The sequence below is a fragment of the Haemaphysalis longicornis genome, unplaced genomic scaffold (assembly GCF_048455015.1).
Source record: "Haemaphysalis longicornis isolate Haplotype H1 unplaced genomic scaffold, Haemaphysalis longicornis Haplotype H1 scaffold_1, whole genome shotgun sequence".
NCBI classification, from domain to species: domain Eukaryota; kingdom Metazoa; phylum Arthropoda; class Arachnida; order Ixodida; family Ixodidae; genus Haemaphysalis; species Haemaphysalis longicornis.
The window spans coordinates 11,110,856-11,182,944 of NW_027526203.1; the positions used below are offsets into that span (position 1 = coordinate 11,110,856).

The window sequence follows — 72,089 nt, forward strand, 5'->3', positions numbered from 1 at the left end:
TAAAATATTCGACCTCACACGGTATTTCAACCGAGCGCGCAGGCTATTTATATCAGTCACTAGAGAGTTTTAGTATAGCGGACAGCAACACTTTAGCGCGCCCATAGCGTTAGCGGGCACGCTAACCGTCGCGTAACGAGGCGCTATTCGTTTGCGATCTGCAAACGTTAACGCCAACGTTAAGGCCCGCAAACGTTAACGCCTCAGGTAAAACGCTATACTAAATAAGCTCCGCTACGTTGTTTTCCGCTACTTCCTTTTTCATGGAAGATCAAACCACACGAAGCACGTTAGAACTCTATTCATGCTATTGAAGCAAATGATCGTGCGAGGTGCGAAGTTTTTATCATTTTCATGTCAGTACCTTCATGTAAGGTGAACTCCTCAACGGTAGTGCTTTACCGACTCCGAACGTGTAGCCGTAAGGCCCGTGCGTATGTACATTGGATGAAAGCGAGCGAAAGCGGCAGGATTCCGCTTCAAGCAAACTCACCTCACAGATCCTTGACGAAGGAGTAGGCTTAAAATCGACGCGACCGACGAGCTGAAACCACGCGCGGAGTCTCTCGCCGTCTTTTTTCCCCAAGGGAAAGCGCATGAGTCGCTTTCCATCACCGAGCTTGCTTAAGCAGTCGATGACGCAACAAGACGGCATCGCGAGAGGCTCATCAGGCGGCGGAGAAAGCAGAAAAACACCGAAGCAGGAACTCGCTCGTGACCAGCCGCTCTTGCGTCCACGCAGGAGAGCGAGAGAGAGAGGAGAGGTGGGAGAGGCGCTCTGAAACAAAATGGCTGCGCCCATACGTAAACAAATATCACATGCTGCCGACCGACCAATGAAAATCCTGGCGGCACACAACAACGAGAGAAAAGAGTGCCGATACTCTAAAAGTCTTTATTTAGTGACGCTAGCTGCGGTAGACCAACGGCGTCCAGGCTTGAGACACGAACGTGAGCCGTACTTGCTGCGTTTCCCGCCGGAGAGAAAGCCTTCCCCCCTCCCCTCCCCCCTCCCTCCTTTGTTTTTATTTTCCGCCGCGTTCGCTTTCTGTTCCTTTTTTTCCCTCAGTCACTCTCTTCCTTCTTGGCTCTCTGCCGCGCCGCCCCTATTTGTAGCGGTTCTAGTTTGTTCGGTTATGCTGTCTTCACTGCTGTACAGCTTCCAAATTTCTCCGTACTTACCGCACCGGACATGTGCACACTTGTACGCGTGCGTTATGGTCTCCAAAAAGCTAACAACCACCGCAGCGTTGATTGGCCCCCCCTTCCCCTGCGCTCCCTTTACTTGCAGTCCCCCAAGGCGTCGAGTGGATTGCCTCGGTCCTGCGGATGGCGCACTGGAGCCGGCCGGCGTTGTTGACAAACGCAACGCTGAAAGTATGTAGGCGGAATGGTCCGCTTTTGAGAGATCGGGAAGTGGCGGCGTGCGCAGGCCGCGCCCGCCACACCGGCAATGCAGGCAACCGAAGGGATGAAGAACATGGTGGAAATGGAGGTGCCGCAACTCTCACGAGGCTGCCACGCCCCTTATCAAACGGGCAGCAGTGCCATTGATGTCCTTTGACCGCGAACGCGAGACGTGGAAGTCGCCACCAGAGAGAATTAATGAATGAATAAAATCTGTTTGATTACAACAGGTGCTGTTGTCAGGAACTTTTTTTCTCGGAGATTTGAAGTAGGGTGGCTTTTAGACACATTCATGACGTATTCAAAGGATGTTTTAGATGCAACGCATCCCTTTAACTCGCCTTGACCCGCGTCGTTGTCGCGGTGTAGTCCGCATCCCTCCCCCATTCTCCTCGCCGCGGCAGCTGCGCGCTCCGCCCCTCTCACCGCAGCGCCATCTGTGCGTCAGCGTGGTCAGCGCGCAGCTTGCGCTCGGCTGCGCTCGCTCCCGTCGCCGTGCCAGCTGTGCGTTAGCGCGCAGCTTGCGCTCCGTTAAAAATTTACACCATCTTCCCGGGAGGGGAACCATGGGGTAGATGCGACGCATCGGGGGTGAACATGCTGCGTAAATAGGACACACAACAACAGCAATCCACACGCTGACATCGCTAATAACGGAAACGCAACGGCAACCCCCGATGCGTTGCATCTACCAATTGGTTCCCCTCGCGGGAAGATGGTGTAAATTTTTGAGCCTTTGCGGCCTCTAGCGACACCAATTTACGATATCTTGGTTGGCATAAGTGCTATTAAGATACTATAATAAAGGCCACTTGCCCACTGTCAACAAAATGGTCTATTGAAGCCACCCTATCTGCGTCATTCGGTGCAAACGCTAAAATGAGCAAGCACTGCAGACAAGAGCAATAAGATCCATAACTACGACAAATTCTGGCCCGCAGACGTTGAACAAAGCTTCCCCCCCGGGCCACCGCGTACGCATTTGTCCGTTTGATATTTCATGCAGTGAAACATAGCACAATCTGATTACATTTCTTTTTTTGTTCCCGGGATTTGAGCCTATTGAAATCTAAACCAATTAAACTGCGCTATTCTCACATTTATTTGACTTGGACGCAGCTCCTGTTACAGGAGCTGTGTTGGACAGCATCCTCAACTCGTGGCGGTCTTGTAATCTAACCCCTTTATTCTCACTTTCATGGAATCAAAAAATGCGATTATCACGTCGTATAAATATTTCCTCTTCTACAATTTGTACCTACCCGCCACGGTGGCTTAGAGGCTAAGGTGTTGCGCTGCTGAGCACGAGGTCGCGGGTTCGATTCCCGGCCGCTGAGGGCACTTTTCTCGTGGAGGCCGAAAGCAAAAACGCCCGTGTGTACGAGATATCGGCGCGCGTTAAATATCCCCAGGTGGTGAAAATTAATCCGTAGCCCTCAACTACGGCGCGCCTCATCGCCTTCGTTGCGTCGGCGCGTTAAACCCAACAATCAATCAATCAATCAATCAATTTTGTGCCTTGTACGCACCATAAGCGTTTGCTTCATGTTTATTTCACTTATAGTAGTGACTACTAAGCTCCTTTCCTTGTTTTGTAGTTTCATTCTTCCTCTGTTATAAGTGCACACATAATCACAGTGTGCATCGCTCATGCCTTCATGTCCTGGGAAGGTTGGAACTTGTGTTAGCGGAAGTTCTGTTTATCAAAATGCTGCCGCCTCCCTTAACTTTTCTACCTCATTTCACCTCGCCAGACAAAACTGTGAGCGGCTTATGCGTGTACCTTACACACAGTGAAAAGCTCGGCGATCACTGCATTATGGAGTCCTAAGGCAAGTTCGCGTAAAACGCTAGACCGACCAGGTGGCAAAGAATGCGTTTTTACTTTGTCTCCGCTTTTGCTTCCCCGCCACTTGGCCCTACGTTCTTGCGAAACGGCGCCATTTCTGACCGCAAGCGCAGTTCGCGCGGTGCGTTTCGTGGAACCGGCCATTACACAGGATGGCATAAATTCACGCCGCGGACCAGCGGTTTTCTTGCGGCTGAACATCGTGGCGGAGGGGAGCACGCACGCAGTCTAGTGCGACCCGTGGCCGGGGGAAATGAAAGCAGCGAAACAAATCCCGCAAAGCACGACAAGCCTGCAAAGCCACTATAGTGGCAACAATGGCGAACGCAGCAGCGCAACGACAAACCATAACGAAGGAAGGAGAAAACAAGAATGCAAGCTGAACGATGGCAAGCAGCGTCAAATGAAAGGAGCAAAAATAAGTAAAAAAGGGACTCGGGAAGCATTCCCTTCAGACTGGTCGTGGGGGCTTGGCTGGCAGGGAGGGCGCGTGAAGCGAGCACTAAGAAATGAGAGAGCCCGAAAGGAGGCAAAATAAGATTAGAGCCAAGGAGAAGCACCGTGGATCCAGAGCGGGGGTAAAAAGAAAGAAGGGGGGACAAATGGGGAAAATAAGAGGGCAAAACGGGCCACCCCCGCTGTTCGCTGGGCCGGAGAATGGGCTCTCAACGTAGTCATTCCAAGAGGCAGAAACCCGGCAGGCTTCCTAACTGGGGCCGCCGATTCCTCCCGTGCCTCTTGTTGCTGCCGCTCAGTTGGAGGGCATACGCGCGACGCCATCGCGAGCTCAAATAAGATAGCGGCACCAAACACCCCTTTTGTTGAAAGAGAAGAGGCCGCCGCCTACGCTTAGGTTGTGAGAAAATTAGAAAAGGGCCACGGGGTGAAATAGAAGCGCCCTTTACACACGTCACTTCATGCTCTTTCTCCCTTTTTGGAGTGGCTTCCGCCAAAGGCGTTTCTGATCTTGCGACTTCGATCGGTCGCTGCCGCCGGGGGCGGGCACAAGCCGCCGCAAACTTCTGCGAGAACAGATAACGTTGGTCGATTTGTTGGTGGAGGGCACGTTCGATGGCGACGCACGGGGCAGTGCTCTTTGCCACCAAATTGAAATGTGGGCAAGATTCGAAGACTGCTGGGGTTTGTTGAGGCACAGGATTGCGAGGTGTCACATTGGCATCCAAAGATGTTTTTCAAGTGAGCCCCGCGAGTAGCGCTTAGCCTAAGGGAACATACATGACCACACCTCTTCCAATTAGCTTCTGAAAAGAAAAAAAAGTGATGTAGAATGTATACTTTCAGGGAGTCCTGGGTGGAATCACGACACCATTTTACTCACAATAGCGATTGTGCGCTATGCTCTAAAATATGTCATCAAATTGGAAACGCATGAGAAAGGCTATCAGTTTCCAGGAATCGGGGAACCGGAAGGAAGGAACGACATAAATGCCACACGTCGGTTATGACAATTCTTCGTCGTCAAGCCGAATCGCTACCCGCATCATTATACCACGAAAATTTCGCTATCATCAAAAATCGATGACCGCCGTTTGTACAGCTCCGCTGTCATCCCTGGCTGCGTCAACAGACGGTGATAGTGTGACAAATTTTAAGAAAAGCTGCCCTTCACCTCGAAATGCCACTTTCTGCCAAAGTCTCCTTTTGGTTTCAGAAGGTTCCACTTTCACAGGAAATTCGATCTTTTTATTTGTTTAACCCGTAAAGTGCTTCTTTAAGAGCAGTAGGAGTGTCCGCTTAATATCCGGGGCCCCAGAAGCAACCGCCGTCTAAATATTTCGCTTCTAACTCAGATAACCAACACTATTGCTGTGGGATGCAACGTAAAGTAGTTCCGGATTTATTTAAAACACAATGCGTGGATTCTTTACCACTATAACTTTGACATTTACGCCTACTGAAGTTGCGGCAGCCAAGAGCCGAGTAGCTTTCCTTGGACTCAGCAGCAAAACGCCGTATCTTCTGAGCTGCCACGGCGGCTCAGTGTCTGCCAGCGGAATGTGGAAATATAAAGCTCTCGAAAGGCGTTTCGAAACACGCAGTTCGTTTCCCGTTTCTCGCAGAGCAGCGTAGCGGCACCCATAGCAGCCATCTTGGAAGTGGGTTCACCTGTCTGGCGCGAAGCTGTCATGTGAGCGTGCAGTAATGCAGTCGTTAGAATTGAACAAAAGAGGTACCAAGGCTGACCCCATGCCCGCAAAAAAGCGAAGCTGTTTCATTAACATATCCAGAAATCTGGGACACGAAGCAACGAAGCCCCTGTTGGCCCCGACGCGAAGCACGCGCGTTTTCAATGCGAAGAGGCTGTTTTTTTAATTTAATTAAAAATACAGGGCATAAATTGAATTTGTGAGGACGGGGAACGCTTCCAGTAATCACTGCGAACATTTTAAAGGCCACAGCACGTTTGCGCACGCAGCATCAGTTGTTCCCACAGCGAATGAAGTTTAAACAATGGAAGCCTATGGAAGCAGCTAAAATTTGGGGCCACTTTCAGCCACAAAAACGCGCCTAGTGACAACACAGTGGCTGAAGTTGTGTTAACTGATATAGCTAGAGCAGCGACTTGGCTTCCCTTGCGTGCAAACGACAAGTCATCACGCGGACGATAAAGCGTTCCAAATTGACAATTTCTGAAACACAGTCGCTGTTATCGCCTAGCAGCTACATAAGCGCACTCTTCATTCAGCGCTTCCATGTGCGGATGGCCGAGCGGTTTTACCTCAGGCACTTTGCGTTGATTTCATTTTGCAGGGAAGGGATGTCGATTCCGGACGCCGCAGCTGTTTTTTTTTTCGATTTAAATTTGGTGCTGAAAGTACGACATTTTTGGTGACAAACATTTTTGGTGGTACATCTACTGTACCTCGCGCGTTTGCTTTATAACGTTTGTACAGATATTCTTTTAATGCTTATTTTCTCTGCTTATGAGGGGTAAAAGCTCGTCGAGAAATATGTTTAGCACAGTTTCAATGTTTTCTTTGTGTGTATGCAATGTTAAGGTAGCTGGCTGTGATTCGTTTATTCAACATACAGCAGTTATCAACGAAAAAGTTTAGAAATTGCAAAAAATCTTAGAAGTGACATAGGTCCCTGGGATAAATTGCTAGGTAGCGCCATCTACGCAGTTCCCGTGAACTAAAAAAAATCGCGCCAATCCACCCCGTGAATGTGGTTGGAAAGCAAAGCTGTAAACGGCACCCATAACGATTACCAATGCGAGGTCACTTAAATTCACTCACATCGCTCTATAAATAGCAAAACCAGAGAGAAGTGAAATGCACTGAACCACACCATTTATTACTTCAAAAAGATATTCTTGCTAAGGTTAAATCAATGCAGGAAGCATGAACGGTGTTTAGTTGAGTTGTATTGGTGTAGCACAAGAGTGGAGCATTTTTTTATAAAATTAAAGTAGGCTCCAACCCGGTGTTAGACGATCTGTCTTCTCCGTCTGCGCCGCGGACGGAGGCGACTGGATTTGCGGCAGAGATGGAGGAGGAGGAAGAAATACTCCTGTTCAGATTTCTGAACGGCCCAGAGTGCAGCCCTGCGGAGTAATTCCTTCTTGTGTGGATCCCATATGCAGTCCGCGTGGCCTGTGTTCTGTCCACCCTCTCAAGCGGGGTAGGTAGAGAGGGCCTGGACAGCAGCATCTCCCATTGCTCTTGTTGGGTAGTTCACGGAAAGAGAGATGGGTAATCAGGGCTAAAGTTGCACACCCCGATTACGAGGCGAGGTGTTCCTACTTCTGAGCAAAATTTGCATTCAGCGTCGTAGCGATTCGGATACATTAATTGAAGACGCGTAGGCTGTGGGAAGGAGCCCGGTTTGTGTGAGCCGTACAGTAGTTTGTTGTTCTCTGGAAAGGTCAGGGTAAGGCGAAGGTACGGTCTGTCTCAGAAGGCGATAATGGTGGGTTATCTCCCTGAACGTGACAAGCTCCCTCGTGCAGCTCCATAGCACGAGAGGTAAAAGCGCAGGCTTGTTGGGTGGGCGTATTTGTTGCCCTCCATTGAAGCGTGAGGGGGTGTCCAGATGAGCTGAATGGAACCGTTTGGGGAGTGCTTTTTTAGCACCCGCAGTGCAAGTCAGGACACCCAACCCTACTGGTTATTCCAGTAGGCTTGCTGGGAATCGATGACTACCGTCCGAACCCCTGGTTGAGCGAGAGCCAAGGCGATTGCTTATCATCCATCATATGCGGTATGATGCTTATTGAAACGAATTTTAAACCATCGTAGCCGTTTGACTGAGGGGTGCATATTTATGTTTAATTACTGGGTACGTCCATGTACCCTTCTCCAAATGCGAACGGCTTCGACCGCGTCGGAATGGCACAATCGCATTGACATCGGCTACATATCGCGAAGGACCCATGTTCGAATCCGAACACGGGAACTGTTTTTTTTTTCTTGAATTCATCCACTATCATCACCATTGCCAGTGAAAGTTGGCTTTCCTGCAGTGCGTTTTGCGTTTACGCCACGACATTTTTCCACCAGCGAGAGGTATACAGCTTCGTTGTAAAAAGACCGAAGGTTCGTCGAGGAAGGACCAGACTTGCCCTGGAAGCTTGTGTGGATTAGGTTTATTTTCAATTACGGATGCCCTGTAGCTAGTATTGCCTGCTCTGACTGATATTTATGTGTAGAAGAAGGGACAACTGGGCTAGTTGTTAATGCAAATGGGACATCTTGAAGGTAGCGCACTTAAACACGATCACTAGCGAAAGAAACGACAAACCACAGCGCTGTGGTTTGTCGTTTCTTTCGCTAGTGTCCGTGTTTAAGTGCGCTACCTTCAAGATGTCCCATTATGATATTTATGTAGTGGTTACGGTAACTTCGCGTTTCGTGCAGTGCTCTTTCTCCCCCTATCCCTTTTTTTTAGATACGTGCGTGAAAGCTTGTTCGGCAGCGTGCGACGTATCGTTGTCTCCGGATCGTCCTGGTTCCCCCGTGTCAAGTGTTGCAACCACGCACACCAGACGTAATCGAATTAGCAGTTTTATCAAGCCGCTGACGGTTTGTGCATACTCAAGTTCTAGTCATGCAAGGGGCCGGATTCTGTAAACTGCTGGCCGTCTTTGGGAATGACGGGGTTTTGGCGTTAGAAATTAGTGTTTTCCTTGGTTCGGGAGGTCTGTGATCGTAGACAGCAGAAAAAAATAGCGCTGCTCCTGACGAGAAGCAAAACGACAGCTCGAAGCGACGCGACACTGGGCGCGAAAAAAAAAAAAGAAAAGAAAAACAGAGCCATTTTGAAGAGGAGGAAACGACAAGGAACGCGACGGTGTCGCTTCTAGTCAGTGTTATTTGCCTTTTTAAATATACCTACAACATTTCGTCTTTTATTGCTGAGCTTCTAGGTGCTTTTATCTACTTTGCGTGCGAACTGAAGCTACTCAATTTATCGTCGGTAGACGGAAATATCGCAATCCTAAACGGTATCGGCATGCTTTCTACTAGCGCGCGAGAATTGAAAATCAGGCGCTGGCTGTTTAACGAAGAGCCATTACAGTCGAACCTCGTTATATCGAACACGGGTATATCGAATTATTGCTTATATCGAACCATTGTCAGTTTTTTAAAAGAATTACATGCATTTTTAATTTTCTGTATCGAACTCGGTCGGTTAAGAAATGGATATACGTATCGAACTCAGCGCCGGCCGAAAGCGCGCGCTCCGGAGACAGGCGGCAGGCTTTCCCGCAACGCAGGGGAGAATAGCGGTGGCGCAGCAGGCGTTTGCGACTCAAACGCATGCCTGAGGCGCTGGTAGCGCCATTCAGGCTAGGCGGCATACGCAGTTGGCTGACTCAGGCTCAGCCGGTTCACCAGTTGGATCAGTCGTTCATCAGCTTCAGTCATCGTCTTGCCTTGTTTCAGTCGATAAGCTCAAGCCTCAACGCCTTAACGAACTCTTCAGTGTCGTGCGTGGTTTAAACTACCGAACACTGTTCGCGCAGTTACGTGACTGTGTTTGCAAGGCGCTGTGTCAGCCGCGTGCGGCGTAGTGATGGTCAACTCGAAGAAACTGTCAACGCTGCTGCATTTTTTTCCCCCTGGGAATAAATAGTTCACTTTAACGCTTCATGTGAGTAGTCATTCTTGTCGTTGCCTTTTTAGTGATTGAATCGCGCTGCATTTTGACGCGTTTTTGATCAAATTTTATATATCGAATTTCGGTTATATCGAACTATTTCACGGTTCGCGCACTGTTCGATATAACGAGGTTTGACTGTATAGCTGTGCTTGAACCATGATCATATTGTCCAAAGATACTTTAGCGACAATGTATAATTGATCATTTTCAGAAGAAACGCCCCATGCAAAGACAGAAAGCGCCGGACTGTTACATGCTCCCCCCCCCCCCCAACTTTGATCTCAGCATATGAATGACAATTATTCACATGTTTAATAACAGTGTAGTGCAGACAGGATGCAGAAAAAAATATTTTTTTGGTGTTTCGGGTAAGCTCAATGAATGGGCACCCGAGTAGCTTCGTCCAGCCCTGTTACAGTCATGAGTGTGGAAGTTCCCAATCACTATGAATAAAACCCTGTAAGCACGTGTCATTTACATGCTATTTCCGTTTTAGATGCGACTTCATCTCATTCACTCGCCTTGTCCCTCCATACGGCGTTGTCCGTTCACACGCCTCCTCTACACTATAAAAAAATAATAGTTAGCTGCGCCCGGTTTCGATCCCACGACCCAGTGGGCGGAACGCGAGGTACAAGGTGCTCTTCCCACTGCGCCACAAAACCGACACAGGATCAAATGCTACGAACGCGCCTTATATCCTTGACTCATTCAAACTACGTCAAGATGCTACTGATACAACGCATGATGGAGCAATGATTAACACTTGCAATAAAAGAAAAGAAGCTCCCACTTACAGCAACAATGATGTAGTAAAGGTCGTTGCGACAGCGAAGCCCCAAGCATACCACTTAGAGAGATTGACCAAGATTGGCCAAGAAAACATAATAATAATCATAAAACATAATAATCATACGCGTTCCCGACACGTTTCACGCGATTTCAGAATCAATCCAACGGAAACACCAAGTGAACCCCACGATGCGTCGCATCATACAGGGTTCCCCTCGCGGGGAGGTCGGCGCAATTTTTTCTTTCATTTCGTTTCATAAATTATCAAAATCGTTTTTCTTTTATTTTTTCAGTCTCTGAAAGTTCCCCCTCAGGCTATGCTCCTGGTCGAATAATATATACATTAAGAAGGGAAAATAGCAGTTTGTAAACACTGTTATTATGACATAGCTTGATATTTCATTCTCACAAACTGATTCCATTTTCCCCTTTGCTATGGGAATCACATTGATTTGCAATGCGTTATGCATAGAAGGAAAAGCTGAAATTTTAAGGATGTGCAATGCCGTCAGGATTTCCAGTAGGGCATGAACCTTTCCATGTGCTGGGAAAAATAAAAACGATATTGCTGCTTTTAAGAAAATGCAAAACTAGAGAGTTTTAGCTGAGCGGATTTTCGGCCAGCGGAGCGCAGACGCCAGTGTGCCTGCGCAGAACGCTGAGGTCGGCAGCGGTTTCTGGGAGCGGATTTCACGTGCGCTAAACTGCCCACCCAACGGTGTTAAAGGGGTACTGATACCAATTTTCGGGGCTGATATTATTGTACAGTTCGTTTCCTTTACCCACCAGGGTACCCTGTGTAAATTATAAACAGCATGCGTCGCGTGGAACACATCCTTAATTAAGTGCAAATGTAGCGCCGACGAGACTGCTGTGCTGGAGGCTTCCACCGAAATCGACATGGTGTGACATCAGGGTGTGGCAGAGCAAACGAGGTGACGTAGCCGTGTGCTCCCCTGCTCCTTGACGTCTACCCGGCACCCGGCTAATGACAAGGCGCAACCGTCTGGCACGTGGATGGAGCGTCACAGGTTTTCGCATACCCACGTGATAGCGGCGGCCCGCTTCAGCGGAAACCGTGACGTCCTAGCGTACTTTTGGGCGCCCGCGAACTCAGGGCTTTTAAAGCAAAGCTTTTTACCTCTACCCCCCAAGGGTTCTTTCGCGACCGTTGGTGTCACCAGAAAACTCCAGCGAACAAATAAAAGAATTTACTGGCACCGCCGGGATTCGAACCTGGAACTACCAGACTAACAAAGCGAGAGCCCGTTGCCTTACCGATTTATCTACGAGCCCACGCGAAGACAACGACGACAGGTGGTGTACCCACCAAGCACATCTACGGGTTTACCCCCTGCGTTCTCGCTGAATGCCACGTGAAAGCGTCACGTGACCGCTCAAGCCCGTCCAGCGGCCCTGTGCGCACCTTGCTCATGTGCTAAGAGTTACAAAAATTAAAGGAAGGTCACACCGATGCATGACATCGCACTTCTAGTACGCCAATGTGCTAAAGGCTGTGGCCTCCAGTGTTCACGTAAACAATCACAGCTCCTTCTCGTCCGCCCTCATGCCAAACCAAGGCATACATTCAAATACTTCTTGATGGCCAGGCCATCACTCCAAGCCTCAGCATCAAGATCCTGGGCCTACATCTCGAGGCTAAAATCAAGAGTGACGTCTCCTTGCAGCGCCTCAAAAACAGCATTAATCAAATCATACACATGATCAGGCGAGTTGCAACCAAGAAGCGAGTCCTAAAGTGTCCTCTCGAGAGTTACTTACGTGAACCCCCTGTCTTCTTCTCGACAAGGAAGACATAGAGATGCTTTATATAATGATTAGAAAAGGGATCGAGCAGGTCATTGGTTTTCTCATAAGTGCGTGCACACAGAGGCTGCTTAGCACGGGGCTCCACAACACGGTGGAAGAGCTGATAGAAGGCCATCTTTCTAACCAGAAGGTCTGACTCAGAACTGCGATGGGTAACCGCATGCTTCACCAGATTGGCTGGGCAGCCCAGAATGTCACTCAGATTGTCGTATTCCCAGACTCTTGGAGACTAAAACTAGAGATGCTCCCTTTGCTATGAATATGAACCCCTCACATGACGAGGGTCACCGAAAAGCACGGGCTCAAGCGCTAAACACCACCCTCGGTGGGGATCATGCAGTTAACGCCTTTGTCAAGCTGCTCGAGCAGCTTTTAGCCAGGAAGTCGTCCAGATGCTTCTGGGAAACTGAACTGAACTGAACCTACACAGACGCCTCCAAACATCGAGGGCAGTAATACGCCATAATCGTGGCTACCTCCAGGACCAACCTCCTTGCGTGTACCTCGCTTAGGACCCAAGAAATGGCGGCAGCAGAAGAGGCAGCAATCGCCTTGGCTCTCGCTCAACCAGGGGTCGCACGGTAGTCATCGATTCCCAGCAAGCCTACTGGAATTACCAGTAGTGTTGGGTGTCCTGACTTGCACTGCGGGTGCTAAAAAACCACTCCCCAAACGGTTCCATTCAGCTCATCTGGACACCCCCTCACGCTTCAATGGAGGGCAACAAATACGCCCACCCAACAAGCCTGCGCTTTTACCTCTCGTGCTATGGAGCTGCACGAGGGAGCTTGTCACGTTCAGGGAGATAACCCACCATTATCGCCTTCTGAGACATACCGTACCTTCGCCTTACCCTGACCTTTCCAGAGAACTACAAACTACTGTACGGCTCACACAAACCGGGCTCCTTCCCACAGCCTACGCGTCTTCAATTAATGTATCCGAATCGCTACGACGCTGAATGCAAATTTTGCTCAGAAGTAGGAACACTTCGCCTCGTAATCGGGGTGTGCAACTTTAGCCCTGATTACCCATCTCTCTTTCCGTGAACTACCCAACAAGAGCAATGGGAGATGCTGCTGTCCAGGCCCTCTCTACCTACCCCGCTTGAGCGGGTGGACAGAACACAGGCCGCGCGGACTGCGTATGGGCCCCACACAAGAAGGAATTACTCCCCAGGGCTGCACTCTGGGCTGTTCAGAAATCTGAACAGAAGTATTTCTTCCTCCTCCTCCTTCTCTGCCGCAAATCCAGTCGCCTCCATCCGCGGCGCAGACGGAGAAGACAGAAACACCGGGTTGAAGCCTACTTTAATTTGATAAAAAAACGCTCCACTCTTGTGCTACACCAATACAACGCAACTAAACACCGTTCATGCTTCCTGCATTGATTTAACCTTAGCAAGAATATCTCTTTGAAGTAATAAATGGTGTGGTTAAGTGCATTTCACTTCTCTCTGGTTTTGCTATTTATAGAGCGATGTGAGTGAATTAAAGTGACCTCGCATTGGTAATCGTTATGGGTGCCGTTTACAGCTTTGCTTTCCAACCACATTCACGGGGTGGATTGGCGCGATTTTTTTTACCCGTGTATTATTATATAATGTAGTACTTCCTGATGTGCAATGCGCATGTCCGATGGGTTTCCTTGTCTCTTCTGCCCACGCCTGCCCAAGGCCTTGTTCCAATTCTTGCGGAATTGAATAAAAAATAAATAAATAAATAAACACCCCATCATCGTCGAGCTGTGTTCTTCGGGCATTGTATTATCAACTGCGATTGTGTGAACAAAGCCATATGAAGGGATCCAGCGATTGCGTCAGATAGTTCGCGCACTGAATGCAAAACACATAAATCGGGGCGCCGAAAGTTTTCACGACTACTTCGCCAGCGCGGCGCAGCAGCGGGCCGCTTCGAGACAGCTACCGTCAGGTCATCTATTTCAAGGACAAAAGGCTCTAAAGGTACGTAATTGCTGTCATTTTCCAGCTTGTCTCCGCGTGTTTTGTAGAAGTGTTTTTTTAGAACTTGGGTTAGGGCACCCCATTAACATATGCACAGCTTCATTTTTTACTTGTTGGTAATGGGTTACCTTGATGCGAAGCCCGGACAGGCACAGTAGTGAATGACAGAGCTTGCGCTACCGGTAATAGTAGCAATAAAACACACCAGGGAATAATTAATTTGTTTTTTTTTTGTACCAAAGCTGCACCCGAGATTTATGAACGTAATGAGGCTACGGAATAATTTATACCACCCCAGTTAGCCGTTCCAAGCAGTTATTGCAAGATCCACTGGTGGACCATGCAATAATCTACTTATTCCCCCTTCCTCGCGTGCGCTCGGCACGATAGCCATGATTGCTTTGTCTTCAGAAGCCCGCAACACTGTTTTTTGTACGCCCCTCGCTAATTGATGGTAGGGTTTAAAGTGCCGACGCAACGCAGGCGGTGAGGCGGGCCGTAGTGGAGGGCTCCGGATTAATTTTGCCCGCCTGTGGATCATTAACGTGAGCTGAAATCTCGAACACACGGGCGTTTTTGCTTTTCGCCTCCATCAGAAAAGCGGCCGCCGCGCCCGGAATCGAACCCGCGACCTCGTGCTCGTACGCCCCTCGCACACCTTGCTTCGCGTTGTGATCGTATCAGTGGTCTCGTTTGCTCTATTTAGCAGCGGCACTGGTTGCCTGTCCCTCGTTTTGTTGTCCAACAATATCGGCATTTCCTCGCCATCATTCGCATTGCATCCTTTTGCCCTCTTACACTGGGGATATTTCCAGGTGGATATTTTAGAAGAGCAGCTTAAAGGTTCAGTCTTAGTAACGCGAATATTTCGCACATGCACCTGTTCTTTAACAGCGGAGCGGATGCAAACCAAGCCTTGTCGTATCTGACCGATTATACACGGAATTGTCTTTTCGCTTCTAATTCCCTTCAAGCCAATACACCAAAGTTCGCATAAGCTACCTCCCAAGTACAGCCACTAAATGTCGCAGTGCTTCCCTTCGTTTTGAAACCAAATTCTATCAACCCAAATACAGTGTTTACGAAATTGCTGGAGCAAGCGTACTGGCACCGCACCACAACATATTTGTAGGCTGTTACAGTGTGTACCATGCCCCTCTCTTTCCACTTTTCCTCGCCCTAACACGCAATCTTATTTTATTAACAAGGGCGCACTGCAGCGCACTTTCCGCACCTATAAAAGCATATGTCTGTCCAGAGTGCATGCGTTAAACCGATAAAGGCTGGTCCACCAGCCGAAACATTAGTAAATACCGTTTGTTTTTTCATCGTGCGACAATTCCTTTTTGCATTATTCCCTCTGCTTCCTCCAGAAGTTTTTTTTTCTACTAGTTATATGAGTGTGTCGAACCGGAACCAAACCTAGCCGAAATACTACACCGAACCGGTATTTTGACCGGAACTGAACATGAATCCGAACCCTTATGTTCTTAACACGCCGAACACCACCCGGAACTGAACTGAAAAATAAATAACTGTTACCGGTTCACGCCGAATCGGTTCTACCACGAGCTGTTGATAATGCGCTGACACTGTCCATTGCGGCCTTTTTATCTTCAGTGTACCGTCAACCTCCTGCACGCTCACGCAGCTTTCATTTCCAATATATCGCAAGAAAATAAGCGCTCTGTTCTCGGACGCGAAATAGAAAAAAGGGATGAGCACCAACTTTGCAAGCATATGTTTGTTCTGGTCACATGCGTAGTGTGCAAGGCTGAGAAAAAATATTCCCTTCTCTGCGCGCTGAAGGCAGACGATAAGAAACATTAGCTTCGCACTGCACCACAAGAAATTGGTCTCGCTTTGACTGTGCAGGAGCAAACAGGCCACAAGATTGTTCCATTGCGCATCAGCGCGGGTCTACACCTACACCGTGCCTACTTGTCGAAGGGCATAATTTGTTTTCAAACTGACGCTCACCTGGATAGTGGAAAATAAAAACGGTAGATAAATAGGTATCCATTAAAACAAGCTAGAACAGAAATCTGTAGTAGTTCATGAGCTATTTGACGCACTTGGTGCGCGTTATCTATCTATCTACCTATATATATCCGGGTGTGGGATATCGGATATATATTTCTCTCCATTTTCTTTCATTACTACCACTCCGAAATTCCCATTTTTTTTTAAGCAAAACAGAAATGATCTGCATATGTTCACTGCTTGACACTCCTGACAGGCTGGCTAGCTTATGTTATTTCAACGAGCCACTCCTTCCGAATTATCAGACGCTACATGCTTAGCGAGAGACTCACAATCGGGTCTCGGTGCTGCAGGTAGCACACAAGTGTTCGTTGCCCGTGGACTGTCCCTCGCATGGCGTAGACGCTCGAGCCACGGCCATGGGGGTAAAAAGGAAGTCCCCTTCACCCCGAAGTCTTCGAACGGTGCTGGCTACCCCCCTTACCGCAGGTAACACTTGCACGCTCATAAGAAAGGAAAATAGAAAAACAAAATGGAATGGAATTCAGTCTCTCTGGTAGCTCGATTGGCAGCTAGAACATCACAAGCGTTACTCAAATGTTGTGGGCTCAGATCCCACCAGGAGTGCGAATTTCTCTCTATTTTATTTCATTACTACCGCTCCGAAATTCCCATTTTTTTTAAGCAAAACAGAAATGATCTCCATATGTTCACTGCTTGACACTCCTGACAGGCTGGCTAGCTTATGTTATTTCAACGAGCCACTCCTTCCGAATTATCAGACGCTACATGCTTAGCGAGATACTCGCAATCGGGTCTCGGTGCTGCAGGTAGCACACAAGTGTTAGTGGCCAGTGGAGTTTCTCTCACATTTTCCTCATAATGCTGGAAATACATTTTTACAGGGGAAATATAAGATGCAACATCAAAATATGAAGGCGCTAGGACCACTTTTTAATTTTGTATGAATTTGTTTACATGCGCTGTAAGATTGGCATGACGTGCGTCCTAGCATAGCAGACGTACAAGGCTCGACCTACAATAGATTCGCCGTTATAAAAAGGACACCAAAGAGCGAGGTATCAAATTCAGGTGTCAACGGTGCACGCTATAAAATGTTGTCTAGTGCCACAACCAGCAGTTCAGGGGCAATGTATGTCAAATAGAGAAAATCAACAAGGAAGACAAAGCAACATGCACATATCTAGGCGCATTTGCATGAACCGGTATACTGATTTGAGGTGGTTAGCAAAGGACAGTAGGGGGGAAAAGATGGCAGGAGAAGAGCACGCGAAGATGTGCACTCAAACATATGGCACGCACATAGAGAAAAGTTCGAAAACTAACTATTGGAACGTAACCTTGCATGCCAAACGCAGCATTCCTGGACCTTCTGGTGGAAATTTGTTCGAACACCCACAGTGCTAGAGGTGCGCGATGGTAACATCCAAATTAGCTGCTCTGTAGCGCCAGGTGTGAAATGATTTTTGAGGAATACAGTGCATGGACATACGGGCATACCGCTATTCTGATAGGTCGGAAATCTCGGTGCACACTTGGAAACAAAATGCACTGAAAAATAAATAAAAAAGAATATGACCGCAATTCCAATCGCGTGATAAACACGTTATTTTCCAATAACATTCATTGATACCAAATGACGCTGACGTATACTTATAAACGAGACAGATTACAGAATTTCGCGATCGTGATGGGTTCTAAAACCATGTTCCAAAATTGTGGCCTCAAGCACCCGTCGTATGTTTTTATCGAAGCTTCCCTCGCGGACCACGAAAGAACTCCATGACTTGGCCTTCTGACATCGTCCCTTGTTCGCACAACCCGCCAAAGGCACCCCAGGGCTCCATACTCTCCCACTCCTTTTAGTAGAGCCTTAACCCTTGTCCGGGGTCTGCTCTAAATACCCCAATACACAGCGGTTAGTACGCCGAGACGTCACGGTAGGGATGTCACGGGGCAGCGACGCGCATGTCCAACACACACTCACGATAGCGGCCACCACAATCGCCGACACAGCAGCTGCAACAGGACTATCCTGTTTATCACTCGATTACAATTTCAGTCCTTATCTCTTTTATTTATTTTAATGCATTTTTACAATCGTGCACCCGATTTCCTTCCTCTCAGTATAGTGGTATGCCCATAGTTCCATGCATTCTATTCCCCCCGAAAATCATTTCACACCTGGCGCTACCGAGCAGCTAATTTGAATGTTGCCAGCGCGTACCTATAGCACTCTGGGTGTACGAACAAATTTCGAGCGGATAGTCCAGGCATGCTGTGTTTTGCATGCGAGGTTACATTTCCATAGTTAATTTTCGAACTTTTAATGCTGTACGTGCATGCCATATGTTTGAGTGCATGTGTTTGCGTGCTTTCTTCTCCTCCAATCTTTTTTTTTCCTGTTGTCCTTTGCTAACGACCTCATAATTCGTCCGCCATATCGTGCAAATGGGCCTAGAAATGTGAGTGTTGGCTCGTCTTCCTTGTTGATTTTCTCTCGTTGACTTGCATTGCACCTGAACTGCTGGCTGTGGCACTACAAAATCCTTTATAGTGGGTACCATTGACACCTGACTTTCATACCTTTCTCTTTGGTGTCCTTTTTTGCATTCCTCCCCAAATGCATCATTTGACATATTTACATAATGCGCTGCGTTATTTGACATATTTACAGAAAGGAAAGCCTGCTATCTAGTGCGCCGAGGAAAGCGGGAGGAAGGAGGGAGTAGTTCGAAGGTTTTTTTTTATTTTTTTTTTAGGTTTTTGGGGAAATAGGAAAGCGAGTGGAGAAAAATGCATGCCCAGAGTGGAGATCAAACGCACGCCTTCCGATGGCGCGGGTTGGGTTCCCACTCTGGCCATGTGTTTTTCTCCATTTTGTTTCCTCATTTCCTAACATATAAATAAAAAAGGACCTCCGTTCAAAAAGAAAAAAAAAAGCTTCAAACTACTTCCCTACCCCCCTGCTTTCCTCGGCGTTCTAGACTGCAGGCTTTCCTTTCCGTCTTCATTCGACGAGTCCCTCATTTCCAATCATATAAATGTAGCTATACATATAGATATCCATATCGATATATATGTCCGCGTGAACTCGGGGACACGACAAATGTGTCTGCATGCAATAACAAATATTGGCTTTTCGGTACCTTTTGTGACTTTTCCGGAAAATGAAAATTCCATGTTACTCATTAGAGCGTTTTTTTATTTCCAGTTTGTTCATTGGGAGCACATAGGGAGATGTGAGCTGCCTTGCAAGGAAAAGCCCTTCATTCCTGAAAGCACTACGCTTTTTAGCTGAAACGCGTGCACTGGCATTCGTGTTGTGCTCTCCACAGATGGTTATGGATAGCCTGGTAGAGTTCGAACTCGTCGGGACGACATGAAGGGTGAATATTGATACACAATGTGCTCTTGGAATGCTAAACGCTGATGGAACATATGAATCGGCCTACTCTGGGCTGAGGCGGTTTTCAGCCTCAATATGCAACATTGTCAGCAGTGAGTCGGCAAAGAAGGGCTTTGAGACGCAATTAAGAAAAATTGTCAGTGACGCAAAACGTTTGCGTGGGCGGAAACGAGCTGAGTTCATTGGGAAGGTTCACCGACTCACACTGACGACGGATGCACCGCCTTGCCCCTGGAAAAGTGACAACTCGGATCAGGAACCGACAACTGGCACACCAGCTGAACAAAGCAACTCCGAATTGCACAATGAAAATGCCAGGCTTAAATTGAAGCTTAACCAGCTTTCTGAAGAGCTTGAACTTTTGCGACAGAACACAGGCCTCCAGCTCGCAACCAAACGACCGCATGATCATGGTTCCAGCTCAGAAGTTCCTCCTAAAAGGAAGAGAATCGCCGTGGGGGTAGGCTCTAAGAAATCCGACCGTCGTCATCTCCAGACTCTGGCCAGCCAAGTTGAGGAAGCTGTGGAGCCGTACGTTTCCGAGCATGGCGTGGAAATAGCAGCGTTGTATGTGCGCGACGAACTGGACTGGGTTCATGGGATCATGTACAGAGCAAGTGACGCCGCAGAAATACATTGTAACACTCGCAAGCCATTCCTCACCAAAAACAGTGAACTGCGCCACCTGGAAGAAGAAGATAGGCGTTGCGTCGTGTTTACAGCTGGACTTCTAGACTCTCACTGCGTCAGTAACCAGTTCTGGACTGAGTTGTCCGCGCACTTTTCCCTGCCAAATTTGCGCCTGATCAATCAGCACCGCGAGTCAATCGACTCTAGACTAGAAATTCACCGAACGCCTGGGACGGCACCGGGAGTGTTTGTTTCAGTCGCTGATGAACTGCGAAACGCGATCCATGATATTTGCAAGACTGAGAACAAGTCACCCCACGAGCTGATGCGTGAGGGACTTTTAGTAAAAGTTGAGGGCGACGGCTCCAACGTGAGCCGAACGGTCTCGTGGACAACGCTTCTATTTGTAATTCTGCGTACCGCGAAAGAAGGCCTGCATAACCGAAATGGTCACAGAATTATTTTGGTGTCACAGGCGAGGGAGTCCTACTTTCCCATACGGGAGGCGTTCGAACCGGTTTTTCAAGAGATCAGCGACGTTGCCAGAAAAGGTGGCTTGCAGATGGACGACCTTTTTTTCAAGCTGACAGTCTGCCTCGGCGCAGACTTAAAGTTTCTTCTTTTGATTTTTGGAATGCAAGCTGCATCCTCAAATTATTCTTGTCCATTCTGTTTTGCAAGCAAGGCTGAGTGGTCAGATAAGGACCATTCTGCTTCCTACTTCAACAGTGAGGCAAAGGCTCGTACCCTAAGTAACCTCCGCCACCATTCTGACAAACGCGAATTTGGTGTTCAGTATACGCCCCTGCTCGATATCGAGCCAAAGTGGACATTTCCCGACACAATGCACATGGCAGTGAGGGTTTTCGATCGGCTCCTCGACAATGTTGTTCAGGAAATGGAAGACAAAGACGCCAAACGGAAGCAGAGAACGGCGGCTAACGTTCCCGCAAACGACACGTACGTGCGAAAATTCACTCGTTTGGTTCACGAGTGTGGTGTACCGTTCTTCGTGCATGAGACCGGAAATTCCAAAGGCAGAACATTTAGCAGCCTCACGGGGAGTGATACAATGAAATTACTGCGTCAGCTTCCTGACAAGATGAGCGACCTTCTTCATGAGGAAACCGAAACAGAGGTTCTTCAGTTGTGGTCCACTTTGCTGTTCTTGCTAGAAGTGTTCAGCGCAGACAAAACTGGCAAGGATGTGCAACCCGAGGCAAATCTCATGCTCGACACCTTTGTTCGCCTAGGAAGTAGGAGGAAAGGCTACGGAAAAGAACGCCTGACACCATACATTCACATTTTGTGTCACCACGCACCTCAGAAGCATACGGAGCAGATGGGCCTCGGCAAATTTTGTAGCCAGGCACTTGAGAAAAAAAATGACATTCTCAAGCATTTTTACCATCCCCGATCGAACAAATGGGACTCTGCGACAGATGCCCTAAAGCTGTCAAAGAGACTTGAAGCCGACACTGAAGTGAGGCAACGACGAGCTTACAAAAAGACCGATGAAGATTACTGGCAGCATGAGGGCATCATAGAGTCTCGGAGACGGCGCGAGCGACTCAGCGTGACTCCTTGCGTGGCGCAGCCAACTCTCCCTGATGTACAACAATTGTCCGCGGGAGAACTAAGAACCAAACTTGGAGCCATGGGCATTGCAACAACCTCTCATGACCCACAAAGGCTGCGGGACATGCTCGCAAGAAACGCTAATTATTCCCCCACAACATCGTGAAGCTTGTTGCGGACACCGTGATCGAAGCACGCCGACTCTTCTACGCCGGTATTCTGGAATGAGCTCGAAAAAATTAAACCGCATATGTACATGCGGTTGGTTCTTTTCACTGCCCCGTTACAGACGCGCGAATGTTCGCAAAATGACAGCAGCTCACAGGTCCGGCAGCAAGTATTCGGCTGGATGTTGGATGAGCAGGCTTGCTGAGTCCGAAATGATGGTTAGTTTTGGTGAGTGGTGGTGACATGGGCTATAACTAGGGCTTCTACCGTGCCCACAGTCAGTTAGGTTAAACTATGTTGCTGCCGTAGCAATTTCTCCTTTGGAGTCGAGGGTGACCAGGGTAATTCCGGGTATTCGCGGTTTCTGAGCGATATCCGTGTATAGGGTTTGAGAGTCTTCTGCGTATTTTTTGGGTGAGCTGTGGCACCCTCTCGTCACGGAGACCTCGACTGAAGGTAGGGTGCCTATGCTTTGGCCCCGGAGTAACTTTGAGTTTCTTGCATATGTGCAGTGGGCTACGTTTAGGTAGGTCGTTGGGGTTTGGGTCTGGTCTTTCGATTTCGAGCACCCTCCTCCCTGTATGGGGTGAGTGTTCGGCAATGAAGTTGCGAATTTCAATGGGCTTCACTTTGTTCTTGAAGAGTATTGTGCAGTCCAAACCGCTGAAGCTTTTCATTGGAGGTGTACGTGGGGAGAACTAGGGCCGTTTTGTACGTTTTCTTGCAAGTGCGTCCAGCTTGCTGATCTCTTGAGGTTTGAGTTCAATGATGGTTGCATATGTCATCTGGCTAAGTATAATGGCTGGCACCAATAGGCACGTGTCGCCTTCGGTGAGGCCGTCTTTGTGGCCTTGGATTCATCCTATCAGGTGGGTGAGTTGCGTGACGGTTTTATGAATTTGCGGCAATAGGGCCGCACGAGGCCGAACCATCATGGTGGAAAGGCACGCCCAGAAATCTTAGTGTTAGCACTTTGGAAACGGGCTGTCGAAACATTCTGACGTGTCGGTCTGGAGTCTGAGGGGGTTAACGTCCTCGTGTTTTTGCTAGAAAATAAGGAGTGTCTATTTTGTGGGTTCACATGTTAGTCCTTTGTGTATTGAAGGTATGACGTCGTTTCATCTCGCGCTTGCTGTAGGGCGTCTCGTTGTTCTCCGCTTGAACCTTGCAGTGTCCATAGTAAGTCACTCGTGTAAAATGCATACTTGAGGATGGGGATTGCATTACGTTTTGTGGAAATTGTGAGCAGCGCAGCATTAAAAAAATTCCCGCGCCTTCCCGCGAGGGGAACACGAGTAAATGCAGAGCATTGGGGCCTCAGTACTGATTGAAGGCAGTGTTGCGTCCATCGCTTCTTCCGTGATGCTGGAGTAGCAGACACGAGTAAACGTGGGCACGAGCGTCAACCAAGGAAGGAAGGAGCAACGCAGTGACTGAAACACGAGCGACCGCTATATTTGCAGCGCGCGCAGTAGAGGGAGAGCAGTACGGGGGGGGGGGGGGGGGAGAGCACGCATGCGCAAGCAGCGCGCGCCCTTCCACGCCCCACCGCGCTGCTATCACGCACCTGTTACGCCGAGACCGCGACGGAGCGAACGGGCTGACTACGACGCATGCGCGCACCAGCTGCTGTTGGGAGAGAGGAGGGAAGGAGAGGCGCACCTGCTGCGGACGCGGAACTGTTGACACCGTCCGACGCAGGAACAGGCGAGGCTAAGAAATGCTCTGCATTTAAAAGAAGAGGGGAGATTACAGAGCCTTGGGGTGTGCCTTTGGCGGGCGTATTAAGGTTTGATATTGACTGTGCATTTGCTGAAAAAGGCTTTGACGTAGTTGAACACTTTGGATCCGCAAGTGGTCTGGTTAGGATTTTCTAACTCAGCGGGTAACGTTGTCAAAGGCGCCTTTGACGTGGAGTGCGAGGATCGCTTTAAGAATGGTGCGGCTAAGGTGGTCAACAATCTGCTCTTTCAGTTGTAGCAGTACATCTTGAGTAGAGAGTTTCAGTCGCAATACGCTTATTGTTAGAGGATATAGGTTTTGATCCTCTAGAAAGTTGGCCAAGCGTTGAACGAGGTGCTCTAAAAGCTTGACTACGCATGAGGCCCGAGATTAACTTGAGTGACGTCGGCGAGATCGGTTTGTCCGTTTTCGGTATGAGCGTTACATCGGAGTGCCTCAATTGTGCCGGCAGTGTGCCCTCATCCCACTGTTTTTTTTTTAAATGCGATAATATGTCCTCTGGCGTGAGTTATCGTATTTTCACAAGTGAAGATCGGAAGTATCTATGTTTCATGGTCCAGATTTCAAATGATGCGGTTGGTTATACGGTCCTTGCCGGGTCATTTCGAGTGAGATTGGCAAGGATTGATTGCATTTCCTCGAATGTGAAGGGGCATCAAGTTACTGATTTGGTCGGCCCGTGTCAGGATTGGTGGGCTGGGTGGGTTGTGAGTTCCAAAGATGTAGACCGAACTAGTTCTCGGGGGTGGAGGTCACTGTCGTTTTAGTTGCTGTATTTAGTGGTTGGCTTGTGTCCGAGAGTTGGAGCTATCAAAGAGATGCCGGAGCCCGTCCCACATTTTCTTTGTGCTAAGGGTACCTTTCAGTTTCACAGAAAGAGTGCCAGTTGCTTTTATAAAATGGTGGCATAATCTTGTGCTAGCTGAGTGAGGAGAGTTATACGCTTTTTAAGCGTTCTATTGTTTTTGGTGTTTCCATCTCTTTGTCAAGCTTCTTCGCTCTTTCCATATATTCAGAAGATGTGTGTCTGCAGATGGTGTGTCCTGGGTAAGGACGATTTCTCGTATGTGTTTTTGCAGCCGCTCTTCCAGTGCTTGTGTCCATTCAGTTAGGCCTGTTTGTATGGGCGGTAGCAGGGTGATATCTTCACGGAAGGCGGACCGGTTTCTTCGTTTGGCTACTCTTCTTTTTGCGGTTTTGTTCTTCGTGAATAGCTGTAGAGATATAATGTTCTGTTCGCTTCCCAATGTTCCTGGAAGGCATAACCACCGCCCATTTCGGCAATTTCTCGTGAACGTGAGGTCGGGGATAGTGCCTCGATTTACGTTGTTTCCAGGTCATGTCGTAGCGGTGAGACCGTTCTGAAGCGCGAGGTGGTGGTTTTGCGTGGTGCGCAATAAAGCTTTTCCTTTTTTGATGCGAGGACGTACCCCCATGCATATTGCGGAGCATTGAAGTCACCGACCAGGAGAAAGGGTTCGTTTTTAGTCTTCAGTGTGGCCTCGTAGATAAAGCATCAACATATACAACCCTCCCTACGGTGGCCTTCAAGTGCACTTGGGCAGGATGGTTGTTCAGATGAATCCCACAAATTTGTTGGGTATTTCTTGGCTCAGCTGGTGTGGTTGAGCGGTGTGCGCGTTGCGAACGAAGATAGCTGTCCGATGTTCGGGGTCCTGGGTGAATTCGGTGTGTTATGGAAGCCGTGGAGTCGGGGTGTTCGTTTCTTGAAGTGGGATTATGTCGGGTGTACTGAAGATGCCACAAGAGAAATGAAAACAAATAAAACAAGCAAGACCGCTCACGCGACGATCATTGTAAGAAAGGACCCCTCACCATTGGCCTGCCGGGAGAAGACCATGTGGTATCTAGATGACGAAGGCTTCAAGACTACGCCATGAACATGTGCACAATCAGCAGGCGATCACGTGTACACCAGCGGTTTTCAACGTAGCAGCTTGGCACCTCAGGAGGAGTACGGTCGCTACGCCCGTCATCTGCCGTTTTGGGTAACATTCAAGGTCGTTTGCAGCTTATCTCAGAGCGGTAGTTGCAGACTCTTACTTGCTGTTTCATTTTGTTTATCTTGTACGTATTGAATGGTTCCTGAATGGCGGTAATCCCAGCAGCTTCGCTGGCCATTCAGCTCGGCAGGAAAAGATGGCTACTCTTCTTTTTCCTTTTTTTGGGCGTCTGCGAAAAGTGGCAGGCATCCAACCTCGCATTCTCACGGTCATCTGCACGCGAAAACTGGGGATGTGCCGGCTGATCGCCATTGAAAGTACGCGAGATGTGCCGGGCACGTAGAGGCACCGGCAAAAGCGCTAAACAAAACAGCGGGGAAGCCAAATGTCGCCGCCTTGCACAGGGAGCTTCCTGGCGTCCTGCGCTCAAGACGAGGTTGATGAAGGCGCAGATGCATCAAAGGACAATACTTGAAACGGGTAACAAAGACTGAAATAAGCGCTGGAAGCCGTTATTCCTCCCCGAGTATACGCGGAAATGGAGCTCTGTGATGTCCGATGGGTAGGTATAAAGCCGCAAAGGAGATGTCCTGTGAGCTTGGCCGACAGCGCCGTTTTCAGCGTCTGTGCTGTGGACGACAGTGCACCTGTTGTACAACTGAGCTGTGCGCATTCGGCCGCTCTTCGCAGACTGGCCGTGTCCGGCCAGCCGAACAATCGTCGGACTATCGCTGAATTGTCAACTGTTTGTTCACTGAACACACTCTTTTACGATCTTTGCCTCGTCGATTTCTTGAAGTCAAGAAATGCGCTTCTTTACTTTCTCGTGAGAACTGGCCTACACGAACGAGTATACATACCTCCTTCCCCGGGTCGCTATTTGTTTTATGGTGCGGTTCTTCTTTCAGTTTGAGTGCATTAACCTCTCTTTTGAATAATTTTCGCATTTATTATCTTCCCTCTTCATTCTTTTGCCTGTCTACCTTTCCTTTCCAACCTTGCCACCCTTACTACGCGTAAGGTTGCCAACCAGTTACACTGTATCTTCCCTGCCTTTCCTCTTTTTCCATCGTTCCTTTGTTCCCTCGGCCCGCTGAATGTATTCGCTCGTGAATACCATCGGCGTATGAAGTTTTCATGATGTTGCAGTTGGTTTTGCTAGTACGAGATAAACGCACAGGTGGCCTTCCTGGTTAACGTTTCCTGTGGGAAGTCTGTTTTAGAATGTCGATATTGTCGATATTGTCGAATGTCGATATTCTATGTCAATAAAAGTTTCACACAGGTTTGCTTTTTGCTTAGGTCATTTTAACTCGAAAGCGTTATCGCAACGGAAACTGCCAGCACCGGGCCATCTCGGACGCTTTCCCATGAATTAGCCTTTCTTTTTGTCTCTCTATTTCTTACCCTCTCCTCTGTATCTTTAATTCCCCTCTACTCCCCCTCCCCCGAAGTGGGTTGTATGTACGTGAGCTCTCTTTCTTTTATCACCCCCTTTCTCCTCTCTAATCTTTACATCCCCCCTCCTCCCTCTCCCCACCGCACTGGGTTGTATGCAGGTGAGCCCCCAGTTGGGCTCAATAATATACCCAGTGCACTTCCTTTCCTTTTCACCCGAACCACCTAGGAATAGCAGTGTAGGTGAGCTCCCTACAGAGCTCAATAATATCCCCTGTGCACTTCCTTTCTTTGCCTGATAAATCACTCGTGATCCTGTGACGGTAGTTGTCATCTTCGCTGGCCAATCCCTCGAAGTTCATATTTGGGAATTGTTGGCGGGTATGTTGACGTCGCAGCCTAATCGGAGTGAATCAGCCGTGAGCTTATAAGGGCACCTGTCAGTCATTGGCCACTCCCCTTGGGTGGGTATGTGACAAACCCAATCACCATTTGAACTCCGTACTGGAAAGCTCCTAATCTGTTATGGAAGCTTCATGGAACCAGCATGACAAGCGCGTGATGTAGCAGTAGAGTATCGGCAGGCAAAGCCATAAGGATTTCCCTTTCAGAGGACGTAAGCAGATTCAAGTGCACCTCGAAAGCATGTCACGTGGGGTGTACTGTCGTTGTTTGTACGTTGGGAGGCGGCGCCACTGGGGAAGCGTGAAGCCTAACCATAAAAAGTAAAATCAAAGTCGGCCCAGACGTTCCTGTACCGCGTAGCTTTGCCAGGGGTCTGCGCGCGGTAGGATTTCTTCGCCGCCGCGCGCGCACTCCCAGTTAGTCCGCTCAAAACGCTCGAAACAAATATTTCTGCAATAGGGATTGCTTTCTGCGCGAGTTGCGGTTCACATGCTGGGCCGATTTCGGCGGCTCAGGTGAGGGAGAGCAGCCGAGGAAGCGGAGTCAACGGAGGTGGGCTTCCGAAGGCTGGCTGCATGACGTCATGCCGTCTCCTAACTTTTTAAAGCAAAGGTTTTTACCTCTACCCCCTAAGAATTCTTTCGCGACCGTTGGTGTCACCAGAAAACTCCAGCGAACAAATAAAGAATTTACTGGCACCGCCGGGAATCGAACCTGGAACTACTAGACTAACAAAGCGAGAGCCCGTTGCCTTACCGATTTAGCTGCGAGCCCACGCGAAGACGGCGACGACAGGTGGTGTACCCACCAAGCACATCTACGGGTTTACCCCCTGCGTTCTCGCTGAATGCCACGTGAAAGCGTCACGTGACCGCTCACTCCCGTCCAACGGCCCTGTGCGCATCTTGCTCACGTGCTAAGAGTTCCAAATATTAAAGGAAGCTCACACCAATGCATGATATCGCACTTCTAGTACGCCAATGTGCTAAAGCCTGTGGCCTCCAGTGTTCACGTAAACAATCACAGCTCCTTCTCGTCCGCCCTCATGCCAAACCAAGGCATACAATCAAATACTCGTTGATGGCCAGGCCATCACTCCAAGCCTCAGCATCAAGATCCTGGGCCTACATCTCGAGGCTAAAACCAAGAGTGACGTCTCCTTGCAGCGCCTCAAAAACAGCATTAATCAAATCATACACATGATCAGGCGAGTTGCAACCAAGAAGCGAGTCCTAAAGTGTCCTCTCGAGAGTTACTTACGTGAACCCCCTGTCTTCTTCTCGACAAGGAAGACATAGAGATGCTTTATATAATGATTAGAAAAGGGGTCGAGCAGGTCATTGGTTTTCTCATGAGTGCGTACACACAGAGGCTGCTTAGCACGGGGCTCCACAACACGGTGGAAGAGCTGATAGAAGGCCATCTTTCTAACCAGAAGGTCTGACTCAGAACTGCGATGGGTAACCGCATGCTTCACCAGATTGGCTGGGCAGCCCAGAATGTCACTCCGATTGACGTATTCCCAGACTCTTGGACACTAAAACTAGAGATGCTCCCTTTGCTATGAATATGAACCCCTCACATGACGAGGGTCACCGAAAAGCACGGGCTCAAGCGCTAAACACCGCCCTCGGTGGGGGTCATGCAGTTACCTACACAGACGCCTCCAAACATCGAGGGCAGTAATACGCCATAATCGTGGCTACCTCCAGGACCAACCTCCTTGCGTGTACCTCGCTTAGGACCCAAGAAATGGCGGCAGCAGAAGAGGCAGCAATCGCCTTGGCTCTCGCTCAACCAGGGGTTCGGACGGTAGTCATCGATTCCCAGCAAGCCTACTGGAATTACCAGTAGGGTTGGGTGTCCTGACTTGCACTGCGGGAGCTAAAAAACCATTCCCCAAATGGTTCCATTCAGCTCATCTGGACACCCCCTCACGCTTCAATGGAGGGCAACAAATACGCCTACCCAACAAGCCTGCGCTTTTACCTCTCGTGCTATGGAGCTGCACGAGGGAGCTTGTCACGTTCAGGGAGATAACCCACCATTATCGCCTTTTGAGACAGACCGTACCTTCGCCTTTCCCTGACCTTTCCAGAGAACAACAAACTACTGTACGGCTCACACAAACCGGGCTCCTTCCCACAGCCTGCGCGTCTTCACTTAATGTATCCGAATCGCTACGACGCTGAATGCAAATTTTGCTCAGAAGTAGGAGCACTTCGCCTCGTAATCGGGGTGTGCAACTTTAGCCCTGATTACCCATCTCTCTTTCCGTGAACTACCCAACAAGAGCAATGGGAGATGCTGCTGTCCAGGCCCTCTCTACCTACCCCGCTTGAGCGGGTGGACAGAACACAGGCCGCGCGGACTGCATATGGGCCCCACACAAGAAGGAATTACTCCTCAGGGCTGCACTCTGGGCCGTTCAGAAATCTGAACAGAAGTATTTCTTCCTCCTCCTCCTTCTCTGCCGCAAATCCAGTCGCATCCGTCCGCGGCGCAGACGGAGAAGACAGATCGTCTAACACCGGGTTGGAGCCTACTTTAATTTTATAAAAAAACGCTCCACTCTTGTACTACCCCAATACAACTCAACTAAACACCGTTCATGCTTCCTGCATTGATTTAACTGTAGCAAGAATATCTTTTTGAAGTAATAAATGGTGTGGTTAAGTGCATTTCACTTCTCTCTGGTTTTGCTATTTATAGAGCGATGTGAGTGAATTTAATTGACCTCGCATTGGTAATCGTAATGTGTGCCGTTTACTTCTTTGCTTTCCAACCACATGCACGGGGTGGATTGGCGCGATTTTTTTCTTCCTTCATGGGGTTCTCGCATACAGTAAGCGAAAAAAAGAAGTAGGTGCAGAGCAGCGGTTAAGTCACCTGGCTTTAACCGCGCGTCCCCGGGTTCGATTCCCGTTACCGGCACGGTTTTTTTTGCGTTTTATTTGAGTGCGCATGAAATTTTAGGGCCATCTGCTGTTCCCAACTCCAGTTCTTCACTTTCATGGGTTCTTCGGACGTTGCGGTCCGAGAGCTGAAGCGTTCGTTTTCACCGAACACTACGGCAACCAACATCCTTATCTTGATGCGAGACCTACAAATGGACGGCTTTCAAATTTAAATTACTTGGACTCGTGGACATACAGTCATGTCTCGTTAATATGGACGCCTCTGTTCCCCAGAAAAACCGTCCATAATGTGAGTCGTCCATAATTATAAATCAAAGTAAAAAATCCAAACTAAGGGAATATTAGTTTAAGGAAAGCTTCTTTCAGGAAGAATCGTTTAAGGAAACAAGTAAGCACAAGGGAAAGCTCGGTCCGTTTACGCTTAACACCAGTCATTGCCCCTACCAAAATGACCAGAGAAGCCTTGCCTTTTATGCGCAGCTAATATTGGCACGAACTATTATGGTGGTACGTTGTTGTGAGCTTCAGGACTTGCTCTTTCCGGCGTATGTCGCACCGGGCAATCTGGTTTGATAGGAAAAAGGTGTCACCCTGCCGGCCCTACCCTAGTGTGTTTTTTGCTAATCACAAATGTTCTTGATCTAATTCGATGGTACTGGAATTAAGAGCATCCCGAGATAAATGCATGCGTCGGCTTTCTATGCTTCGGCAAAAAAAAAAGGAAATTCCTGTACACGCTGGGCCTCGGGGGTCACCTGTCACCTTTTCTATTTTTTGCTTTGTGACGCCGTGTCCATAATAACGAAACAAAAGTGCCTGTATTTACCCGTTTCGTCCCCAAAATAGCCGTCCATAGTCCGGACTGCGGGTTTCTACATTAACGGGACAGAATTGCATGGCGAGAGATCTGTCGCCAGAAATTTCATCCATATTGCGGGGTGTACATATTAACGGGGTCCATATTAACGAGACATGACTGTACCACAGACGCACAAGGAAACCGTATGGCACACGACGCTGCCACGGAGCCACTAAAATCACCTCCAGCGGTATCAGGCACGCCCGTACCCCTTCTCCAAGCAGGCTGCCAACTCCAGCTGTGCGACCTCAAAAAGCAAAGCAGACAGCGCTTAGAAGATGAAAGTGTATGCGAATGCGGCCTGTACCCCTCACGTTATATACAAGTTGACAGCCCCAGCAGGCTCCGAAAAACGCCGATGCCTGTTCTGTAGTCATGACAGCAAAGCAAATCTATTCCACTTTATTTGGCTTTGTCATGCATTCGATCATAACCACCATCTGGTCCCGCATCTACGTCCATCTACGTCCCGCACCCGCCGCTGAATCGGAACAAGTCAGTTGCTTCCATGAGTATCCAGCAACTTTATAATTAATAGCAGAGTATGCATTCGAAAATGGTCTCTACAAATTGGTGTAGCGGTCTCACCGACTTTCCCGGCCTCACCATACGATATCCACCCTCAATGTCTGCAGCGTGACCTGTGAATATTTAGTGACACTGACTGGCCAAACTGTGTGCGCTGTGTAAATACGATCCCCAGTCTATAACATTCCCCATTGTGAGAATTGTGCCCTTCCGCTTCCGCCATCCTTACTTCCCCCCAGGGCTTTCTGGCCTCTCGTCTCAATAGTTTTGAACTCGCTCACTCCCGATTTCGCCGTAATAGGAGATGGCATGAAGAAAGTCACCATCTTCAAATTTCTTGTTCTAACACCACTGCCCGAATTCAGTTGCAGTGCGAGAACCAAAAAGTGGTGACATGTTCAGCGCATGATGGGTCGTATCACCACCAAGTCGACTTAAAAGTTTTAGTAGAAGGCATTCGTTCTTGTTTCCAAGAGTTTGTCAGAGTTGCGAAAACTTTAGGACATAATTTTAAACGTACAATATTCATATCTCCTTTTCATGTGAATCATATTATGGCTTTCCCCGCTGAATGCCTTCGCGAGGCGTCATTATGAATTCTACGTCTTGTAATCTTCAGCCGCATAGGTCAGCACATATGGATATGGATACAAATACCCCGTCACCAACCGTGAGCAATGAGTGCATAAAAATATATAATTTCAACGAAATGTAAAATGGAATAGGCTGCAGTCAAAAATTGCCCTCTGTTCAGTTTCTTCTCGGGCTGAAAGGAAAATTGCGTCTGCAATAAAAGAACGCTGGTCCTACTAATAAACATCGGCTTACGAACTGGGTTTTTCTGCTAGACGAGGGTGCGATTACAAAACCTATTACACCCCTCAAAAGTAATGGGAACGGCCTTTGAAAAGGAAATATCCCGCTTGAACGCGCACTAACAAAGCTGGAAGTGCAATTGTTGTTTACCTACAGCTCATTATTTTGACGTCACTGTGCGTCGCAGCGGGAAGTTTTACGGTATCACCGTTATGCTGCAAGTCAAATTACAGTCAGACCAAACATCGCCTTAATGTACATACTTTTAGACCTCTTCTCACTGAAGGTTGGTCAATAGGCTTCACAGTCTTCAGCATTCGATCCTCACAGCTGCCTTATTTCAATTTAACTATTTACCCATTTCCAACGACGTTTTTCGATGACGTCACGCAACGAATTTAACATTCAAAATGACAAACAATGAAAACAACGCTGCACACAATCAGCTGTCAGTCCTGCATAGTTTCCCTGTTTCGGTACGCCTCTTTTTGGTACATTTGTATCTTTCAGCTAGATACAAGCTCGCCAATATAACTGTCTAATTGTCATTATTCTACATGGTTTTGGCCACCCGTTGTAGGAGAAGCGTCCGTATCGCATCAATGTAGTGCTAACCATTGCACCAATTTTATGGGCGCAGGACAAAGGGAGTGGAAACATCGGGGATAGGTAGAGTCTAGAATGAAGTTCAGAATTCGTCCACGCAATCATTTGTATCAAGTAGAAAATTGGACGTTCCGAACCTAAGGGCTACCATACTACAGCTGTACACTCTAAACGGCCAACATTGCCTCTAGGTCCGACTTTTTTGTCCCTAAAATTGTAAGCCGTCTACAAGGGTACGGAAAAGAGCTAGCCTTATTACAGACTAAAGGAATTAGCAGCAGTTTGTTTAGTAGTCTATACCTTACTCGGGTATCAACAAAGTTTTCATTCAGATTTCTACCAAAAGCTTTAAACGTTAGCGCGGGATAAATCTTTCGAAGTTTTCCCTCTCGTTTGTGAGCGTTTTATCTACAACTAAAATAACCGCTGGATATACTATTGAAAAAACTTCTCTTGAAAAAGTTCTCTTGAGTACGATGGTGATGAAGAATTTCTCCCGTTATCATATACACTTCGAAACACAGAAGACGAAAAAAAAACGGGTTAAGTCATGACAAGCCTTTTCTGGTTACGCCTAAACAGGCGTAACGAGAAAAGGCTTGTCATGACTTGTCATTTCGATGCATTTGTGAATGAATGAAAACGTTTATTTCTCGTCTAAAGCGAGGGGGGGGGGGGCTGGGAATAAAGGCACAGATGCCTGACACAGGTCCTCAGCCCCCTTTGTCAGTGTCAGCCGATTCTGCCATTAGCGATATTCAGTAATGTATCAAGTAATCAATCAGAGCAGTACTCAAGTAATCAGTTATCAGGAAATCAATCAAAGCAAAGGTTTAATTCTTTATTCTCCGCAAAGTACTGTGGTAGCTTACCATAAAGGATTGTGGGTAAAGCAGACTGCCCATATTTTACCCAATTTTGTGTTGCAAGGTGGCACCAGTGCGCCTGTTGACTGAGCCGCGGGCACAAGGGAGAACTGACGCAGGCAAAGTTTTATTGCTTTCTTTAACTGGGTAAGTGTTGATTCCAGAAACGTTTTACAGCCATGCTTTCTTGGGCTAGCTGGAGAAAAAAAAAACATCCGTGAGCAACGGCCGGCTAACATTATCAGTAAAAAGTATCATCAAGGGTATGTATCAGCGCTACGGAACGTACGCGCTGTGGGGACAACGCTTAAGAAATAGGAATGGTTTGAAGTGTTACACTGAAGTGAATGTGCGTAAATCGGGTCACCGCTCTCGTATCGATCTAATCTAACATTCGGAAAGAATGAGGCTGGTGTCCAAGTACAACAAATTGCAGTATATCATAGTGACCACAAAGCAATGGTTATCATGGTGACAAATAAAGAGAGAAAAGATGACAACAAGGGCATTATGTGTATGTATTTAGTCAAATAATATGGGAAATCACCATATATAACTCAATATAGTTATAAACACACACAGCTTCGCTTGTCTTTCATCTTGACATTGTGGTGGCGCACTGAATTTTCTTCAGGCTGGTTTCCTGTTGGCAGCCAATTGCGCACAATGCAGCGACCATAGTGCCGCTGATTGCAGTGTTAGGTGGTTTACCAGCAATCAAGTTACTTAGAACTTCAAATAAAATAGGGGGGAGGGGTTACGTGCCGGTTATACATCTCGCCTGTGAGGTGCGCTGTAGTGGGAGGCGTCAGATTAAGTTTGCTCATCAGGGGTCTTTAACGTTCCCCAAATGTTGGCACATAGACGCTATCGCTTTTTGTCTCCATCAGAAAAACGACTGCCGCGGCTGGAATCGAGCCCGCGTCCTTGGGCTCAGCAGCAAAACGCCTTAATCCTTGATCCACCACGGTGGGTTTAGTTGAAAGTTCAACCAAATAAAGGCTGTAAATTGATTAAACACGACATCTCGGTAAGAAAACAACCATGAAACTCTGAAAGGGGACAGATTCTGATCCTAGCTCCGTAATCGCAACAGTAGGACGATGGGGATGGACGCCTAAATCAAAATTCCAATCGTACCAAGTGGTCGGAATAAACGCTATACAACAAAAAAATAGTTAAGACAGCTGAGGCGACGTCTTAATATTAGTGTGCAAATTGCGTTCATAATCATCATCATTCACAGCTTATTCGTGTCCACTTCAGGGCAAAGGCCTTTCCCAGAGATTTTCGACCACTCCGATCCCGGGGTTTTCAAGTCCATTTTTTGCCCCCAGATATCAGTGTTTCATTCCTCCATCGGGTCTTGGCTGTTCTTCTAATTATTTTGCCATCTCTCGGAATTCACTCCGTTAACCTTGTGGTCCGTCGGTTGTGTGTCATTCGCATCACATGGCCTTCCAAATCCCTCTTTTTAAGCTTAATTTAACTAGAATGACTTCCACCCGAATGTGTTGCCTAATCCATAACGCGGTCTTTTTATGAATAAGTGTTAACCCCATAATTCTTCGTTGCATGGCTCGTTGGGCAGACCTAAGTTTTCTTTCAAGGTACCTAGTGAGACCCGAAGTTTCTGCACCATATGTCATTACCGTAAGCATACATTGGTTCTTCTTTATAGCCACAGGGGAAGCTTACTGCCCATGATTTCTGAATACTTCCCAAATGCAGCCCAGCCTATGTAAATTCTGAGCTTACTTTTCTTCTCATTGCTAGGATCGGCACTGACAACTTGCCCAAGGTAGTTATATTCACTCACGTCTTCAAGAATTCCGCTGCCTAACTTGAACGTGCATTTATTTGCATGATATTTTGACATTACTTTCCATGTTCATGTGTTTGTTCTTAACCCTGCATCGAACATGAGAAATAAAGTTCACTAAGCATCTTTTACAATTTCTGCTCGGACCGATTCATGAAGACAATAGCAGTCGTTTTAGTTACGATGGCTGCTTAAACTATACACAGAAGGCTTAAAACCGGGAATATGGCTGACGCTCAAAGAAAAAATTGAAGGTATTTTTACGCGCAAAAATGCACTGCCAAAGAACAAAGTATTTATACAAAGCCAAGTCTCCTCAGTATGTCACACGTGAATTATTAAAAAAATTTATTACCGACATTTTTTTTTTACTTTGAAGCCTGGATGTAGGGTTGGTGCCACACTAGGATGTGCCAAATTCATCTAATCAGCAAATACGTGCACTAGATACGACCACTTTGGAATAGTTCTTATACAGGTACATTAATTGAGATACTTTGGGGCTAATTTTGTCCTCGTTTGGTGCTTCGTTTACTGAGAAAAACCTTCAATGAAATTATTCATGTCCAGCACATACGACCAGTCTTCTAACAGTTAAATTATTTAGTGCCTGAAGCCGAGCATTCTGCCGAGCAGATCTTTCTGTTGATTTTCAACTTACCTGCACAAATATCGCCTTCCTGACCACATTGGAATTTCCTGACAAGCCTTCACCAACAGCGGTGTACCGGAAACTTTGTGTGGTGCATTTCTTGCAAATAAGTGCAACCACGGTCTTGGTTGAAAACAAAGCACGTTTCTTTTTCGTTGCAGATTGAGGAACCAAGCAGGCACACGTCCAGGGCGAGGACCCGAGGATACTATTTCACTTCACGGAACTAAACTCGGCTATACTCATGAGCGTATTCGCGCTCAAGTCGCCGCGTTCAACGGACAATCGGTATGCTTCACGAGGTTGAAAGAGTTATCTGCAAGACGGTAAGGATAGGCAGTGTTACCAACGATCGCGGTGTAACGAGCTTACGTGATCACACTCGGCCCTTTTCGGGTGGCCAAAAACTGCAAGGCGCCCTCGGTAGGGTGTAAGCACGCTTATGATCCACGCGTCTTTAGCGCGATAACGAAGCTATCCACTTGTGTTTTCTGGCGTAATTGGTACACCTAAATCGGCTTATTTGGAGAGCGTGGCTATCACAGGGCGATAGGACATCTGACCGTTAAAATGCGGGCCTACGTGTAGAAAGTGAACAAACTACACTCCACCAGCTCTACTCTGTCCCGGCGAAGCGTTATCAACAGCCGCGTATCTACTTGCTTCATTGCAAATGACTTTGAAAGACGCTGCTGCCGTCTCTTCCGAGTAGCTCCTTTTACGCTCAACGTTCCCGCCCCTCACGCTCTTCTCATCCCCTCTGGCCTCTCATGAAAATTTCAATGAACATCTGATCAATAGAACTCGACATTCCCGCCTTCGCACGGCTCGCGCGCCATTTGTTGGGACAGCGCACATCTTTTTTTACATTTTGAGTTTTGTTCTGCGTGGAACAAAACCAGCTACAGCTCTGTTCTCTTTCGCATGACATTAGTATCCGATGGCCCGGTTATCGATTTGCTGAATTTTTTATAAATTCATCCCGTTTTTTTATTTTAGCAAAGCTATCTGCGACGTATGCACGTAAAATTGACTAAACACTCAGTAATATGGAGCTTAGCTTACAAAAACTACCGCCAAGCTTTGTGGTATTAGGCACAAAAATATAGATTCCCTTGATACGTATACTCTAAAACTCAATACGGAAATTAAGGCAAGCGAACTAAATACGTATTTTTCGTTTAAATTACCCTTAATACCACACGGCTATCCACTTACGTTGAGTCAAATCAGTGAAAGGCGTACGTTGAAGTGAAGAACATCACACTACATTTTTTGTCCATTTCCTTTCATCGATTTTTACTACAATTGAGCTCCTGTTTTAACGTTAACTCGCGAACGGTACTTTGCGTAATAATTTTCACGACCATCACACTAGCCATGCTATCGTCTGCTGATACGTCGCACGTGTTTTAAGCATACTCTGGCCACAGCAGTAGAAGGCCCTGTTTATCGGTTCTCTGATGTTGTAATTACAGCGACACGCCACACCTGTTAATGGAAAACCATACTGATGACGCACATTCGCTCATTCCTCAAGCTCTTACTTGATCAGCGCGGTAATAAACAAAACCACCACTTCGCTTTTTACCTACTATTGGCTCGCTTGTGTCATGGCTCATGGTTGGTGCACACGAAAAAAGAAAAGCCGAAGTCTCTTCCAGCTGCGCCGGTGACTTATGAGGAACATTCTAGAAGCGCAGATGGGGCTCGCGTGCACCGCCGGTTCTCCCTGTCGTCAGTTCAGGCTCGTCAAGCGGATGGGAAGACCGCGCATCGTCCGCTCGGTGGAGGAACAGGCCCCTTTCGAGGAGCAACGTCGACAATGCGTTCGCTGACGGTTGCCGAAACAGGTGCACCCATTAGAAGCTTCGCGTACTACCATTTTCTCGACAGGGGAAGGGCTATAAATTCTTAACTTTTTTTTTTTTGTTGGGGATCACTTACCACAGTCTTAGTAAGGGAACTATAGAGGGTTGCAGCACGTGGGATCTTTGTAATGGAGAGGCAAGTCTACCCCCTTGGGATGCTGTTACACAAAACCAAAAACTGGGATTTTATTGCTACTCGATCGTAAAAACAAAACATAAAACGTAATAAGTTAGCAGATGGGGCTAGATGGAATGTGGTCATGATGGCCAGCAAAATATAAACACAAGACGAGAAGAGTAGGGACGACACAGGCACTATCTTAAAACTGAAAGTTTATTAGGAAAACACGGATTACTTAGACATAAAAAGGGGGGCAGTTATTAGCCATACCGCCACAATTGAAAACACCGCAATAAAGCCACCAAATTTAATCCGAAGTAATCTCCTACAAACACGAGCTGCCTAGGAAAGACACTTCCGCATCTGTCAATGCAATTGAATGATGGCCGACGTATGTGTCTTCATTTTTATTTCCCGGGTGGGCTGGCTCTTGTGCTTCATCACAATAACCATTTGATTGAGCTCGGGGCCGCAGCCGCACTGGTGGCAATGGAGTGAAAGGTGTGACGGCGCCCCCAGTTCGGATAGCTAGCGTGCTCTCTTTAAGCGGTAATTAGGCACCGTCCCGTCCCGTTTGGTCTAAATACGTGCCACCGCATGATAAAGCGACGGAGTATACCACCCCGCATTCGCAGTCGGTGAAAGTGTAGAGTGCTTTAAAGAGAACTTGTCACCACCAGTAGCTCCTCTTCCTTCCTGCGACCCTTCTGTCAATACTCGCGCACATGATTCTGCGCTTCCTGGCCGCGCGGAAGATAACGTTCACGTTTTAATGACCAGCGATAGTTTTCCAATGGCGCGAGGCAGAACGCGGATAGAGAATAACTGCGATTTTTCTTCGCCCATCTGATAGCATTGCCCCCGTATTCAGTTTATCATTTGTCCTCGCTTCAGCGATTTGAACAGTCGCTGCAGCACACACGAAGAGCCGTACGCGGGAACCCAGATACTTCCAATCTATCAACTTGGCGCGAAAAACTTTCGCGCACGATATGCGAACAGGACTTCTTTAGCGCTGAGCAAAGGCACGACGTGGCCAACACGTTCTTGGCAATCTCGGAGTGGGCCGAGTGGAAACTTAGAAGGGGCTGGACCCGGGAGAATACGACCAGCAAACATGATTGCTAGGGAATCGTAGCGAAAGTTCAAGGAGAATTGAAGCACATTGTCCCTTGGAACTTAGACGTAAAGGTAGAAACCTTTGCCCCTCTCCTTAAACAGCTTAAAAACCGAATAAAATGCGTTAGATCTATAAACACCAAATACTTATTCAATATCCAAATAAATATAAATACAAATCTTGTTTTACGGCTCGGTCAACTTCCCAAAATAAAATGTTGCTTAGTGCTGGTGCCACTATTGAACCTATGCACGCCCCCGATATCTGCACAGAGACCACAACCGGCTGTGTAGATTGCGACCTGCACATAGTAGCTGCCGCCAGCAGGAGGCAGCGCGCGAAAAAATTCAAAATTTCAAATTTCAAATTTGAAGGCTTTACACGCCGCAGCTACACGTGAGCTATGAGGCACGATGGCTCCGGAGGCGTGCTTTAGCAAACACAGCCATGTAAGGCTTCCCCGTCAAAACAGCTCCTCATTTAAGCGCACCGTAAAGCCCACAGCAGGTTTGCTCTCCCCTCAGGGTGGATCTGCACTAAGTGCAACGGACCGAGAAAAAGACGATATAACAACGGCTGCAGGCCACGCACGCGCGTATTATAGCTGACGAATAGAAGACTTCAAAGGACGACGAACGGTGAGGATCGAATGTAGCGCAACCCGGTTCCGGGCGCCGGAAAGGGCTAAAACAGCCAAAGAAGCAAAAAAAAAAAAAATTTGTGCACGGAATCACCGAGCATGGGCAGATAGTTGCCTACAAAGCCGGTGGTATTGACTGGCCAAACGAAACAACCGCGGGTCGTAGTAGATCTCGGAAGCTCTACAGGAATACAAAACCAGTTCTGTTCGTGGCCCGACGCCACTTAATGAGTTGCGTGAAAGACACTATCATTAAGGACACAAAGTTGGTTTAGAAACAGTGCCGGTGTACTAGGTATGTTTGTACGAAGTAGTAGAATACCTAAGCCGCGCAAGTGAAACGTTAGCAGTAAGCAGAATAGGCTCCACCCGTACCCGGGAACGTATGCATGGCTTTTTCTGCTTCTGCGGGTGGTACACAAGTGACAGGTATATGTAAAACGTTCGTACGGGCAGCTGTGACAAAGATGAAACCAAAACGCACCGAACCGATGTAGTTATTTTGCAACAAAGCCCCTCTGCAGCAATTTGCAACGTGTAGAAATGTGGCCGGTGGTGCAAAACCGGAATGTGTGTAAATGATTCTAAAACTTCTTGCATAAAAACAAATAAAATATTGATACGTGTTTATGGATTAGAATTGCGTATAATAAATAAATTATTATTAAGGGCAAAGTTTTAAAATGAAAATCCGAGACCAGTTTACTACTTTCGTAGTGGGCCCACTCGGATCTATTTCTTTGGGGCTGGTAAATTTCTAATTCGATGCTAACAAAAGATTATAGAGTAATACAGTAACAATTCCTTTCCGGCTTATGAAATACCCAAACAAATTTAAATTTGGGCTTCACGCGGCGTCAATACATGATGTAAGACGCAATGCGCGAATAAATTAGCCGACGAACCTCGGTTGTGAGACGCCAGAAGTGCGCATTGACGTAAACGAAACAAACCCAAATACGTGTGTGGTTCCGCAAGAGTCCTTGCAGATATCACTTTAAATAAGCTGTATAGGTAACGCATTAACTTCCATGGGCATGTCTTCTCCAGCGCCCCCCATCAGTGCTTCGTATTCAGACCCCGTCCCTAGCGCAGCTTTTGGTCTGGCTTTTCATAACCGAACTTTCTGTAAAACATATTTTGCAAATTCTGAGATATAGAAGAGTAAGCAATCGAGATATGTTAGCCATGCATATTCTTATGAGCTCCCTTGTTATGGTATGGAAACATATGCAGCGGAAGAATGTGTTTTTCATTGATTTTTCACGCTATTTGATTGCAGAGGAAGGGCTACCTCCTGGAATGGAAAGGGTGCTCCAGATGGGCCTGCACGCTCGAGCCAAAAAAAACTTGAACAAGCAGTGTCTGCAGAGCTTCGAAGACCCAAGGATGCCTGAACGCAGGAGATTGCAGAGCGCAGCCGATGTGTTTCTATATGAAGTGCAAAAAAAACTGCGCTTCAGACAGAGATCAAACGGAATTCGTTCGATTCCGTTTGACATAGACATCTTTCGTTGGGCATTTAAAGGTGCAGGCAGAGTTCTCGAACATGGTTGGCTTCTTTGCGAGAAGGAAGATTTTCTTAACCTGCCTCTCCCGAATAATTGGTTCCTTTCAAGTAACGCACTTGGCGAACAAATCCACATTCTGTTCCCATTGCGTGTGAAGGCGACGGTGCGGATAAGGAAAGCCCCAGGAAAACAAACCTTGGGATTTCCTGTGGAGCGAATGCACATATTCATGGTGACTGAAGCAAGGAGCTCTCCCTGAGCTTGTTGAACAGTTGAAACGGTGAACAGACAGAACAGTTGAAACGGTGAACAGACAGATACGAGGCCAAACGTTTCACGTTTGAGTTACCCAAGAAAGAAAAACCAGCCACCTCTCTCGGAAAGCGTACGAATACACGCTTGCTGTAGGCTACGCCCGTGTATTTATATAATTACGATCGCCGTATGAAGCTACTGTGTTCTCTTCTCCAAGCTTTGCTGTAGGCGCCTTGAAAATGTCATATGCTCAACATAAAGGTGAGCGCTTCCTTTTATGCCAGAAAATAAAAGTAAAAATGGCCTAATAGCTTAGTGTTTCTCTTGCGTAGTTAAAATGGAGTGGGCATCTTACGGCCAATTTATTGGTACTGACTGCCGTTAGGCTCCTGACATTCGGGTTTGGTAATTTACTACACAAAACTATACTGCCGAGAACAACGCCGATCTGATTTTTGTGCTTATGTTTTGGTGCTAGCTCCTGGCCGCGCCCAGCTATCTGTTTTGTGTTAAGTGAAGCGCGGGTGTCGTCCTCCTCCTCTTGTACGCCACACCGGCAATCTTATTTTGATAGGAAACATGTGTTGCTTGTGGTCGCTATACTTGAAGCTTCTCGTTTAATCTATAGTGTTCTCGGTCTTAACCGACGTTTGCGGAAAGGAGCACCTATCGATAAAATCGGGCTGAACATACGCCTTGACATTCAATTCGCCGACGCTCGACTGTGCATGCCACTTTGTTCACTGTCGCCATTTGTGTTTCTTTTTTTTATTTATTAGGGAGCAAACGTTCGCTCCAAATAAACGTTACTTCATCAAAAACCTTGCGTCGTTCCTGGCTGCGTGACAGTATAAGGGGAACAATACAAGTCCCTACAAAAAATAGTGCAAATATGTAAAGTCCAGCGTCGTTTTACTAATAAATGCGCCTCCATCCACCAAAATGCCCCACGTAAGATGGTGTTTAAGCCCCCACATAAAGTAAAACAAACGTGGGATACAAAACTTTTAAATTTTTCACATGCACAGAAGGATAGATTTCGCAGAGAGCATTGGGTTTGTTTTACGTACATTGAGTGTAGGCTACGCAGAGGGGAATACGACCTCGCCAGCTCCTACGTCACCCCAAAATGAAATGAATTTTCTCGATAGCACCTCAACCTCACCGTTTAGGTTTAGGTCTAGACAGGCGAGTTCAGCATAGCATGGGATAAACCCATGCATTTTAGTTAACGGAAGGTGACGGACGAGAAACAGGATCTTACCAGATGTATGCCACGCCCCCTTCCCTGGCACCCCCTTTACTTCACATTTACCGCAAATGTATACAAAGTACTTAACACGCCAAATGCCTTTTTACGAGGCCACACGACGCCAAAATGTGCGTCGTAAGGCACGCGCTATCGGAAAATGATTATCGCGGTGTGTCGCCTTCTGCACGCACGAGCCAGCGGGTTCGCCTTGCGCGTGCGCCGTGACGCTGTGCGCCGTAAAACTTCAACGAAAATGATAGCGAGCGGGCGCGCATAAGAAATGAAATACAAAGAAATGTAGCGCGCCCATCGACTGCGACGCGTTCTTAGCAAAAAATGTACAAAGGGAGAGCGCTAACCCTTTCGCGTTCCACCCTTAAAGGCAAAGCTTAAATAGTAAAAACAAATCAATCAACAAAATTAAATTATAGGTAATAAATAATAAAGATTAAAAAATAAAATTAAATTTAAAAAATAAAATAAGACATCCAATAAAGAAATAAATAAAAATATATCAAAATAAATGAAAATACGTGCATAAAACAATGAAAAGATATAAAAGAAAAATACATCCATAAATAATGTGAACACAAATGAAAATGAGGAAAAAGACAAGTAAAAGATGAGTGTAAATAAATAAAGCATAGTATAAAATAAATGAAAATAAAAACAAATTGGAAATGAGTACAAATGAATATATTTATTGATTGATTGTGGGGATTTAACGCGCCGACGCAACGCAGGCGATGAGGCGCGCCGTAGTGGAGGGCTCCGGATTAATTCTGACCACCTGGGGATCTTTAACGTGCGCCGAAATCTCGTACACACAGGCGTTTTTGCTTTTCGCCTCCATCAGAAAAGCGGCCGCCGCGGCCGGGAATCGAACCCGCGACCTCGTGCTCAGCAGCGCAACGCCTTAGCCACTGAGCCACCGCGGGGGGTAGTATAAATGAATAAATAAATAAATAATTAAAATATAACTGAAATAAAATTGGAAAAACTACGCATTGCGCGCTAAGCTTCGCTGGACATTCACCTTCACAGAGTGGATTGGCTCATCAATTTTTTTATCTTCATCGCCGCTGCTCTTTGGGTGCTGCACGACACAGCTGGTAGCCCGTGGCGATTTTCATTATTTCTTGAAAGAAACGAACAGGCAGTAACAAGAAAAGGTACGAGCACAAGTTTCTGAGATACTGCTGTGCGCTCACAGCAGCTTACGATAAACTAGCCGTAGTTCCCGGCCATGCCCGGGTGTGTAAGTACGCATAACAATGGCTATAACACATACTGAGTACACCGTTAAAGCCGTTGTTTTAGCCAAATCTAGATTGGCCTCCGTAGGTATAGTTTAGAACGAAGTCCGAAATTACTGATTGATTGATTGATTGATTGTGGGGGTTTAACGCGCCGACGCAACGCAGGCGATGAGGCGCGCCGTAGTGGAGGGCTCCGGATTAATTTCGACCACCTGGGGATCTTTATCGTGCGCCGAAATCTCGTACACACGGGCGTTTTTGCTTTTCGCCTCGATCAGAAAAGCGGCCGCCGCGGCCGGGAATCGAACCCGCGACCTCGTGCTCAGTAGCGCAACGCCTTAGCCACTGAGCCACCGCGGCGGGTAAGTCCGAAATGACGTCGAAGACATTAACCTCGAAGACATAAAATTACTTCGAAGGATCTCTGAAAGAATCGTTTTATTGATTGATTGATTGATTGATTGATTGATTGATTGATTGATTGATTGATTGATTGATTGATTGATTGATTGATTGATTGATTGATTGATTGATTGTGGGGTTTAACGCGCCGACGCAACGCAGGCGATGAGGCGCGCCGTAGTGGAGGGCTCCGGATTAATTTTGACCACCTGGGGATCTTTAACGTGCGCCGAAATCTCATCGCGTCATCGAGAAGTGTTGGAGATGTGTCTAACGCCCGTATAACTTTGGCAAGTATGAACCAGGCCGCAGCGCGATCCATCATGGACCCGTCACCTCGCGGCTCCGGACATCTTTGCTCTGTCTGCTATGCTGTGTGACGAACGCCTGACATCGAAGAAAGCGTGTGCATCACGTCATCCAGAAGTGTTGGCGATGTGTCTAGCGCCCGCCTAACATTGACAAATGTGATCTGGGCCGCCGCCCGACCCATCTTTGACCCGTCACCTCGCCGCTTCGGACTCCTTTGTTCATTCTCAAGGGAATGCCTCACGACGAAGAGACTCCGTTCTAATCGCGTGTTGCGGAAGGGTGAATGCCGTTTTGAAGTTGCATCGAAATGGGAATGGTGTTCAATCGGCCATTAATGCGCTCGATATGTACCTATGGCTGGACCGTACAGGTCTGACGAGCTTTTCTGATTGGATGCTGCAGCTATTTTGTGGATTCGCATTGCAATGTATTCGTTCGTTCTTAACCAGGTTACGAAATTATGTATCATTAAAATATTCAGCCAGATTTCTGTCAGCCAGAGGAATTTGCCTGTGTTCCCTGATAATAAAATGTGTTGCCATGTTTCATTGCTTTGTTCGAACTGCACTGGTTCTGATACAACTTGTACACTCTGGTAGACTATCAGACTAATACAATCTGATAGACCTATCAGACTAATACAGACTGATAGACCTAATAGACTAATACAGACTGATAGAACTAATAGGCTAATACAGACTGATAGGTCTGTTAGCGGCAATAAGCATATACGTGTATTAAAATTTGTATCAGAATTTTTGCTTGGGCCACCCTTGGTCGCGCCCTACTCGTAGCCGGTTTTTGGCCGGATGGTGCGGACGCTACGATTTGGATATTTGAGGTTTTTCTCCTTCCTAACTTACTGTCGGGGGCGGCGGAAGGGTCTCGGAACCTTTTTCAACTACTTATTGGTACCTACCGAGTACATTGAATACTTTTTTTTTCGGCTTTTGCCCCGCCGGCTAGGCCGGTTCGGCTTGCGACGAGGACGGTTTGATATCAGCAAACACGAGTTCGATATCTGAACGGGCCGGCGATAAATTCGGTCGGTCGTCAGTACCTAATTCTCTTGATAGAAATTTTATTGGGCCGAGAGAGAGAGAGAGAGAGAGAGAGAGAGAGAGAGAGAGCGATCTTTAATGAAGTCTGGCGATGTTAGCTGGGCTAAAATGCCTAACTTGCTACGCCAGTTGATGACGTGATGAAGATGATGGCGATGATGTTCAAGAAGTTGATGCGTACATATACGGCGAGTTATTCACAGCGACTGGTCTAGACCTGCGCGGAAACCCACGCTGGCCGTTCGCACGAGCAAGACGGGCTATTGCAGCTATCCTAGCCCCCAGAGAAACAAATAAAAAGGATAATGCTCCTCCTCCCTTCTCTCCTCTTTTGTTTTTACCGGCGCATTTATTTTCCGCAGAGCTCAAAAAACGGCGTCCGACGGTGCCAAAAGTAACTTCACTTTGATAGCGACGTCGCCTCGGTCGCTATCAAAAGCACCAGCAGTGCTGGCATGACGGTGTGCTTAACGGGAGGTGTAGGTAAAGGACCACACACGGAAAGGCGATCGGCGATAAAGCCCACTACTGGAAACGTGAATTCTTTTTCTTATAATTTTCATTTCCCGCATCACCTATTACGTCACCGCGGGAAGTTTGAAATCTTGAAGGTTGAGACGCCACGTGGTGCCAACCAGCTGAACTGGAAGCTTCCTGTCCCAGATTTCTGGATATGTAATATAGGGCAGGTGCCAGTAACGGGAGACTCATTGCCAACGTTCGAGACGCGCTAAACGGTTTTTCGGATATTTTGTGGTGGTCTAGCTACTTAGAAGCCTTACGCTATCATTTGATGTACTTTCCGATTTGAAGAGGGAGGTGGGCAGCGAGCGCTTGAGCTTACGTAGCCAGTAGCTTTAGTGATTGCATTTTGTAAGGCCGAGAGAAAGTACAAGAAACAGGCACCTCCATTTGATTGACGCAGTCGCGCCTTACCCCATTAGTGCCCGATGCGCCAACGAGACCCCGGCAGCCCTGGAGTTTCCTCGCACACTGTCTCCCTTCTCGCGTGCCCTGGTGAATAGGCGCGAAGTGTCAGCATTCCCGCACGCCAGCCTTTTCCGTTCTACCGCTGGCCACGAGTCGTGTCGGTGACAGGATTTCAATTAGATTCTTCTCACGTGCCCCCAGCGGCGGCTGCAACTAAAGGCGAACGGAAATGAACTTCGGGAAGGGCGCCAAAGTGCCGCCGATCACCGTTTTGTCTTCTCTGGCCAGCGGCTTGGTTATGGAGAGTATCAGCGCTTTTATCGCATGAAACCACCGATTCGGCTATTACAAGCACGAGCAAGATGGCGCCTATCTTGTTTAGCCCGACGGCCATTTTAACCTTCGGCCCCGGCCGGCTGCGATTGCACGAAGAAGCCACTGTTGCGCTTCGAAAGGCCACGCTGTGAGAAGCAGCGGCTGTTGAGGGGCGGAGGGGCGTGACTGAGATCCCCCTGACTGTTTGGAATCGAGCGTGCGTGCATTCGGGGAAAGGGGTACCGGCGCTTTTAGATGCAAAGCATCTCTTGCTTTCGGCTCTGTCGTCCATCCGTCGTCCGTCCCCACCTCTCCCCCTCTCCCCACCAGCTGTGCGATAGGGCGCGCACTTCTCCTCCTCTCCCTCTCTCCACGCCAGCTGTTCGATAGCGCGCGTTGCTCCTCTCTCCCCATCTCCACACCAGCTGTGCGATAGCGCGTGCGCTACTCATTACCGCAGCTGCGCGATAAGCGCGCTGGGTGTCTCCTCTCTCATCTCGTCCCCTCCACTCGATCTGCTCTATATAATAAACGCGGTCCGCGCGCCGCTCCCGCAGTTGCTGCTTCGGTTGAGTCACGCTGAGGCGTTCGCAGTTCCGTCATTTCCCGTTATTTGGATACCGAATCTCGTGAACGTTTCGGAACCTCCGAGATGCTTCGCATAAACTCACGGTTCCCTCGCGGGAAGGTGGTGTCATTTTTTTAAGCAGATAAATGTGCGGGTAGCTTGCCACCAAAGGTCACCCTTTCAACACACACATACGAACTTTCGGACTTAACCGCCTTCTGAGTACGACGACGTTAAATATATTTTTTCCCGTGACATCCGCGATCAATCCCGCCCTGTTCTCCTTCGCAGTTCGAGTCGGTGCTCAGCCCCCAAGTGCTCGCACCTCCGTTTCCCCCTGGGAACTCCTTGGAAGGCGGTTGGATCCATTTATTCTGGCAGCGTCCACATCCCGACGACGCCGCACTGCAGCTGACACCCGTGTGGTGCGGAGTTATGAATGTGCCCGCCACACTTCCGAAACATTGCGTGGGCCACGCTTGGGCTACGGGGGAGGGGGTCAAACCCCTTTGCTGGCTTGTCCGTCGGTTGACCTTCCACCCGTATCGCGGGAAGCAGCGTCTTGCGGGAAAAGCGTGGCCTGTGTGTCAAGAAAACTTTTGTTTTAGAAAGCGCCACACATGTATGAAAATTATTAAAACGTGCTTATTTCGTTCGTTTCTAAGCGGGCGCAAGTTGTTTCGTGTAATGTTGGCTTGAAGTAGAGCGTAGTGTGGGTCGGGGACGAACTCCTGTAAAGCGTGCTCTTCCGCTAGACAAAGTTTTCGAAAAAGCCAACTGAAAACACTGAAAAGTTTAAGAAAAAAATCAATATAACTTTGTTGTTCTTTTAATGTGTGACTCACTATGCTTACTAATCCCAGTTCCAAAAGGCCTATCTTCCTAACAAAGCCGGTACTGGTATCATCATCATCCACAACAACAACAACAACAACAACAACAACAATAATAATAATAATAAATAATAATAATAATAATATTAATAAAAATAATATATTTGTTAATCAAACAATTTTTATTTTATGTGTCCAAGAAACGCCCTAGGGTCTTGGTACCGGTACACCATGTTTAGAAACAAGAGGAATTCTTGATGATTCAACACAGCAAAATACTATGTGTAAGACAAAATATAAAAACAAAACCAGTTACTAAAATATGACAATACAAACATCGGCTACCTAAGGAATTCGTTCTGAATGCCGCATATCTTCGGAAAAGTTAGTTTGGCACGCTTACATTCATAGATGTAACCAGGTCGTCACAGAAAATTCCGTCATAAAACAGGTTGTTAAGAGAGATGAAATGTGCTCGCATTTGTCGACACCAAAAAGTAGAAATACTTATCAAAAAGGCATGCTGCCGTTTGCGTCATGATTGCGCATGACGGAAACGCTGCTTTGAGATTGAAATGATCGTTCACCTTTCTATACTGCTACTGTTGGACTTGCATGTTCCATTCCAAACAACTGATTCGTATTTGACAAGCGGTAAGCAGACAGTCGAATGCTACTTAAAAAGAAGAGGACCTTGAATCTATAGAATATCTGTAAACAGCACCCAGACATCACAGAGAGCGTCGGGTAATTTGTGTAACGTGGGAATAGAAATTCAGAGAATGTTCAAATAATAACCTCAACTTTCAGAGTACGCAAAACGCATTAAAGAAGTCAGCGCGAGTGAACGTAACCTTGCCTTTGATAGCTTGCCACGCTCATGCGTGGCCGAACTCTGTACACTTCGGGGTACAAAGTAGGGCAGTAAGCGGGATGCGTATTGACCGTCTTGACATTGCTTTTGGAATCACCCGCAAAGTGCTGTGAACATATTCTTGTGCCGCATTTTGGCATCCAATCGGTGCCGTGAATGTCACTAAAAAAAGGTTACTGCTGATAAAGCAGTAGTGGCGGAAGCCGTAATACCTTCTATTATGCAAATACTACGATGGCATGCGATTCATCGCAGCGAGCGATGTGTATGGAACACTGAAGCAAACGTTTCAGTTTTACGTCCCTTCGTGTCTGCGCTGCGCATAAACAGTCATCGTACTCATAATTTTACTCCTGCCACTGACAAAAACTGTCAGGGCTTTCTTACTGCTAAAATCCATTTCTTGCGACGCTCATTCTCCCCGGCTGCCCGAGAAACCTGTACAGAACGATGGCAAGCTGCCTTTCGCGATTGTGGCAGTCCTTCACGCAGCAGTAGCGGCGCTGCCACTAATTCTTTCCTTCGGCATTTTGACCCTTTCAGACCCTGCACCTTGCAATTATAACTATGTTTCTTAAAAAAAACACCCCCCTCGCGAGGGGCACGATCAAATGCAGAGAATTTCCGCGGGGGGCGCGCCTGCAAGTCATGTGGATTACGTATTGGTTGTTGTTGTAATTGTTGTCTTCCAGCGTAGACATTGTCGATGAAGTCGCTGGTGAAACGTGAAACGTGCCGTGAACCCCCTGCCGCGGCTATGACGCAACGTGGCGCGGCTATGACGCAACACAATCCAACACAATCCACTTTAATCTAATCCAATCCAAATCCAAACCAATCCAATCCAAGCCAAGCCAATCCAATCCAATGCCCCTCGCGAGAGAGTGTATAGCGCCAAAATCGCGCCACCACACGAACGCGTGACTTCACGACCACGCCACAGATGTTAGCAACCGGAGCACGCGCGAACGACATATGTGGTTTAAGCGCGAACCGACAGCGGCGAGAGAGCGCGATGCGAGCGCCCCCACCTGTTCTTGCGCGCGAACCGACTGTTGATCAGCGCGAACCCAACGCGGCGAGAGAGGGTGTCGCGCACGTCCCCACCTGTTGTGCGCCCGAACCGAACGCGGCGAGAGAGGGCGTTGCGAGCGGAGAGAAGGCGAGGAGGACGCGGTGGAGAGGGCGCACCTGTGGCCGACGGTTGAATGAGTCAAGGATATAAAGCGTGTTCGTAACCTTCCATTCTGTGCCGGCTTTGTGGTGCAGTGGGTAGGGTACCGTGTACCTTGCGTTCCGCCCGCAGTAAGTATTATTTTTTTATATAGTGTAGGGGGAGCGATGCGGACTACGGACGCCAACGCGGGTGACATCGTGAGTTACTGAAATGCTCTGCGTTTAAAAAAGCCCTTCCAAGTATCAAATTTTGGTCACCCTCAGCAGTGCAGTACATACAATTTTATAGGGATATTGCAACTGCTGCGTTTTTTCTACAGAGGCAACTTTTCTCTTTGAGGGATTCAAAATGATGTGGTTTTTGGTGCCCCAACCATGAAACGACGTGATATCAGCCTAAAGGGAACTACACTCCGCACTTGTTTAAATATTTTAAGACCATCAGCATACAACAAAAACGAAGAATTCCGAATGGCAGAAGCCACATAATTAAAGGGGTACTGACACAAAATTTTGAAGGCGAGGTAACGTCGCAGATAGATTCTTGTGAACACGCATACACCATCCGCAAAATATCAGCGGCAAATACCACCTAGAACATATTTGAAATATATTTTAAAGTGTGCCAAACGTAACCGAGCAACCAGCGAGGAACCTCGCCCAATAGACATTCCCTGGCTGTGGAGTAAATAAACAACATCCAAACACGTCACGAGTTTGTGTTCGCCTCTTCCGCACTGCCGACGTTTCTCGCTGGCTCGCCGCTCCTGTTGGAGGTGAACTTCTGCTCTCGAGCAACGAACGATCCGATCTTTGCGGCGACGGCGCCCGGATTTTGTTGGCCCATCGGGCAGCTGACCAAGACCTACAGCGATTCCAGGCGCTCTATTTGTAGTGATTTTTATTACATTGGACGCGAAAACACGCCGGGGACGCGAAAAGCGCACTGAGCGAGCCGCGTGATCGCTGCGAATGCGGCGGCCACGGCCGCGAAGTGGCGCAGGCCGATGCAGGCAGCCCGAGCGATAGCGTGTTACCGCTGCACGAAATGGGACTGAAGTCTGAAACATAGCAGCTCATGCGACAAAGGAGATAATGATACGATGGCGGATTGTATTAAAAAACTGTGGTTGATTGCTCTGTCACAGGAATCGGTAAAACACGAAAGTGATTTGTGCAGCGATAGCTGCAGCTGAGCATGATTTGTTGGATGGCGGCTGCCTTGTAGGTGTGCGTGGCGAGCGATGTCCTGCTGGCGGGTCACTTCGGCAAAGGTGCACTGGTATCATTTCCGTGACGGATATGACGTCAGCGAAATCTTGGTGTATCCCGGCATAAAACACTTTCGTGTTCAAAAATAAAACCCGAAAACAAACAACCCTATGTATAACGTACTCTTTAGTAGTAAGGGTTGCTTCCCCGCAAGAAGACCCTGTGTGCAGAGGTGCACCCTTTACAGGCCACTTTCTTCGCTGAACTGGCGTCACTTCCGTGACGGATATGACGTCAGCGAAATCTTCGTGTACCCGGAAATAAAAAATTTTCGTGTTAAAATCGTCATTTGCACCGGTTAAGAAAGCGGCAATCGGATATCCGCCGCAGTGGTAAGCGTAACACATCTGCAGGCGGACCTGTAAGCAGACCGGCCGGCTGCTCACAGCGCGCGTCTTCCCAACCACTGTCTCGAGCGTCGCGCGTCGTTCTCTAGCCGCGGTAGCAATTTGCACTCGCAGCGCCTGCGTCACGTCCATGGTCGCTTTTTAATTAAGCGGCTCATGAGATCAGTACGTGGGGGCATTCGCAGAAACTGCCGGCGACGCGGATTTGACAGCGCTACGGCAGCTCTGCTCTGTGATATTGATTGATTGTAGGGTTTAACGCGCCGACGCAACGCAGGCGATGAGGCGCGCCGTAGTGAAGAGCTCCGGATTAATTTTGACCACGTGGGGATCTTTAACGTGCGCCGAAATCTCGTACACACGGGCGTTTCTGCTTTTCGCCTCCATCAGAAAAGTGGCCGCCGCGGCCGGGAATCGAACCCGCGACCTCGTGCTCAGCAGCGCAACCCCTTAGCCACGGAGCCACCGCGGCGGGTTGCTCTGTGATATACGTCCGACGGTCACGTTTCGCGGCGCCTGCTGAAACCGAAATTGCGACTTGCGGCAACCGTCGTGCTCTGAAGCAAATGATGTTTCCACATGAAATAAGTGGGTCATTAGCTACTTATCGCAACACACAAACCTAGATGCAAAATTTTTGTGGAAGTGCCCCTTTTAATGAAAATGGAAAACAGAAGGGGACCCAGTACAGGGCCCTCCGGCACACCATTGGCTGCTATATACCTAAACGACGTTTTACCGTGAAAGGAGTTCTGACGCTAAATTTCTCGCTTTAGGTTTTTATGCTGTAAAAATATCTATTGGGCCAGTACTTTGAAAAATCGAACCAAAAGCGGTCAGCCACCACCATACAATTAATTATAACGGATATATTCCAATCAGTTTCAAATTCGGTTGTCGCGCGCCAAATGGCGGTTCAAATGCAGGCAGCGCAGCGTTAGGTCACGGTTTGGTGGTCAAAAAAATGCTGGTGCTAACGGCAATCAAAAACCCGTGACGTCAGGGGCGTTTGCCGCATCGTCTGCAATGGTCTGCACTCGCCCGCACAGTCGACATGTCATCTGAATAGCACTGCTCCTCGAGTTTTTGAATATCGCTGCGGCTCGAGCCGGCGCAGATCACTGTAGCAACATCCTGTCGCCGCTCTTTTGAATCAATCTGATCGATAAAAAGAAGTTCCACATGCGAGAAAGTAGATGTGAGTGTGGTGAAAAATTGTACTAGGGATTGTTATCAGCGCTGATTTTAAAAGCGGCGATTACATATCCGCCGCAATGCTAAGCCTACGCTGACCGGCCGCGGAGGTTCGGTGCAACGTTTCGTTGGGCTCGGCGCTCCGACCGGGCACCGCGGCGCGCGGTGCGGCGAGCGGGCACGGCTGAAGGTTGTCGCTACCTGCGCGGAAGAATCACAGCAAAACTATTAACGAAGCGGTATAGGGGGTCTGAAGTATCTCAATCGCCCAATCCGCGTTATTTGAGTCCCTCGAGTGCATTGGTCTGCGATATTATAGCTTTCTCTTCATTGCAAGAAACTTTAACTCAATGCCCTGAAGCAGGACTGTATTTTATTTCTATTTTATTGTTTTTTAACTTTTCTTTCCATGTATCAAGCCCGGTACTCTTTAACCATCTGTAGGCGTGGTCCTATCTGTGCGGATACAATCAGGGTACTTTGATGGGCTGGGCTTGCGCTTGGGAATAAATTGATCGATAACACTTTTGACGATTTCAGTGTACCGTTCTACCTGAGCATCGTAATCAGGGATGTCTTAAACTATTGACCAACGTAAAAAAATTACACGCCAATGTAGTGCCAACGTGCTCAACCTAGCCAGATAATTTCTTATTCTTCGTTGAGGGTGCACGGCGCAGAACAATTTGAGCAGAAGTAGAAAGACGGAGAAGGAAGCCAGTCATGTTTAACGAGAGAGGTGTCAGAAATTGACACTCGCGCATTATGCGTGTTTCTAAATCGCAGATATTAATATTATTGTTTCTTGAAATTATTGAGTTGCAGCACGGTTGTTAGTTAGGAATTCTAATATTATGCGGGATTTTTCTCCCGTACTTCTTGAAGGGAGGAAGTGTGAGGCTGTCGCATTGTTATGAGGTCTTATTACACACCAAGTCCTATTACACGCACGCGGCTGCTCACGCAAAAGCGGGCATGTACGCACATGGACACATACACGCGTATGTGTCCGTATGTGTGCATATATGTGCATATGCGTGTCCGTATGTGTGCGTATACACGCATGTACGCACATGGACACTCACACACTCACGTGCATACACACGCACTCAGTTAAGAGGGAGAACATGACAGGAAGAAAAAGTAAGAGAGCTCAAAACACCGTAAGGCAAGAAAGTAAAAAAGGTAATAATTTATGAGCTAAAAATTTTAAAAAATCTAGATCCCACTTATGCCCTTCCTATTGCTTTGTCAGTTTTTTTTTATTCCTACAGGGGCATTTCAAAATTGGCGGTAGTCTTGGCAAGAGCAGGCATCGAAGCTGCGCAGCCTTTGATCTATAGCTTGCAAGTGAAAAATAAACGTATGTACTCTTTCTTTCATTATAAGCAGGGTTAGTGGCCTCGTCCATTCCCCCTTACTAATCCTCCCTATGCCCTGAAATTTCCAGAGCTGTGTAGGATAGTGACATTCACCCCTTCTACTATTTTATTGCCTGCGCTGAAGGGTTTGCGTACTGCTTGGCAGTTAAACATTAATCTGGATTGCTTCGCACTTTTCTTTAACTCCGCGACAAGGCTCTCGTTGAACAGTTCCTTAAGCACAGTTTTCGGGTTTTCCCCCGCCTCACTATTGTCGCCGCAAATATCGAATGGCTGAAATAATCAATGTGTACTCGAGCCACTGACCTATCTCCCCGAAGCCATCTAAATACCCCCTCTAGACAGGCTTTAACTCACTGCGAAAAGGTGGCGTCCCCTAGTCTGGAACCGCTCCTATTAATGAACCTCTCACTCGTTTTAGGCAATTTTATCTTATCTCCTGTACATGACCTCCGATACTCTTAAAGGGACCCTGGAACACTTTTTCAACTTTTTTTAAACTTAAATGCTTGAACAACGTAATCCCCCAACACACCCAGTACTTAGATTACAGGGTCACAAAGTACCTTAGCCAAAAATTACTGCTCTTTGCTCATCTGATAACTTGGAAACTCGCTCAAAAAAGTTTTCTCTCTTTTCCGGTCTTGACGATCCTTGATGGCCTGAATTACGCCCCTGAGGCCATGTAGCGGCTGTTGGCCGGTTTTCCTTCAGTTTCAGCAATGAACGCATTTACATAGCAAGTTTAATATTAAAGCCACAAAAACAGCAGAAACGGAAGGCGTATCAGGTACGACGAGCAAATCAAGCAGTGCCGCTCCATGCTGGCGATACCTGTCGCTTCTAGACGCGAGGGAAAGAGTGAAAGCATTTATCGAAAGGGTTGCAGGGTCCCTTTAAACCCAGTTTGTCAAGTGATAGCGCGATTTACGCGCCGAAGGCGCGCTGTGAACGCGCGCACAATTGCACCACAAAACAAAACACGCTGTTCGGCGCAGTCGGTGCTGTAGGCACGAACTCGAAGTGGACTTGGATGCATTTAGCTTATCCTTGTCTCACTTTCAGATTGCATGCCTCTTCACTTTCCTCCTTGTCCGCAACCCTTGCATTGGAACGCACAAACAAATAGACGCTTTCACTGCACAAACGCGCAGTGCGCTGACTTGACCCTGGGGGTGCTTGAACTCCAGGTTATGGCTACGAGGAACGGCCGTTTTGTGGCTTTGATGTGTAGTAACAAGCTTTCCTTAAAAAAGACTGAGTGCTGCGTTCTTGGCACCCCTCGTTATGTGCCCGTCCAAAAATTGTCTGTCGCGATGATAAAGGTATGATAATGTGGCATGAATAGTTAATTTAGAGGTATAGGAGCAAAAAAGAAAACCCTGATAGTGAATGACTTAATTCCTTGATCAAGAAAAATATACAGAACAGGCTGAACTTCATATTCTGTGATCAGCCAGAAAAAGTGGACACTGTTTTGTTATCCTTTGCCGCGATGGTGTCGGTTTCTGGGATGTGTTGCAGCGGACCAACAACAAAGATCTGCCGCTACTGTCCCATGGGACTCGCTTCCTCCTCGCTGATGAAGATGCGTAGTTTCGTCTGGTTTATTTGTGCTGATGGAATTGCATTCCCTCCGGAAATGCTGCGTGATAGACAGCCACGCCGAACCACCGCACAGTGTTGTACACGTTCCTCTATAATAGAAACGAAAGCTCGTTCCTCGGTCCTTCCCAATTTTGAAACGAGTTTCCGTTACAAGTTCCTTTATTGCGAAAGGAACGCGCTCCAGTTCCACTTCGAAAATTGGAACGTGCCGTTACATTAACGTTACATTTCATTAAAAAAATTAAAACATGGTTTTCGATAACCCTGAGGCGGCACAAAGTTAGAAAATTAAAACTTACATCGAACTACGTATATTATACGAATATGAACACCGCCTCCAGCAGATTATCTGGAGATCAAAAGGATCCGAAGAAACGCCCTTACACAAATTTTTTCGGGGTGACAAACTCGAGGAATGTTGGGCCACGTGACTGCAGGTGGGGAAATGTGTAGGAATGATTGGTTCTTGTGGCCAATCAATGGTTCATATTAATTATTTTGAAAGGGGTTTTCGCTCCTTATTTTTATTGCTACAGTTCCTTTATGTATATATGTATATTGTAACAGAGATAGTGGCCGTTAGAAGGAGCGCCAGTGTGGCCAAATGGGTGTGCGCTCAACTGAGACCGAGGCTGACTGTTTGGTGGCGTCAATCCCCCGACTGGGTGTATGTGCAAGGCTCAGTCATCGGAGCAGCCCCATCGAGAACGATCTTACTGAGAGACCTGCGGGTGGACTCCCGAGCTAGCTTGGCCTCTGGTACAACCAGCCCCCGTTACCACGCTCTAGCCGTTCGCTAATAAACCCCATTTTATTATATATTTGCTGTGCTGCTGCCATTTCATTATGAATCTGTCTCACTTCTACCCCTGTACCATCGACCATCACCTGCTGTGGAATTTTTGTAATTGCTCCCCCCTTATATAATACCCCGCAAGGGGCCCTTAAGGGTATAATAAATGATGATGATGTCTGACTGCGCCGCTGATATACAAATTTGTTCACATAAAAAACAGAGAAATGCTTAAATGATCTCAGCTAAACATACATAACCAACGAGGGGCTCCTCGTTTCGTCTCGTTCGGTCACCTGACCGGACTGAAGCTTCCGTGTATCGACTTTCTAGCTCTCGCTCTGACTGTCCAAGAACACCAAACACTTGGGTTTCATTACACAAAACCCACGTCTCGAGGACCTAGTAACTAACACGCACTGATCCGCTGATTGGCCAGGTAAACAAAACCCAAAGATTTGTACACAATTACGTAATCCACCCTCTTTAACTCCCAGGTATTCATCAAAGTACAAGTGTAACACAAGTTCGTTTGAAACCGACCAACTAAAGCAACTCTGAACGCTGGCCGTCGACCTTCGGGCGGTGTCTCTCAGGTGTTGTCCATACAGCGCGCGACGAAATTAGGCCCAAAAATTATGAAATTCCTGCCCTTGTCAACACGACGCCTGCAATACAAAATGACCTGGCACTCCCGTTGACCCATTCCCGTCGGAGAGACGATAGTCCGCGCCGTGACGAACTGCGCGCGTACTCTGGACCTTCGAACAGTAGAACATCCCGAAATACTGCGGCGCGTCCATAGCCGGTGATGCTTCAAATGACCGCACAGGGAGCGCAACTCCTCCGAAAACAAGGCATCCGCGCCTTGCGCGCACTAATGCGGTATTTACCCCTGACAATATACAGATACGATTGTTTCACAAGGGACCTGCGGCGCCGCTCGGACTTAGACAACCTTTCCCCGGCAGGGAACAATTCTATCGTGCAGACGCGCATCCTGGCCTCCTAAGACAAACTATGAAAGGCGAAAAGCATTTTCGTGGCTGCGTTATGCTCCCGTCGAACGCCGCCGCAAAAGCTAAACCGGCATGAAAGCTCGCACAAGCTGCGGCCCGTTGCGTGGTTATTCTTCGGCCCTTCTGCTGGCGGACCTTCCTTTCTTTCTATATTACAATAAATAAATACATACGAGGAAACGCAGGAAATGTTTAGACAAACTTTAAAATTTCGCGCTTCGAGGAAACACGTTCCGCTGTTGGGCGGACAATTTGGCCAGCTTATAGAAAGAGAAACACAGTAGCGACTTGTGGATTTTTGTAGTTGAGCCTGGGCATCAAAAAAAGCGAAATCCTAGCAATGTAACGTTTTTCAAAAGGAACGCTGTTCCTGCCGTTCCTTCAAAAACCTAACGAGTTACCGTTACAGTTCCACCGACCCTAAATGGAAAGGTGGCGGTCCTCCCTTCCTCCAAAACGGAACTAGTTCCAGGAACACCGTTCCTTGGAACGACGTTCCGTACAACACTGCCGCCGCATCGCACGAACTTGTTCTTCAGGGAGTAGGCTGCACAAGTTCCCACTGTATTGGCCGGAGGGGCAGCCCTTACTGTTACTATACAAGTGAATCACCATGCCTGACTTTTTGAACTTCAGGACTAGTAGTTTTGTGTAAATACTTTCTGCGATCTCTATTTGTCATGTGATTTGTAAAATATTTCCTTTTTGCATGTGACTACAGGTTCGTGTTATATCAATAAAAGAGGACTCATAACTTTCAGGTTATGGTTCCCGCTTTGGAAACAGAGGGAAGTGGGTTCCATATCCCCAATTTTTGAGAAAACAAAATAATCTTGCTTCTCAGGCATGCGCCGCACAGCCCATACGCCATATGCTACCACATACCCGGTATAGTATCCAGGGTAGGGGATAGTATTCACAGCTAGATGCCGGCACTTCACGACAAGGAGAGCATGCAGTCTAACCGCTTGAGCAGCGACACTGTAAGAAAACAAGTAGCGCTACCTGACGAATACAAATTTCAAAAGAGAGGGGCACCCACGCGGCTTTATGCCGAAGGACATGCACGGGTGTTTTCTTTAGCATCTTTTCCAGCGCCCCGTGTATGTCCCTCTTCGTCCTTGTCTTTGTCAGAACCCAGGAGTAGGAAGCCTTAGCGGGACACGGAACGCTAGCACCCCGTTTGTGTATCCTTCTCTTTGTCCTTGTCTTCTTCTGCACTCCTGCGCTCCATCGGCGCTATTTTGTTACGATGACGCACCAACAACCCACCAAAACCAGAACTTTATTGAACAGCGTGTTTTCCCCCCTTCTCCCCCCCCCCCCCCCTCAAGAACATGTTCGGTGGACTCGGCTCGGCGCCCTCATAAATGGCTCCCGGGGCACTTGTAGCCCCCTCCCCCTTTTTACCCCACTGCCTGCAGCATGTGCAAAAACCGGCCTGGAGGTTAGGGAACAACCCTAGGTTCAGTTCCAGCGTAATTGTTCGGTGTTGCCATGCCAATTGCAAGGTTTCCAAAGATGTGGTTACGTCGCAGCACAGGGTGGCTCTGGGTCAGGGCGAGCACGTTGAGGAAGATGAGCTCCTCGATCACTCCTTGGACGTCGTAGGAGACGCAGAGTCCACGTTGTCGCCCTCGCAGGTCTTGTTGCGCCTCAGCATCGGTCGGCCGACACCCTCGACCGTGACTCCTGCCGCAGGATTGTCGAAGGCCTCCTTCTGCTCCAGATGACCCTGACCTCCGTTGTGCACAAACACTCCATACACATGTCCACCCCAGATCTCGTTGCAACATAAGGTAGGGTTGCTTCCAGTTCCGATCTCGACGCCTGAGTAGAGGTTTCTGAAGATTTCGTTCTGTTCTAGGTGACCACGGCCGTTGTCGAGGAAGTATACGCCCACCAGCTCGTCCGAGTGGATGGGGCTGCGGCGCAGCACGGGCTCGGTGCACAGGAACACTCCGCTAAGGGTGTTGCCGTTTACTTCATTCATTTCAATGACGCCCGTGCGTGTCTCGTTCTCGGAGATGTCCCCGTGATGGCCGTGGCGGATTGTGTTGCGATGGACTGTCGGGTCGCTACTTCCTTCGATCTGGATCCCCGCGATTCTGTTGCCGTAAATGTTGTTCTCAATAAGGCCGAGCCCTTCGTACAATAGGTAGCAGTCATTTCCTGGCCCTATGCCGACGTCGCCGTGCCGCATGATAGGGTTTATGTTGGAGGTTATCCAAACGGCAGGAAATTCGTTTAAGTTAATCTCGTTCTCCTCGAACTGACCGCTGTCGCGTGCGTGTACGCCGCTCACCTCGCCGTTCAGGATCTCGCGGTGCACCACCTCCGGCTCAGCGCCCAGCGTTACCTCGACGCCCGCGGTACTGTTGTCGTGTATGTCGTTCGCCTCGAAGTATCCCATGGCGTTTTCGAAGGCGTACAATCCTGCGCCTGTGCAGTGGTGGATGCGGTTATGGCGCATAACGGGACTGGCGTAGTTGCTCACCCACACGCCGCCCAGCCCGTTGCGGCTGATGTCGTTTCCCTCGTACGTGCCTTTGGCGTAATCGGCTATGCAGAGGCCTGCATTCCGGCAGTCGGAGATAGCGCACCAGTGGAGGCGAGGCTCAGCCCCCTGACCGATCACGCAGACTGCAGCACCTACTGCCGAGGTGCTGCGCACGATGCAGTGTTCCACTGTGGGCGAGCAGTTCGCGGCGATCTGCAAGCAGCAGCGCTTCCGATTACGCCTGGATGACGGGGACCGCGGCATGAAGTTGATCGTGAGATAGCCGAGGTAGGCAGCCCTGGCGCCCTCGACAAACGTAACCGTCGAGCCCTTCCCACGCTGTATGACCACCTTCTCCGCGACATTACCTGGCGCTGCCCCGATGAGCGCAACACTTGAGTTCACTGTGATTAACTCCTCTAGATACGTGCCCGCGTGCACGAAAATCACAGGCTGGTCCACGGCCCTGGATAAATTCAGGGCCGTCACAATGTTGTCTGTGCAGGTGATTGACCGGCCAGGGATGTGCCCCTGGAAGAGTGGACGCACGTGGATGCCTCTGTACAGCTGCCTGAAGCTCTCCTTCCACGCGTTCGGGCTGATGGCCTCATCAGGGGACACAAAGTAGAACTGGTCAGGCGCCGGATGCAGCAGCGGCAGGTCGTATTCGAAGACGCTCTGGAAGAGGCTCTTCCAGAGCGTTGGGGCGTTCGAGATCGCGTTGAGGCGGCGGCACACCTTCGCTACCCGGCAGAGGTCGCGTTCCAGTAAGTAGGATAGCGTAAGCACGACGACGTCTTCCGGGATGTCCAGCAGCCCTACGTGCCCGGCGGTGTTTTCGTCGCCGCTGGGCAAGATGGCCTCTGACGAGGGGGTACGTCGCTGGCGTTTTCCCGGAAGCCAGCGGTCACGTTCCACGTCCTGGGGAGGCCGCTTGCCGCGTTTCTCGCAGGGTGGTTCGAGGTCGCGGCCCACAGCCACCTCTGCAGAAGCGCTGGCGTCTTGGGCATCGCCCTCCATAGTGGACACGCTGCAAAGCTCTGTCGCTGCGGCGTCGTCCTTAGGGAGATCCTCTGGCTCGCCGTCGTCGCAAGGTGTTCGAAACATATCCCTCGGTAGGGCAAGATACTGCAAATACTTATTCTGATCTACTACGTGGCACGGATTCGGAAGCTCCGTTGCCGTCTTCTTCTTCTGCCTTGCTAATGGTGTTTCCAAAGCATCCAATTTGGCCCGCAAATAGCAAGGGCAACTACTATTGGAACACCACCGCCGCCACGTGCTCACCTGAACGCACCAAATGCAACCTGAGAAAGTCAGTTCTGAAAAACAATATAAATGAATTAATATGCCGAACTTCAATCAAATAAAAAGCGACCACAAGCGATTTCAAAATTCATAGATTACAAGTTCATTGTTTCATTTTTCACCTTCATTATGCATAATCAGGGCACTAACGTCGCTTTACTAGTTCAACAGCAAATTACCCTGCATCGTCGAAGGCGTCCGGTTGCGTCCAACGTTTCAACGTTCTAGTTTGCTGTCATTACGGAAACCGGAATCGGGTTTAAAATAGATTTGCCCTACGTAGCAGTCTACTGTGCAGCCTAATAGGGTATTCAGAACTCACTCTTAGCCTGAGGAATTGGCCACCGCTGGTTTAGAGGAGCACTGACTGCATTTTTTATAGAGGTTGTATAGGGATGAAGGCGACACCCCTTCTTTTCTGTAGAAGATCACGCTTCGTTCCCGAATGCTGCGGAAGGTCTATGATGATGATGGTTAGAGTTTTTTGGCGCAAGGCCAGCTGGGGCAAAGAGCGCCAAACAAAAGTATCTAAAATAAAATAGTGGCTACTAAAGCCAAAACAACAATAAAATCAATTAACGGCAATGGTGATGGCTGGTGTATAGTGCCAGATTTGATTATGCGTGATAGGAAATGAGGTTTAAAAAATTCACATCTGACAAGTACTCAAACACACGTTTAACGGAAAACATGGCATCGTCACCCAGAAACAGAGATGGATGTAGGGGAGTATGTTGTCTGTAGAGTTCTCTGAAGTGTTTGTGTCGTGTTGTGTGAAGTGCCCTGCATGTGATTAGTATGTGCACCACGGATAGGGCCTCTCCGCACCTGCGGCACTGGGGTCTAGAAGATCCCGTCGGAAGATACGAGTGCGTCGCATGGGTGTGCCCTATCCGCAGCCTACCCAAGGCGACTTCCGCGTGTCTGTTGCGTGTGTCGGTGGTGTATGGTCCCAAGTGTGGTTTTATTACGTGTAACTTGTTGTCTGTTTGTTCGCTCCAGTGTGGTTGCCATGTTTTGCGAAGTTGTTGTCTGATGTGCGGTTTCACGTCGGTGTAGGGTATTGTGGTTATGTCTACTGTATTCGAGAGTGTAGCAGCAGCAGCCATTCGACCGCTGCTTCGTTCCCTGCTATACCACAGTGGCCAGGGACCCAGCAAAGGACTAGTTCAAATTTGTGGACATACATAGACATAATACCCTTGACTATTAGATTTACAACGTGATTTTTTGAAGACTTTGTTGACGACAAAGCCGCACGACACTGAGGGAGTCTGTATATATAATAGATTGTGGGATGTTACTTTGAAGAATATGATTAACGACAAGAAGTACACCATAAGCCTCTGCCGTAAAGATACTGGTATTACTATTAAGAGTTCTAGTGACATTAAGGCCCGGCCCATGCGCCGCGCAGGACACAGAGGTGGCAGTTTTAGAGGCATCCGTATAAAATTCAGGAAATTGATACTTCTGCTGCAAATACAAGAAGTGCTGCAGAATTGCAGATGTGGGAGCTCGGTTTTTATCTACATGTGTGAAAGATGTGTCGCATAAGACAGGGCGGAGATTCCAGGTGCTATAAAATCTGTTTGAGAACTTTGTATGGTGTCTAAAAAGGAGACAGAAAGCTCTGACGCTTCCTCTCTAACTCTGTAAGAGAAGGGCGCAGAGAACGATGGTCGGTTTAAGAGTAGTGCAGTCATAGACGTATCATAAAAAGCTGATTTAAAAGGATGGTCTGGCATAGATGAAATTTTAAAAGCAAAAAGGAGATCTGGGTATGCTTGCTGACGTTGTACGTTCCACTTATTACACTCCACATAGAGGCTTTCGACCGGGCTAGTCCGGAAAGTGCCACATGCCAGCCCGAGCCCCAGATGAAGCACTGGGTCCAACATTTTGAGGGATGTCTTACTTGCTGACCCATAAACAACACTTCCATAGTCTAATCGTGAGCCTATCAGGCTAGTAAAAACACGTAAAAGGAGTTGTTTGTCAGCACCATATGAAGAGTGGGAGAGAACCTTGAGTATATTCATGGCCTTTAAGCATTTATGTTTAAGTTGTTTTATATGTCTGGATCCGGCCGAATGCCACGCCTTTTTGAAAACAAAACACAAGTACACTTCACTGGATTAAATTTAAAACCGTTGCTATCTGCCCAGCCAGCTAGCTTGTTAACACCAAGCTGGACTTGGCGCTCGCAGATAGACAGGTTAGAAGACTTAAAGGATAATTGCACGTCGTCTACATAGATTGAGCAGGAAATGGTTGGTGGCAGAGCCTTCCGAAGTGAGTTCATTTTTACAATAAACAAAGTGCAACTCAAAACTCCACCTTGCGGAACACCGTTTTCCTGCACGTGAACGCTAGAGAGTGCAGTTCCAACACGCATGCGAAACGTTCTTTCAGAGAGGTAACTAGCAAGCGTGTTCCACATGTTACCCGACATACCAAAGGACTTCAAATCGCTGAGGATGCCGTACCGCCAAGCAGTGTCGTACGCCTTTTCGAGATCAAAGAATACTGTCATACAGTACTGCTTATGGATGAAAGCATCTTTAATATATGACTCTAACGCAACGAGTTGATTGTTCGTAGATCGCCCCGCCCTAAAGCCCGCCTGGCAGCTCTCGAGGAGACCGTTGTACTCTAAGAAGTACACGAGTCTCCTGTTTACCATCTTCTCGAAGAGCTTAAACAGGCAGCTTGTCAGGGCAATGGGGCGATAACTGGCGGGAGAGGAAGCGTCCTTCCCTTCCTCTAGGAAAGCCACTACTATGGCCTCCCTCCAAGAGCGTGGAAAGTGCCCCGAAAGAAATATTTTATTGGAAAGGTGAAGAAGTGTTTCAAACGTGTCTGCATGTAAGTGTTGTATCATTGTGTATGAAATCCTGTCTGCACCTGGAGCTGAAGGTTTACAAGTACCAAGTGCGACCTTCAGCTCATGAAGTGAAAAGGGGGTGTTATAGGATGAGTTCGCCTTACTAGTGTCTCGCAAGGACTTCTTCTCACATGATGCTTTGTGTTTAATGAAAGTGTTGGTGTAGTGTGCTGAGCTGGACACGTGTTCGAAGTGTTGTGCAAGCGTGTTGGCCTGGTCTTCGAGTGTGTCCCCTGTTGTGCTAACCAGGGGCTGGCTGTGTGTCTGTTGTCCTTTTAGCTTGCGTATTCGTGTCCAGACTTTGTGAGTGTCGGTATATGAGTTGATGAAAGTGCGGAAGGCCCGCCAACTCTCCCTTCTCGCCTCACGACGCACACGCTTCCCAAGAGCCTTTGCCCGTTTAAAAGAAATGAGATTATCTGGCGTGGGGTACCGGCGAAGGACACCCCACGCCTTGTTCTGGGCCTCCCGCGCCCGCTTACAGTCCTGGTTCCACCAGGGCCTCCTTGGGGTGCGGGACGCACTGGAGGCCTGGGGCATGGACTTTTCGGCGGCGTCGAGTATGTGTGCCGCGACGAGTTGGGCTGCTTCCTCCACGTGTAGGTGTTTTATGGTTGTGTGGTGTAGTTTAGATGTTTCTGTGAATGTACTCCAGTTTGCTTTTGATTCATTAAACCTGTTATGGGAAGATTGACTGCTCGGGCCTATACCTATATACGTTAATGAAGTGGGGAAATGGTCACTACCATATGGGTCTGTGCCCACACCCCACTCAAGACATGGAAAGAGAACTGCGGAACCAATCGCCAAGTCAAGATGAGAGTATGTATTGTGTCCTAAGTTATGGTATGTAGGCTGTTTTTTGTTGAAGAGGCATGCTCCTGAAGATGTAACAAATTTCTCTATCAGGCGACCTCAGGCATCCGTTCTGGAGGAGCCCCAAAGAGAGTTGTGCGCATTAAGGTCGCCTGTTAGGATGTATGGTTCGGGCAACTGGTCAACCAGTGCCTCGAAGTCAGAGCTCGAAAGTGCATGATCAGGAGGAATGTATATGGAGCACACCGTTATCAATCTATTGAATATTATTGTGCGAATTGCTACAGCCTCAAGGACAGTGTTCAAAGTGGCAGGGTGGCAGGCTAAGGATTTCCGGGCGATTATGGCCACACCTACAAAAGAGTAAGTGCAGCCAACCCTGTCCTTTCTGAATAGCATGTACCAGTGTTGTACACGTTCCTCCAAAATAGGAACGAAAGCTCGTTCCTCGTTCCTTGCCAATTTTGAAACGAGTTCCCGTTACAAGTTCCTTCATTTCGAAAGGAACGCGTTCCAGTTCCACTTCGAAAATTGGAACGTGTCGTTACATTAACGTTACAATTAGGTTTTCAAATTAAAATATAGTGTCGGATAATCCTGGGTCGAAATTAAGTGAGACACTTAAAACTCACATCGAACTACGTATGTAAGAATATTAAAACCACCGGCAGCAGATTATCTAGAGATAAAGATAATCAAAAGAAACGCTCCTAGGCGAATTTTTTCAGGGAGCACCGGACAAACTCCAGACGGCTCGAGGACATTTCGGTGCAGGATATTTCGGTGCGGAAATTTCGGTGTCCAAATTTGTTTGACCAAATTATCCGGTGCTTTCCTGTTTGCGACAGCCGTTATATCTTTATTTCCGCTTAACGTGGGTTATGGACAACAATCTGGAGCAGTGAATTTATTTTTTTGATTGATGCCATGTTCGATCTTTGCCAGGTATTTTTAGAAATAATAAATTTATATATTTTTGTTTAATACCTCTTCCTGGGGACACCTGTTATGCAGCCGATTGAATTCTTTTGCGCACGTTTTTTTTTTTTTCATTTATGAGAGTTTGTTAATTTATATTCGCTCTTTGTTAGCTAAGACAATTACCCGTGTTTACGATGGTCTACCGGCTCTTTTTTAATTTTTAAAATCACACCCTCAAATTACATAAATTACATACACACTCTCAATATCCAAAAAGTAACAAACATTAGCTAGCCCATCAGAATGAAGAAAACCTTATGAAGAGTATTACGTAGGCTGGGCTGCCTTGCTAAAATGAATTCGCGAACACTGGTCTAGGATATTGTCGGGAAGGAAAAACGGGCCGTTTGGAAAACAGCCGCAGGTTCTAATGTCCTAAATGCTGATTAAGCGCGTACCGGTTGTGCATACAAAATCCAGCCATTGTGTTCGGGACAACCAAACTTCGTTTAATGTTTAAAAGCCTACATTTACCACATTTTAATACTTTGTTCTAGCGCCCCCCCCCCACCCCCCACCTCCCACCTCCCGCCTGTACGCTCGAATCTCGACCAGATTTATTTTTCAGCCATAATATTTTCGGTTTCCCCTGAAAATCCTACTGCCGTGGTGGAATTCACGGTCTCCGAAGCGTAACTGCAGTGATTTCTTATTTTTTATTTAGAACATACTGCTAGCCTCTTAGTGGAGGCTTTTGCAGGAATTGGGTGATACATTCAGAACAATGACATAGCACACTTCGCATTTAAAGCAGAGAAAAAGCTTTACATTCACCATGGGCCCACGAAATCTCTATAATGTGACACAAAAAGCCACCCAAAAAGCCGCTGAGAACACAATGGCCACTATCGTTTGCTGGCTACGCCCTTCCGCGCGTCGCGGTCGACGGCGCCCCCACTCCAGGAATCGCTCTTTCTTCGCCTTCAGTCGACCCCTTGTGAATTAACTCATTAAGTCGCGCATATCATGGACACCCCAGGCATACATTGCTTTTTTTCTCCCATTATAAGGAGCAAAAAAAATGAATAGGCTAGTGTGACGAGAGCGGCAACAGTCGCCTTCAAGTTTTCGAAGTCCAGTCGACGCAATGGTGAAGCACAAGTGACACCCCTCTTTTTCTACCATGGAGGCTGGTAGCCGGCGGGGCTCAGCTTTCCCCTCCCCTAAGTAACGCCACCGTAAGTGCGATGGTTGGTTTGTTAGTTTCAAGTAGAACTGACACCGAATGCAACGAAGGCGAGATTGATTCTTCTTTCATCTTAGGTGGTTCGGGTGAAAAGGAAAACGAAGTGCACTGGGGATATTATTGACCCCAATTGATTGAGAGATTACTTAAAACGAAATGCACACGCGCCTAATCGACCTCGTTTTTCTGTTGTTTTTTCGCGGAAGTTTTCCTGCGGGGGGGGGGGGGGGCGGAGGGGAGGAATAGACTAAAAGCAGCAGCGTCTTGCACCGTTGGGTGAAGTGAAAGGAAAGCGCTTTGGTAACCCTTAAAGTATTAGGGTTGTTCACATCAATGTTAAAATAACAAAAAATGGTTGAACGGATCGAAATTAACAACGTTAATTTTTACCATCTACTACAGAAATTGGGTTTCACGTGGCAATGCTCCGCCAGGGTTTAGCGTTCGTTTCCACGAACGGCGGCGCAAGCACAAGTCTCGAACGTAAAATCATATCAAGTCACGAAATTACAATATTAAAGCGAAAATGTTCAAAGAATGCATGGGACATCCCCTCGCTCCAAATGTCTGGGCAAAGACGTCGTGCACCAAAATGTCCGTGCACAGAAATGTCCACACCGAAACGTGCTGGACCGAAATGTCCGACACCGAACTGTCCGGATCCCGTAGTCCGTCTGTTTCGTTGGCTACGTTGTTACCAGGTCGGCCGCGACCAGTCTGCTCCTGAGCGCGCGGAAGGGCGAGTAGGAAGGGTGCGGAGGCACGGACATGGCGAAGGCAGGCCCGCGGAACTAATCGCCCTACCGCGACGAATGCCCAAGTGCCCAGCCGGGTCCCGGTCAACCCAGTAACAACGCATACGACAGAACGGATGGACTGCTAAAACTATCTATTCTTTCCCCGCCAGGGAACAATTCTATCGGCCAGACGCGCATTCTGGCCTCCCCAGACAAACGATGAAGGGTAAAAAGCATTCTCGCGGCTACGCTATTCACCGTCGAACGCCGTGCAAGCAACCAGCATGAAAGCAAACACAAGCTGCGGCCTACTGCGTGGTTATTCTTCTACCTTTGACCTTCGAGGAAGCCCGTACGGCTGAAGGGCGGGCAAATTGACCATCTTATAGGAAGAGAAACGCAGTAACGCTTTGTGGATTTTTGCCCTCGAGCCTTGGCATCAAAAACATCCAAATCCTAGCGATGTAACGGCAGGAACGCCGTTCCTGCCGTTCCTTCAAAAACGTAACGAGTTACCGTTACAGTTCCACCGACCCTTAATAGAACGGTGGCGTTCCTCTGTTCCTCCAAAAAGGAACTAGTTCCAGGAACGCCGTTCCGTACAACACTGGCATGTACCTACTTAAGAAATTTGTCTGTTTGGAATTGAGGTGTGTCTCTTGGAGACACATTACACTTGGCTGATTAGCATGCAGTATTTCGTATACATCATCAAGATTTTTAAGGAGGCCTCTACAGTTCCATTGAATTATGTTTTCTCTTCCCATTATTTAGTGTGAGAGCTACTGGAGTGTGTGTGTGTGTTTATGTGTCGTCTTTCGGGGCTGTGACTCTCACCTTTTTTGGCTTGTCGGGAGGCTTTGGCGTCGGGACGCGTTCCTTGCACTGCGTTGCAGGCAGGAACGGCCCAACATCCATCTCGTCGTCGGATGTCCGAGGGGGGCCCGACGGACCGGGCCCCCCGGACTTGGCCCCCCCTCGGGAGCCCTTCGTTTGAGCCGGCACCGCCGAGGCCGCTGGAAATACATATTACGTAGGCGCTGGAATACGTAGGCGCTGGAAATACATATTTATGTAGAGCAGTCACTCTGTTCGCAAATGTGGTGTGTTTACGAGAGTGTAATTGTGTGTGACGCGATCTTAGTCTGGTAAATTCGGGGTCCGTTCACGACGGAGATTTACCGTTTGTAGGCGCTGGAAATACATATTTATGTAGAGCAGTCACTCTGTTCGCAAATGTGGTGTGTTTACGAGAGTGTAAATGTGTGTGACGCGAACTTAGTCTGGTACATTCGGTCTGTACAAGCGCCAGGTGTGCGTCACAGGTCGGCGTCGCGGAACAGGGATATGCATATGGAGATGATTGGGATTACACTGCTCTCAAATTTACTAACAGTGTCTCCGTAAGCATAATTTCCCCAGATGGTCATGCCATGGCTATACACTACGATGTAAATCAGTTTTGTGCGCTTATATAACCTAGTGGTGAGCTCATACCTGACAGCACGCCAGTTATGCTTGCCAATATCATACCTCAGATATTGATCACTACCCTGGACATAAATTTCCCGAACCTTCTACGAATTAGATTGATTGATTGATTGATTGATTGATCGATCGATCGATCGATTGATTGATTGATTGATTGATTGATTGATTGATTGATTGATTGATTGATTGATTGATTGATTGATTGATTGATTGTAGGGTTTAACGCGCCGACGCAACGCAGGCGATGAGGCGCGCCGTAGTGAAGGGCTCCGGATTAATTTTGACCACCTGGGGATCTTTAACGTGCGCAGAAATCTTGTACACACGGGCGTTTTTTCTTTTCGCCTCCATCAGAAAAGCGGCCGCCGCACATTCTACGTATTAAAGAGAAGCTGAAGCGCTTCCAAAAACAATTGAGTTAGAATAACAGTTATATAGTTTCTTGCGCGCTGATTCCGTATATCACATTGAAATTTATCGTACATGAGTCCCAGTGGCCAAAAGCGAGAAAAGCGCGGCCCCGTTTGAAAGAAGCGCGCTTTTCGTCTTTTGACGCCCCTGATTGGTTGCGCCCGTCATGACGTCAAAGAACTCCACCCTTCGGCCGCGCGGGTTGTCGGAAGCATTGCGAACGATCGCACGGTTGCCTTTGCGGCAATTTAGCTTGCAGTTTAATTTCCGCACAAGACTGGAAGTTTGTTTTATAATTTCCCGTGCTGTTGGTTCAATTATCTTGGAGCTTAAATTTGCTTTACACGACAGAGAACCCCAAAGCAGTGACTGTGACGTCGACTAGTGGGTTCCATCAAAATATTTTTGAATTAGGCAACCAGCATAGGGGGATTTTATACCTTATGTTAATATTAGGTACTGCCTTCTGTTTCTTATTATACGCAAAATTATTTATGCCGAAGATTAATGGGCGTTTTATAAACAATCTACCAGCGAAAAGCACGTACGTGCGCTGCGCGAAAAAATAGCGTTCATGCGCTGTAAACGTATATGCGAGACACATCTTGCCGGTACACGCATAAACCAACAAGCAGACTCTGCTTCCGCATTTCCTTTGTTCGTTGTCGCCCACCCCAGCCCCGTTACGCATCCCCGTACACAGACCCACACGCGCGCGCCTCTTCGGCAGCGGCGCTACGGCGCCTCCGCGATTGCTAGCTGAACTTCGATGAGTGGCGACTTACTGCTTCCATGCATTTATTCTGAAAACACTGCAGCATACTAGTGCCTGCTCAGCATTATTGGTTGTAGTAGGGCTTGATTTTCGCTTGTGCGTTGCGCATTCTGCTACAATATTACGGCCACCTTGTTATAATTAACAGACCAGTCGGACAAGGCAGTTACGTTGTAGTTACGTTACTTTAAGTAACAATCACCAAACGTTTGTGATAACGAATCGTTGGCCTGTTTCAGCATTTCTAGATTTAAGCATTTACCGTGCTAGTCGGACAGAGGCCGTATATTTACTCTTCGCTCCTAATTTTTTTAGTATCATCATTATATATATCACGACTATCACTGGAGCACACTTGAGGTTGAGTGACAACAAGTGCTTGCCAGGTTATAATATGCAGCCACACGGAATATTGGGCAAAAAATTAGGCCCCCGCAGTCAACACAAATTATGGCACGGTAGTGGTTCGGAGTGGCGCTTTTTTTTTTAATTCCAGACAAACATCACCTTATCGTGACATTTATACTTGCAAAATAAGTAATCTGGTTG

General features: G+C 47.8%; 1 long non-coding RNA gene and 1 pseudogene across 2 annotated transcripts; one reads left to right on the plus strand and one right to left on the minus strand.

Annotated features, from left to right (window-relative positions):
- Positions 1-13,825: 13,825 nt before the first annotated feature.
- On the plus strand, positions 13,826-42,623 carry LOC144163200 (uncharacterized). 2 transcript variants are annotated; one of them, XR_013320864.1, is made up of 4 exons: positions 13,826-13,967; positions 16,304-16,439; positions 36,495-36,659; positions 41,368-42,623. It is a non-coding gene; the product is annotated as an uncharacterized LOC144163200 (long non-coding RNA). The 2 variants fall into 2 exon arrangements; XR_013320863.1 differs by having other exon boundaries at positions 36,495-36,621.
- A 17,273-nt stretch (positions 42,624-59,896) lies between these two features.
- Positions 59,897-61,968, minus strand: LOC144154427 (uncharacterized; annotated as a pseudogene).
- Positions 61,969-72,089: the final 10,121 nt, after the last annotated feature.